The sequence below is a fragment of the Mauremys reevesii genome, linkage group 15, assembly GCF_016161935.1.
Source record: "Mauremys reevesii isolate NIE-2019 linkage group 15, ASM1616193v1, whole genome shotgun sequence".
Lineage (NCBI taxonomy): Eukaryota > Metazoa > Chordata > Testudines > Geoemydidae > Mauremys > Mauremys reevesii.
The window spans coordinates 3,584,029-3,655,572 of record NC_052637.1 but is presented as its reverse complement, the minus strand read 5'-3'; the positions used below and the strand labels follow the sequence as shown (position 1 = coordinate 3,655,572).

Here is a 71,544-nt window from a genome sequence, read left to right as displayed (position 1 = left end):
TAACATGGGCATAGTTTGGGGGCACGGGAACATGTTGCTCCCCCAAACTGCAAGCCTTGGGCAGGCGTGGAGCATCACATGCAGTGGCTGTGCTTCATGGTGAGGCAGCTGATCAGCCCCCCCCCCCCGGTGTACCACAGCATCGTCCCGGAACTGGCCCCTCTCAGTGGCCCCACCTCTGCTCCTCTGCCTCCTGGACCCTCCACCTGCCCTGGGTGGTGCACGCGGGAAAGTGGGGACATGGGAAGGTGAAGGGTCAGGGGCTCTCCATAGTGGCCACGGCTCCCAGCCTGGCCAGGGGCAGGGCCTCGGTGGGAAGATGAAGAGCGGGGCAGGGAAGGGAGAGGGCAGGTCCAGAGGTGGTGCGACCTAGTACCCCCCTCCCCAACTTCTACCAAGCTGACATCACACAAATAATCCTGACACCAACCTTAGTGCTGAGTTCATGCCCATGCTAATGAACAGAAACACTCTCCCTGAGCAGCACATGAACAGAGCTCTCTGCCCCAAGGGCTGACACATCCCTCTGCTTTGTCCAGGTGCAGGGGGTCTCCCTATCGCTCTTCTCCAACATCCTGCCTTTCCTCTGGGCAGAGCTGGGCTCTCCCATTGGAGCTGCTCACTGCTTCCTGGATTGGAGAGATGCTCTTCCTGTGATGCTGGCAGCTCCTCCCTTCTCTCTGGGCTGGGGATGGGGCTACTTCACCCAATGCCACCTCCTACTTTTTGGTGTTAAGCAGCTCCTCCCCAATGCTGCATCATCCTCTCTGTTCCCTGGCCTGGGAGTGGAGGCTGCATTAGAGGAGGGAGATTCCCTCTGGGGTTCAAAACTGTAACTGCTTCCTCTTCTCCCTCCTCACTAAAACCTTCCTGGCTGTGTCTCTCCTGCTGGGAATGGAGCAGAACCAACAGAGATAGCTGGGAGCTGAAGCTTATGCAAGCAAATGGGAAACTAATGAAGTGGATCTCCTTACACAGACTGAGGAGCTGCAGTAACATCCCTGCTCAGTCTCAGGTGCCCAGGACAGAGGCAGCTCCCTGGGATCCAGGCCTGTCCCAGCCAGGACGGGCCTGCTGGGGAGTGTGAGAAATGGTCCCAGCCTCCCCCAGGACCGAGCTCTGCCCCTAACCAGGGCTGTAGCAACATAGAACGTGGCCCCCTCCGAACATATGTCCGGGGCCCCTTACAATGCAGAAACTGGAATGCGGTATTTATTTTATACAATATACAGGGTTCATATTATGTATACATAGGCCTACATTGTACATGTATTCTGTATTTACGCAAAGCGCTTCTTTCAAGCCTTGTTCTCCGGAAATTGGTTAATCAATGCGTCATAGTCCAGAGATCTGGCAATCTTGTTTTCGATTGAGATAACTGCAAGCGCAGAAAGCCTGTCATCTGTCATGGTTGAGCGCAGGATATTCTTGATCAGTTTCATTCTGCTGAAGCTCCTTTCAGCACCGGCGACAGTAACTGGTGTGGTCAGAAGAATTCTGATGCAAATGCAAAGATTCGGATATATCTCCTGAAGGCTGTTCTTATATATGTATGTTAAAAAATTGTTTGCTGTGACAAGTCCTCTCTCTTTCTCAATGACATAAATAAAACAATTCAATTCCATTATGAGTTCGTTGGCATCAATGTCTCCCATTTTTCTTTCAAAATTTTTGCTGTGATTCTCCAGTTCATTTTCTCTGTGACACTGCTTCAGGCTGTTAGCATTGTACAGAAATCCAAACAACTTATACCACTCCACGAGTTGGTCAAATCGCGACGAAACAGAAGATATTGCCTGATCAGTGAGAACAAGAAAGAACTGCGATTTGAATTTTTCTTCGGCAGAAAGACGACTCGAATCATCAGCACATTCGTAATCAAACATTCTCTTCTTACGTCGCACCCTGGTTTCTGGAAACACCTGCTCAATACCCATATGCTCTGCTATTTCACGTGCATTTGTGACCACAGAGTTATATCCTGTATTTCGATAGTCTTCCAAAAACTTCATTGTAGCACCGACTTCTGCCTGCAGTACGTCAATTGACACATCTGGTGACTGAATTAATTTGCTGGTTTTATTGACGTGAAATAGTATATCGTACCATGTGTACACAGTCAGAACAAAAGGCCACGTAGTAACATGGTCTAAAAGCGCACCGGCTTCTGTTGCTGTATTGCCATCTTTCTTTTCGAGCACATATTCTCGCAAAGATGACAAAACATTGCACAATTCTTCAAGGTGATAACGCAATGGCTTCACAGCATCAATTCTCGACTCCCAACGAGTGTCCGATAACCCTTTAACAGATATTGGCATATGTTCTTGAAGAATATCCCAACGTGAAGGTGACGAAGAAAAAATAACGTATATTCTGTTAATCAGACCGAAAAAGTCAATGGCATATTTCGATGACTTTGCCGTGTCTGAGATCACAAGATTCCAAGTGTGAGCTCCATATGGTACATACAAGGCACGGTCATTTATTTCTAGCATGCGGGCTTGAACTCCTTTATTCTTTCCTCTCATATTTGTGCCGTTATCATAAGCTTGGCCTCTCATGTCAGCAATGTCTATTCCTAAGTTGTTTGCCTTTTCAAGAAACGCTTCCAATAAGCCCTCGCCAGTTGTCTCATGAACATTAAGAAAACCAACAAACGCTTCACAAATATTGACACCATCTTCACCGTTGCATTCAACAAAGCATAACACCACAGACATCTGTTTTTCATGTGACACGTCGGGAGTACAGTCCAAAATAACTGAATAATATTTTGCTTTTTTAAGCTGCGCAATGTTGGCCTCTTGAATGTTACTGGCAACAAGTTGAATCAGCTCGTTTTGGATCTGTGGACTGAGGTACTGAACATGTGTCTCTGCCTTCTTAATCTTCTGTAAAAGTTCGCTGAGGACAGTATCATACTTTGCAAGCAATTCAAACAGTCCCAAAAAGTTGCCATTCGAAGGATCGCCAAGCTTTTCATTACTTCCTCGAAATGTCAAGTTTCTTTCGGACAAGAAAATAACAACATCAACCATGCGTTTGACAACATTTCTCCAGAAATCTCTTTCTTTCAGAAAAGCCTGCAATTCAAGTTGGTAAATAGATGTACGGTTTACTATGCCTGACCGAAGGTCAAACCATTTCACCATACAGCCTTGATGACCTTTGCCTGTTTCATGCTGCTGAAGTCTTCTTGACAGTGCTTTCCAAGCAGATGTTCCACGACCTAGCGGTATGTCGCCAGTGCCAAATAATTTACAACAAAAACAAAAAATGGCATCTTTCTGAACTGAGTACATTAACCATGAACGTCTTATTTTCTCGCCATTTGCCATGGTTCGATAGAAACGAGTACTTGTGAACCTCCGTCTTTCCTCGTTAAATGGAAATTCGTAACTTTCATTCTGCTGCGGTGGGCCACGTGCAACAATGTCACACACTTGCCTGTCCAATATTATAGACGGCCAATCTCCTGGATCACCAGTCAGTGGTTCAGATTCAGATACTTCTTTCCCGGCAGCAGCTGGAATATCTGTCACAGTTTGTTTGGTAGAACAACTGGCTTCACCTTCGACCTCACTTGAAGCACTTCTGGATACTTCTGGATACGATTCGTCGCTGCTAGCGCTGTCCATTTCATGTGCCTGTATCTGTACGTTGGATTGCAGCACAAAACACGTTGACAACTTTGGAATTTTCTCAAGTTCCTTCTCGGCATCTTTTGCTGCCTTTCGTTTACTAGCTCCGCTCTTATACGTTCTCTTAGACATCACAAAGCACGCTTCTGCGTTGGAAACGATAAAAAACTAAACGACTAAATTAATAACATTTATCCGCCGACCGCCATTATGAACGCAAATACACATTCTTTGAATGGGTCCAACTAAAATTCGAAACTGACTGACAGACAACTGATGTAGCCAATAGCATTATAATGTATCATAATGACTTCACGGTTTTGTCAATAAAACCGACATGGATTGTGCGATAGCGTCAATAAATGTCACTTACCTAGTTATACCTTATATTTTTTTTGCCACTTTTAGGGGCCCCCTTCCTTGCGGGGCCCCCTCCGCTCAGAGGGTACGGAGGGCGCTCGCTACACCTCTGCCCCTAACGCTCTGATTCTCTCTCCCCCAGTGAATGTGACTATGGATCCAGACACGGCTCATCCCAACCTCGTCCTGTCTGAGGATCAGAAAAGTGTGAGATGGGAAGACACACGGCAGCGACTGCCCAACAGCCCTGAGAGATTTGACTCTTGGGCCTGTGTGCTGGGCTGTGAGGGATTCACCTCGGGGAGACATTGCTGGGAGGTGGAGGTGGTGGATGAGGGATGCTGGGCTGTGGGGGTGGCCAGAGAGTCTGTGAGGAGGAATGGACAGATCAGCCATAGCCCTGAGGGGGGGATCTGGGCTGTGGAGTGGTGCAGGGGTCAGTTCCAGGTTCTAATCTCCCCTGTGACCCCCCTGCCCCTGAGCCGGGCCCCCAGCAGGATCCGGGTTTGTCTGGACTGTGACCGGGGGCAGGTGACATTTATCGATGCTGGTGATGAGGCCCCAATCTTCACTTTCCCGCCGGGCTCCGTCCCTGGGGAGAGAATCTGACCCTGGCTCTGGGTGTGGGACAGAGACACCTGGCTCCGACTGTGTCCCTGAGACACACAGCCGAGTGTGGAACCGGAAATCAGCCTCTCTAGCCTCACACACCCCAGTCTCTATGACCTTGGAGGAATCCCATCTACCCAGCCCCTTTCTCCTCATCTCTATGACCCCTAGAAGCGCCTCCCCCTCCCTCTCTTGAGTCCCAGGGATGGGACCGGAGGGGGGGGGAGAACCCCTGGGGCTGCAGGAGGGGCCCTGAGGGGCAGAGATGGGGGCTAGGCAGCGGGTAGTACTGACAGTACTGCGAGCAGCGGCACAGGAGGCAGCAAACAGGGCTGCCAACAGGGGAGTTTGAGAGGGAGTTTGCAGGGGGAGGTGGAAGGGGGCGGCGCAGTGTCCCCTGTGTCCCCCTAGGTACAAGCACCAAGCGAGGCCGGAACAGCATGAGCCAAGCCGTGGAGGACACACCGAGGATGAGAGCATGCAGCAGCTGCGGTATGTACCTGGTGCTAGCAGGGGACCCAGAGCAGTACTATGTATGCATGAAGTGCCGCCTAATAGAGCTGCTGGAGGAAAAGATCCAGGGCCTAGAGCTGCAGGTAGAAACCCTGATAGAGAATAGAAGGGGGTTCGAGCAGCTGATGGAGCAATGGCAAGCAGTAACGGAAGGGGAACGCCCAGGGGCAAAGGGGGAAGCAGGGGCTAAGGTCAACGAGGGGGGACCACCAGACAAGGAAGATGGGCGGTGGAAGCATGTGACCGTGAGAAGCAGGCAGAGGAAAAGGAGAGCCAGTGAGGGGGAAATAGAGCTAAGGAACAGGTTTGAAGGTTTGGAGAATGAGGAAGGGGTACAGCAGGTGGTAGCTGATGGTGGGAGGCCAAGGAAAAAGAGACGAGCGGCCAGTCCCATAGAAAGAGGGGAGGAGTCTATGGAGACAGCACCAAGTTTGGGCCCAGGGAGGTTACAGGATGGCTTAAGGGGAACCATAAGGGACGATAGGAATGGAAGGAGCGTGCGACGAGGGGGGACAGGGGATAGGTTAGAGGACCCCACTGTCCCCAGGCAAAGGTAGGTCTACGTGATTGGGGATTCCATACTGAGAAGGTTGGATAGGCCTGTGACCAGGGCCGATCCAGAGAACAGAAGGGTGTGCTGTCTACCGGGCGCTAAAATACGGGATGTGGACCTGAGGTTGAAAAGGATCCTAAGAGGAGCAGGTAAGAACCCTTTGATCATCCTTCATGTGGGAACGAATGATACTGCTAGATTCTCGCTAGACAGGATCAAGGGAGACTATGCCAGGTTGGGTAAGACGCTCAAGGAAATTGAGGCTCAGGTGATCTTCAGTGGGATCCTACCTGTCCCTAGGGAAGGGCGCCAAAGGGGTGAGAGGATCGTGACGATTAACAGTTGGCTGAGGGAGTGGTGTTACAAGGAGGGCTTTGGGATGTATGGGCACTGGGAGGCTTTTGGGGACAGACAACTGTTCTCACGGGATGGGCTCCACCTAAGTAGGGAAGGAAGTAGACTTCTAGGAGGGAGGCTGGCTCACCTGATTAAAAGAGCTTTAAACTAGACACTGAGGGGAGACGGTTGGGAGAGGTCCTGGTGCTCTCCACGCCAAATTTATACATTGGGAGTGAGAACAACAAGATAACAACAGATATAGCCAGAGGGGGGCAGGCAGGTGTAAGGAAGAGGGGGGGGACGGATACTAGATCTACAGGTCATGCTGGTAGTACTGTGTCCCTACCGAGTTGGGTGAAAAGAGTGAGAGGAGCCCAACAGCAAAAATTAGGATGTTTGTTCACCAATGCAAGAAGCTTAGGTAATAAAATGGAGGAACTGGAGCTCTTGGTCCGAGAATTGAAGCCAGATATCGTAGGAATAACCGAAACATGGTGGAACGGTAGCCATGACTGGAGTACAGGTATGGAAGGGTATGTGCTGTTTAGGAAAGACCGATGCAAAGGTAAAGGGGGGGGAGTAGCATTGTATATCAATAATGAGGTGAAATGTAATGAAATAACTAGCAATGCAATGGATAATATGGAGTCTGTCTGGGCAATGGTCACATTGGGGAAGAAAACTACTAGAGCCTCACCCGGGATAGTGATTGGGGTGTGCTATAGACCGCCGGGATCTACCCTAGAGACGGATAGAGAGCTCTTTAATGTTTTTAAGGAGGTAAACACTAATAGGAACTGCTTGATCATGGGGGATTTTAACTTCCCGGATATAGATTGGGAAACAAATGCTAGTAACAATAATAGGGCTCAGCTTTTCCTAGACGTGATAGCTGATGAATTCCTTCATCAAGTGATTGCTGAACCGACGAGGGGGGATGCCATTTTAGATCTGGTTTTGGTGAGCAACGAGGACCTTGTTGAGGAAATAGTTGTAGGGGACAACCTTGGCTCGAGTGATCATGAGCTAATTCGTTTCAAAATAAATGAGAGGATAATCAATAGTGCATCTGAGACTAGGGTTTAGGATTTCAAAAGGGCTAACTTTACTAAACTAAGGCGACTAGTTAGGGAAGTAGACTGGCCTAACATATTTAGGGATCTAAGGGCAGATGACGCCTGGGGTTACTTCAGGTTGAAGTTGCAGGAGATGTCAGAGGCATGTATCCTGAGAAAGGGAAAACGGCTCGTAGGTAGCAGTTTTAGACCGAGCTGGATGAGCAAGCGTCTCAGAGGGGTCATTAAGAAAAAACAGAAAGCGTACAAGGAGTGGAAAATGGGAGGGATCAGCAAAGAAACCTACCTTATTGAGGTCAGAGGGTGTAGGGAAGCAGTGAGAAAGGCAAAACGACGGGTGGAGATGGACCTAGCGAAGGGGATTAAAACCAATAGCAAAAGGTTTTTTAGCCATATAAATAGGAAGAAAACCAAGAAAGAAGAAGTGGGACCGCTTAAAACTTTGAACGGAGTGGAGATTAGGGATAATCTTGGAATGGCACAATATCTGAACGAATATTTTGCCTCGGTCTTCAATGAGGCTAATGAAGGGCTAAGGAATAGTGATACAGGGACCGATGGGAATGAGGATATGGGGGTAGACATTACGGTATCGGAGGTGAAAGCCAAACTTGAACAGCTTAACGGAAGTAAATCGGGGGGCCCGGATAATCTTCATCCTAGAATATTAAGGGAACTAGCGAGTGATATTGCTAGCCCATTAGCGATGATTTTTAATAAATCTCTAAATTCGGGGATTGTACCGTTGGACTGGAGATTAGCTAATGTAGTTCCTATATTCAAGAAGGGGAAAAAAAGTGACCCGGGTAACTACAGGCCTGTTAGTTTAACATCTGTAGTATGCAAAGTCATGGAAAAATTTTTAAAAGAGAGAGTGGTTACGGAGCAGGAGGCCGATGGCAACTGGGATAGTTTACAGCATGGATTTACGAAAGGTAGATCGTGCCAAACCAACCTGATCTCCTTCTTTGAGAAAGTAACAGATTTTTTAGACAAGGGAAATGCGGTGGATCTAATATATCTGGATTTCAGTAAGGCGTTTGATACGGTACCGCATGAGGAATTACTGGTTAAATTGGAAAGGATGGGGATTGAAATGAAAATCCAGAGGTGGATAAGGAGCTGGTTAAAGGGGAGACTGCAGAGGGTAGTATTGAAGGGGGAACTGTCAGGTTGGAGGGGGGTCACGAGTGGAGTTCCTCAAGGTTCGGTTTTGGGTCCAATTTTATTCAATCTATTTATTGCTGACCTGGGAACCAAGAGTAGGAGTGGGCTGATAAAGTTTGCGGACGACACCAAGTTGGGAGGTATTGCCAATTCGGAAAAGGATCGGGATATCCTCCAGGGAGATTTGGATGACCTTGTAAGCTGGAGTATTAGTAACAGGATGAAATTCAATAGTGAGAAGTGTAAGGTTATGCATTTAGGGATGACTAACAAGAATTTTAGTTATAAGCTAGGGACGCACCAGTTGCAAGTAACGGAGGAGGAGAAGGACCTAGGAGTCCTGGTTGATCGTAGGATGACCATGAGCAGGCAATGTGATGTGGCCGTTAAGAAAGCAAATGCGGTATTGGGATGCATTAGGCGAGGTATTTCTAGTAGGGATAAGGAAGTGCTAGTCCCGTTATATAAGGCGTTGGTGAGACCTCATCTGGAGTATTGTGTGCAGTTTTGGTCTCCCATGTTTAATAAGGATGAATTCAAACTGGAACAGGTACAAAGAAGGGCCACTAGAATGGTCCGAGGAATGGAAGGCCTGTCATATGAAAGGAGACTTGAGGAGCTCGGTTTGTTTTCCCTAACCAAAAGAAGGATAAGAGGAGATATGATTACACTCTTTAAATATATCAGAGGGATAAATACCAGGGAAGGAGAGGAATTATTTCAGCTCAGTGCTAATGTGGACACGAGGACAAACGGATATAAATTGTCAGTTAGGAAATTTAGGCTAGAAATTAGACGAAGGTTTCTAACTATCAGGGGAGTGCAATACTGGAACAGCCTACCGAGGGAAACAGTGGGGGCGAAGGACCTCCATGACTTTAAGACTAAGCTAGATAAGTTTATGGAGGAGATGGTATGATAGGATACCGGGCTTAGTCAATAGGTTAATTAAGTGCCACACTGGTAAATAGTACAATGGGTCAATGATATGATATTCTTAACCTTTTTCCAGAGGGTATGGCTGGAGAGTCTTGCCCGCATGCTCGGGGTTCAGCTGACCGCCATATTTGGGGTCGGGAAGGAATTTTCCTCCAGGGTAGATTGGCTGTGGCCCTGGAGGTTTTTCGCCTTCCTCCGAAGCATGGGGCAGGGGTCGCTTGCTAATGGAGTGGGGGGATCGGCTAACGTGGCCTGCATCTTGCAGGAGGTCAGACTAGATGATCATATTGGTCCCTTCTGATCTATGATTCTATGATTCTATGACAGCCAGACTGGGGACAGGCGGAGGTGGGGGTGGCAGGGACACAGCATTGATCAGGGTTTCGGGGGTTAGGGAGAAGCAGCAGCAGGGAGTGTTTTGTACAGATCTGTGGGATTAGATCTCATGGGGTCTCCCAGCCAGAGCTCCTGCTGCAGGGACCACGGTCACTACAAGGCAACTGGTAACACTGTAATGGTCACACACACCCATGGGGGGAGGGGGAGATCGGTGCAGATTGATGAAAAACCATTATATAACCTTAAAAAAATCATAATTGGGTCAGTCTCATGATTCTTTTTAAACTGCTGAGGTTGGCAGCACTGGGAGAAGCAGGGACAGGGCAGGTTTAAGCAGAGGGAATTAGAAGATGCAAGAAGAAAATGTGAATGAAAATAAAACAAGAATAAAGGGAAAGTCTATGAGAAATGGTGGAAAACAGAAATGAGAAGAGTGACAGGAAAATATCCCTGACAGGGGAACCAGCCGGGGGCAGCAAGAGGGGAAGGGATAAAATCAGGGAAAAAAGAGAGCAGCCGAGAGGGATGATCTGTGACAGGGAGGAGAGACACAAGGAAATAAACAGGGATGGAAAGTGAGGCTAGAACAATAATGACTAGAAAAGGACAGTATGAAAGGAAAGGGAACGTGAGCGGGATGGAGAGATTTATTACGTTACTGAAAGTGACACTGTAACTCATTAATTCCCTATATTCATTCCTGGATGACTGTCCTGTTGTGCCATTAAGAAAACTGTTCTCTGTGGCTGGGGAATCTCCTTTCCATGCTGTGGTTATTAAGGTGCCTTCTCGGCTCCATTTACTTACCACCTTTAGTTACTGACTGTAAATAAAACTTTACAAACAATTCTTTGTGTTTGTTCCACTTTACTGTCCCAGCTGCAGGTGCTGGTGGCAGAGTCCTGGGATTTGCTTCCTGACTTGGTTGTGTCTCCTCAACCCCCACAGGGAATATTGTGCCCCTAGGATGAGTTTGGGGTTTACTGGGATGTGTCATGCTCCAGCGGGGGCTCTGTCTCTGTCCTTAATTTGTAGGCAACTAGAAAATCAAAGTCTGCAAAGCTGAGTTAGGGGCTAAACTGCCTAGACAATGGATGGGCATCACAGGCACCTTACAGTGCAATTCACAAAAGCCAGCTCACTAGGCGGGGAGCCATCTCAGCTAGGCAATGGGAGAGGCGACAAGGGGGGAGGGGCAGTGATGAGCTGCCAAAATCTTAACAACCAGTTCCCTATAAAAAGTTATGATTTAAGGGGGGGAGCAGGGGAGGGGCCAGGACGGGGGGAGACATACCCTTGGGGCCAGGGGCCCCTGCAGGGCCTGGGGCAAATTGCCCCACTTGCCCCCTCGGCAACCCTAGAGCTTGCAGCCCCCTCCCCTCTTACCTTGCCGGCAGCTCAAAGCAGCAGGACGACTCCAGAGCTCAGCTGAGCTGCCCAGCTGGTGCCGGCTGCTGAGGGGAAGCGGGTGAAGGGCCGGAGGAGCCTCAGCTTCCCCAGCTGGGAGTCCTGGGAGCAACAGGATGGTCCGGCCTGCGGACCGGAGTTCTTTGCCCACTCCCTGGCCCTTTAACAACCGGTTCTCCACAGAGGTCTAATTTTAGCAACCGGTTCTTGGGAACCAGCTCCAGCTCACCACTGGGGAGGGGAGTCCTAAGCCCTGCCCCCTCTCACAGACAGGTGCCTAAATCGGGGCTGCAGAGGGGCGTCTATGTCTGCTTAGCCACCCAGAGACGGGAACCCAGCATCTGACATCAGGTGGCTCAGGCGCCGAAGGCGTTTCTTGCTGGAATGAGGTCAGCACCTGCCTCACTCCACAGGAAAGGGTGAGGGGAGAGAAGCAGGAGGTGGTTTTGGTGCTAACACCTGCCTTATAACAGCCCCATGGTGAGAGCACTCGGCTGGCACCTGGGAGACCCACGTTCAGTTCTCCCATCAAGCTGTGAGCAGCAGCTCACGAACGTGAGCACCAACCTCAGGGCAAACAGCTATAAACCAGGGCACAGACTCCCACTGGTCGTGTGTCCTGTATTTAGACTTTACCTCTCAGGTATCAAGTGAGAACACTCAAGCACTAGAACAGCCCGAACATGGAGTCACAGACAGTCCCCTTGGGTTCTCTCGTCTGTCTCGCTGCTTTTCTGCCTCCTCCCCTGCTGCATCTCCCTGCTCCCCCGGCCGGGGCGGCCCCCCATGGTACCGCAGCCCCATGCTGCTCTCAGAAGCGGCTGGCACAGCACCAGGTCCCTGGGGCCCCGGGGGGAGGGGGCGGGTAAAGGGCTCCATGTGTTGGTCCAGGCACCACCCCCAGCAGCTCCCATAGGCTGGGAACAGGAACTGCGGCCAATGGGAGCTTCGAGGGAGGTACCTGGAGGCATGACAAGGGCAGCACGCAGAGTCCTGTGCCCACCCCCAACCCCAGGGACCACGCAGGGACAGTGGTGAGCGGTGCGTTGTGGAGCAAGGGCAGGCAGGCAGGCAGGGAGCGCGCCGCTGCAGGTAAGCGGTGCCAGGTCAGAGCCCAAACCCCTCCTGCACCATGTCCCCCAACTCTCTGCCCTGAGGCCCCTGCCTGCACCTTGCACCCCTCCTGCACCCCAACCCCCTGCCCTGAACCACCTGCCTTCACCCTGTACCCGTCCTGCACTCCAACTCCCTGTTCTGAGCCCCCTGCTTGCACCTCGCCCCCCTCCTGCACCCCAACCCCCCTTCCTGAGCCCCCTGCCGGCACCTCGCACCCCTCCTGCACCCCAACTCCCTGTCCTGAGCCCCCTGCCTGCACCTTGCACCCCAACCCCCTGCCCTGAACCACCTGCCTTCACCCCGTACCTGTCCTGCACCCCAATTTCCTGTCCTGAGACCCCTGCCTGCACCTTGCACCCCTCCTGCACCCCAATTTCCTGTCTTGAGACCCCTCCTGCACCCCAACTCCCTGTCCTGAGCCCCCTGCTTGCACCCCTCCTGCACCCCAACTCCCTGTCCTGAGCCCCCTGCCTGCACCTTGCACCCCTCCTGCACCCCAACTCCCTGTCCTGAGCAGGGCCGGCTTTAGGAAGTGCGGGGCCCAATTCGAACAGTTTTGACGGGGCCCCGGCAGGGATGACTTAAAAAAAAAAAAAAAAACTTAAAAAACCCCACTTTTCATTTCTTACATGTATTATTTACTTTCCATGACTAGATACATAATAACAACATTATATATTACTACATAATATTGTATATGGCTCTTTTCTTATTCCCACTTGGGTACTTTCTACCAATATCTCTTGATCTCTTGCCCATATTGATAGAAGTCACCACATTCTAAAAGAATATTAATTATAGATTTTCACTTTCATATTAGGAAAATAATTTGTTTTGATAGTTGTACAACTGATTTTCTTCAATAATGTTTATTTTATGCCCCCTCCTTCCCCCCAGCACTGCCCAGCCCCGTGGAAACACTGCCCCCCACCAGCGCTGCTCGCCTCGCAGAAACAAACCCTCCTTCCTCAGCGCCACCCCATCAAAACAGCTGTGGGCCAAAGAGGAAGGTTTGAGGGGGAGGGGGGAGAAACGGCACACATAGGCAAAAAGAAGTGTTCCATTCTATGCATCTGAAGAAAGCTCATGCTGAAATAAATTTGTTAGTCTCTAAGGTGCCACAAGTACTCCTGTTCTTTTTGTAGATACAGACTAACACGGCTGCTACTCTGAAACCTGGCACACATAGGGTGACCAGATCACAGCAGTAAAATAGGACCCACCCCCTCCCCGCTCGGCCCCACCATCACACTCCTCTTCACCCCCTAGTCCCCCACTGACTTGCTGCGTCCCTCCTAGTCAGTCCCCCACCCACCACTCGCCTCCTTTCACTTTCTCCCTCCCCGGCCAGAACACCCCAAGCCCACCCCAAAAACCCCGGCTGGCTCACTGCTCACCTCTGTGCCCACCTGCCACTTGCCCACCCGCTCGCCCCCGACTCGCTGCTGCACCCCCCCACCCACAGTATATAGCCTTATTCAAAGACCCAGGGGTCACTATATTACTGCACACAGCAGTCAATCAATGGAATTGTAGATAAATCTCTGCATTATGCATTTTTGTATAACTTTTACATGACTTTGTATTGAACCTTAGTAATATGTTATAGCAGGCCCCTAAGGTAGTGTAATTAAGGTAAAAGAAAAATGTCTTTTGCTAGAAGTAGAATAAGATCTTCTCTCCACTTTGTAATCAATTGCCCTATTGAATGAATGAATGAGGTGTGAATGAGGAAGGTGTGGAAGGCAGGCACCTCCAGACAGCTGCAACCCTTGGAGAGGGACTGGGAGCCAGACCAAGGAGCTTTGCCCAGGGCTGAGTGGGATGGAGTTTGGGTGCTGGGTGCAGGCTCCGGGGTGGGGTGCAGGAAGGGTGGAGGGGTGCAGGCTCTGGGAGGGAGTGCGAGGGGTGGGTGCAGGCTTTGGGACAGAGTTTGGGGGATGGAGGGGGGTGCTGGGGGGAAGGGACTGCCATGTGGCTTCCTTCCTCCCCTGTTGGCCCTCACCATAGCCTCAGTGGGGGATGGAGCTGCCCCTTGCCCAGTGTTTGCAGGAGCGGTGGCTGGGGGGAAATCCAGTCAAACTCTGTTTTTACTCTTTCGCTGATGGGTCACTTAAACCCCTTACAAACTCCTTCCCGCCTTTCTCACTCCCCTTTTCTACTGGCTTGTTTGATCTTTTTGGTGGAGCCAGATGAAAACCACAAACCCCAATGAGAGCAACAGGCTGGAAGACTAGACTGAACCCACCACCCAGCCTAGTCCATCCCAGAGCCCAGGACTGAGGGCAAATGTCCCCAGGGCACCTGCTTCCACTCCTGGCCTCTCCCAGCGCTGCCAATGATTCTGTGTGGCTGCATCGGGTGGGATTTCAAGCAGATCCCACAAACCCCCGCTAAATTCACCCCTGTTTTGCGACCACTCTGCACCAAGAGCACCTACCTTCCCTGCCCTAAAGCTGCTGGATGGCTAGAAAGCTGAGCTGGGCATTTGATTGATCTAGAATATTATCACCCCCCCAAAAAAACCTTAATATCCACAAAGCTTTAGGGGGGAGCTATTCCCCCCCCCCCCCACCAAGCCGGTCTATTTCATTGTTGCAGGGCAAACGAAGGAGCCATAGTTTAATGGAAATATTCATCCCCTACAGCGGTCTTGCAGCAGGGAAAGCAGAGTTGATGGGAAGGGAACTGGTTTGGACAGGAGCCCCCGTCCTCCTCCTTTGCAAATAATTTGGAGAGGGGAATCTGATCACTCAGTGCCTCAGTTTCCCCTCCTGCGGGGGCAGGGGAGGAGATAAAGTCTCAGCCTGCCATGTTGCAGACCTTTCGCATTCTACCCTCTTGAGGTATTTGAGGTCCTCCTCCACACCTCCCTCTCTCTCTCACCTGGAATTCACAGCACTAAGTACCGGCTCCAGGCTTTTTTCCTGGGTTACATGATCCCAACTTTAGTTTTGAAACAGACACAGGCAGGCACAGACTCACCCTCAAACAGCAACACCACGTAAACCACAAAACCAGCCCAATATTACAACCCTTGGGGAATCGCAGGGTCAGACACTCACCGCTGGAAGGGTGCACTGCAGAGATTCCTGTCTGCCACAGACCAGAAGCTCCCTCCGCGTCTCCTCCAGGTGAGTGCTGGGGGTGGGGGAGGGGAAGGGGAAGGAAGGCTGCAATGCACATGTGCCTCCTGACCTGCAAGTACAGCCAGGGGCCCCCTCTGCTTCAGCCGGCCAGCGTCTCTAGTTGCCTAGCAACAGCTGCTGCTTCCGGGAGAGACGCTGTAGAGCGGGGCCCTGTCAGGGGCGGGGCCCGATTCAGGGGAATCGGCCAAATCGGCTTAAGGCCGGCCCTGGTCCTGAGCCCCCTGCCTGCACCTCGCACCCCTCCTGCACCCCAACCCCCTGTCCTGAGACCCCTCCTGCACCCCAACCCCCTGTCCTGAGACCCCTGCCTGCACCTCGCACCCCTCCTTCACCCCAACTCCCTGTCCTGAGCCCCTGCCTGCACCTCACACCCTCCTGCACCCCAACCCCTGTCCTGAGCCCCTGCCTGCACCTCGCACCCCTCCTGCACCCCACCCCCCGGTCCTGAGACCCCTCCTGCACCCCAACCCCCTGTCCTGAGACCCCTGCCTGCACCTCGCACCCCTCCTTCACCCCAACTCCCTGTCCTGAGCCCCCTGCCTGCACCTCGCCCCCGCCGGCACCCCCACTCCCTGTCCTGAGCCCCCTGCCTGCACCTCGCACCCCTCCTGCACCCCAACTCCCTGTCCTGAGCCCCCTGCCTGCACCTCGCACCCCTCCTGCACCCCAACTCCCTGTCCTGAGCCCCTTCCTGCACACTGCACCCCTCCTGCACCCCAACTCCCTGTCCTGAGCCCCTTCCTGCACACCGCACCCCCTCACACACACCAACCTTTATGATGTTCGCCTTTAAAAAAATAAATAAAATTCCTGGGGTGCACACCCGAATGGAATGTGCTGCGCACGCCTGTAAGTGTGATCCTGCAGCGCCAGGAGACACAGACAGGAGGGAGCGGAAGCAGCAGGCTGCCGGCTGAGCAGCTTCCAAGCTACAGGGGGCTGCTCGGCCTTTGCTGCTGGCTCCAGCAGGGCTCCCAGAGCAAGTTCGCTCCCGACCCCACTCAGCCCCGCCCCTGCCTGACCAGTAGGGCTTAAAAAATAGGAGGGCCTAAGACTAAAGCCACATTAGCCTAATGGGTAATCGGGCCCTGCCTGGAGACCTGGAGCAGGAGACAGTGTCTGCCCAGCCCAGGAAGAGCCATTAATAGAACCCGCTGTACCCGATGACAAAGGGAGCAGGAGGTGGCAGCGCTGGAGGGAGAGACTCCCCCTAATCCAGGTACAGGAAAGAGCCCCCGTCAGCCCAAGGCAAAGGGATGTGGCAGCCCTGAGGGGGAAACGTCTCCATTCATGTCTCTGAATTTAATATTTCAGACATGTAGAAATAGTCACCAGAACTCAGCTGGTCAGAGTTAAGGGAGTTTGAATGCTGGGTACTGAGAAAGTTTCTGTTTATTGGGGGGGGGGGGGGGGTGCGTCCGTATGTCCCAGACCCGGTTAGGTGCCACTGGACTGCAGTAAGGGGAACCCAAGCAACTGGGCCCCAGGATCCTCTGATAATTCAAGCCTCTGGGACTGGAACAGAGCCCATCCACTGCTCCAGTCTTGGGGTACCTGGGCATATTCTTGGGGGGCTCTCTAGCCTCCTACCTGAGGTGTGAAACCCGCTGCCTAACCCATAGTGCAGAGCTGACCCTCCAGAGTCCCCCATGCCTGAATGCACCGTCTCCCAGAACTCCAGGCCAAGGTGAGAGCCTGCTGGTTTCAGCTGAATTCTCTCTGGGGGCACATTGTGACCATTTAACACATAGAGAGACTCTTTGCACACATCCAACATTATTGCTCTTTTACTTAACCAGCTAAAACACAAGAGAGTTCCAGGGCCGGCTCTAACACTTCTGCCGCCCCAAGCAAAAAAAAAGAGTGCCGCCCGCCCCCTCCCCGAGCGCCACGTCACACCGCCCATGTCCCCTCCCCCTCCCCAGCACTGCCCAAGTCCCCACCCCCCCGACCATCACGTTGCGCCGCCCAAGTTCCCGCCCCCCTCAGCGCCGCCTGTCCAAACCAAAAACAAAAAAACCAAACCCCGATCGCTGCCCCCTCCCAAGGTGCCGCCCCCAGCACGTGCTTGGTAGGCTGGTGCCTGGAGCTGGCTCTGGCTGCTAAGGTCTGCACTGGCCCTTGCAGTCGCTGAGTAGGGGGCCTACTGAACCACCCCTCTCTCTGCCTCAGTTTCCCCATCTATACAATGCCTGTGTGTCTCTTCGCATTACAGTCTATGGAGGACGAGGGCCTCATGGTGCTGAGCTCTGAGCAGACGCTGAGCAAGTAGACCCAGAAAGCTTATGAGTCAGTGTCCTGATCCTGAAAAGTCTCAATTTACTGAGAAAGGGGCAGAGCACAAAAATGCCACCCCAGCTGTCTGACTGAATGTCTCTCAGGGCTTGTCTACACTACAGGACTATTTCGAATCTACTGAAGTCGAATTTGTGGATTCGACCTTAATAAGTCTAATTTGTGTATCCATACTAAATACACAAATTCGAACTTCTGAGTCCACATTCACGGGGCCAGCTTCGACTTTGGAAGCGGTGCACTGTGGGAAGCTATCCCACAGTTCCCGCACTCCCGCTGCCCATTGAATTAGGGATTTCCCCAATGCATGCTGGGGAAAATGTGTTGTCATTGAACCCAATCACGCCTCCTGTCTTCCTTGAAAGCGCCGGGCGGAAATCTGTTCGCGCCCTTGTCTGGTCGGTTACAGCGCCGGACGCCACAGCACTGCGAGCATGGAGCCCGCTGCGATCATCGCTGCACTTATGGCCGCTGTCAACTCCTCGCACGTTATCGCACACCTCTTCTACAGTCAGATGCTGAGAAACCGGGCGAGGAGGCTCCGCAGCACGGTGAGGAGAGTGGCGAGACCTCTCAGAAAGCAGGGTACGCCGGGCAGTGGAGATCATGGTGGCAATGGGTCACGTTCATGGTGTGGAACGGCGATTCTGGGCCCGGGAAACAAGCACAGACTGGTGGGACCGCATAGTGCTGCAGGTCTGGGATGACACAGAGTGGCTGCGAAACTTCAGGATGCGTAAGGGCACTTTCCTTGAACTGTGTGACTTGCTGTCCCCTGCCCTGAAGCGCCAGGACACAAGGATGCGAGCAGCCCTGAGTGTGCAGAAGCGAGTGGCCATAGCCCTCTGGAAACTTGCCACGCCAGACAGCTACCGGTCAGTAGCGAACCATTTTGGCGTGGGCAAATCTACCGTGGGGATTGCTGTCATTCAAGTAGCCCACGCAATCGTTGAGCAACTGCTCTCAAAGGTAGTGACTCGGAAATGTCCAGGTCATCATAGATGGCTTCGCCGCGATGGGATTCCCAAACTGCGGTGGGGCTATAGATGGGACTCACATCCCTATCCTGGCACCAGCCCACCAGGCCAGCGAGTACATTAACCGAAAGGGCTACTTTTCAATGGTGCTGCAAGCTGTGGTGGACCATAGGGGACGTTTTACCAACATCAACGTCGGGTGGGCGGGCAAGGTTCATGATGCGCGTGTGTTCAGGAACTCTGGTCTGTTTAGACGCCCAGGCAGGCACTTTCTTCCCGGACCACAAAATAACGGTTGGGGATGTGCAGATGCCTACAGTGATCCTCGGGGACCCGGCCTACCCGCTAATGCCCTGGCTCATGAAGCCCTATACAGGCGCCTTGGACAGTGAAAAGGAACTCTTCAACTACCGGCTGAGCAAGTGCAGAATGGTGGTGGAGTGTGCTTTCGGACGTCTCAAGGGGAGATGGCGGACCTTACTGACTCGCTCGGACATCAGCGAAAAGAATATCCCCGTAGTTATTGCTGCTTGCTGTGTGCTCCACAATCTCTGTGAGAGCAAGGGCGAGACCTTTTTGGCCGCTTGGGAGGTTGAGGCAAATCGCCTGGCTGCTGTTTACGATCAGCCAGACACCCGTGCCGAGAGAATATCCGAGCGGGAAGCGATGTGCATCAGGGAGGCTTTGAAAGCGAGTTTCCTCGCAGAGCAGGGTAACCTGTGACTGTCCACTTGATTTTAAGAGAGCCTGATCATGGGCCTGTGTCTGTATGTGTCGAGTTAGATCTGAGCTCACAAACCCGGTTCTCCAAGTTTCCCCCACTTCCAAAGCACGTTTTAAAACTAATGAAATGTAACAGTAATTAATAATAAATCTTTCGTTGACTTTGCATTTCTGTTTCTTGGTTGAAACATGGAAGCATTCTGTGGTGGCTAAGGTGTGCACTGATGTACAGACCGCTTGTCCAAAAGAGGACGGACAGCCTCCTGCTCCTACATAGGTCTGCGGGGTGGGGGACGGTTTACGGTGGTTGTGCATGTAGGGGGAGGGTTGCAGGAATGGGTGGGTTTGCAGGAAGGGGCGAGGGGTGCCGTCTTTGGATAGGGGTTAACATGACAGCTGTGGGTTTGGGTGTTGGAAGGGGTGAGGGGTGTGGGGGAAGGGTGAGTATCTGCCCCTGGATGAGGTCTCTTTTTGGGGCTCAGGGCACCGGGGAGGATCGTGACTACGGTCCAAGTGCATGTGAAGGGAAGCCTGCCTTTACATTCGGGGATGGCAGGCACCAGGACCCTGCACAAGCATACACATCAAGGAAAGACCCGGGGCAGCATACACCACACAGACTGTCCCTGGTGCCTAGTGACTGCAGTCTGTGTGTGCCCTGCAGTTGACCCTGCAGCCAAGTCTGTAGCATGGCACTGTGGGCTATGCACTGAAATTACAATTCCCCCCCCCCCACACACAGAACAACAGAAAGTCTTCTGACACCAGAAACGTGACGGAAACAGTCAGTAACACCAAACCGCTTTTAATAATGGAGTACACAGTGGGGGGTTTGAACTTGGAGTTGGGACTGGTTGATGCTGTAAGGAAAGAGCTTGTACAAATTTACAGCGCGAGAGTTGTCTCGAACATTATCGGTGTGCTGCGGTGCAGGGACAGTTCTCACGGCCCCTACCGCCTCCGTCTTGTCACTTTGGGTGAGGGGGACAGGACTTCTTGGCGTTGGAGGGCGGTTGCAGATGCACTGCAGGGGCTCTCCTCCTGACTGCGGTCTTGCAGAACATCTACAAGGTGCCGGAGCGTGTCCGCTTGCTCCTCATTAGACCAAGCAGCGCTTGAGTCGCCTGCTGGTCTTCCTGCCGCCACCTGTCCTCCCGCTCCAGGTGTGTGCGATGCTGCTGACACAGGCTCTCCTCGACTGTCTCTGCTCTGCCGCCTCCGCTCTGGAGCTGGCCATCAGTTCCTGGAACATGTCGTCCCTAGTCTTTTCTTTCGGCGCCTAATCTGAGCCAGCCTCTGCGAGGGGATGCCGGGCAGTCCGGGAAGGAGCCGAAGCTGTGTGATGCGAAAAAGTAGGTGATGTCCTTGAACAAATACATGTTTGCCAACAGTAAACACAGTCTAGTCAGTTTCAGTTAAGAAGACCAAACAGGGAACCAAGTCTCAGGAGATCTCGGAACTAGTCCGAGATTTCGGAATACGCTCTCATTGGCGGTGCGATTGCACTGGATAGTGCACAAGCGAGGAGAGACAGCTGCATCCCTCTTGCACAAAGTCCTGGTAAGCCTTACAGTACAGAGTGCTTATCAGTTAGTGCTTAGCTGTGCTCTCCTGCTGGAGGCAATGTGCAAAGCAGAAAAGATGACCGTTTTGCGGCACCTCCCACCAGTGAACGGGAAAGATCCCTGTATGCTTTTCCTCTGTGGCCTGCAACACGTGGCTGTTAAGCGAGGGTCATTCTTATGCAAAGTAAAACTCTGTTAAGCGAGGGTCATTCTTATGCAAAGTAAAACTCTGTTAAGCGAGGGTCATTCTTATGCAAAGTAAAAGTCTACCATTCACAATAGTAACAGTACACTAATTCCACTAATTAGATGCAGCACTTCCACAACAACATCACCCTGAGGCGTGTCAGGAGGACTCAGAGAGAGCGGATGCTCACAGAAGCCCTGCACAGACCAGGACCATACGCTGCCATGCTCCGAGGCGATGGTCCCCTTTACCTGAGGATGGCCTGGCGCGGAAGAGTGTGCTTCAACGGAGCACCCAACAAGGCACCTCTACCACGGAACCTCCTGCTGAGGCTTTTCCAGCTGCTCTCTGAGAGCTTTTTTGAACTGTCCCCAGAGGACTATTGCTCCATTCCTATCTGTGTAGACCTGCTGTTTGTATAGTTTCATATTTAAAAATTTTTTATATAGTATTTCTATTTTTTATATATATCCCTGTTTCTTACAAAAATAAATGTTTCCCTGTTTGTAGCACTTACGCCTGATCCTTCCCTGATTCCGAGTCCGGTTAACGGGCGGGACGGTTGGTAGGGGATCTCTGTGAGGGTGATGAAGAGATCCTGGCTGTCAGGGAAAGCGGAGTGGGTTCGATGTCGCCTGCGCCGTCCTCAAAGACCCTTCCTCATCTTCCCCATCGGCGAACATGGAGGAGGAACTGTCCCGCACACTATTCCGTCCTCGGAGTCCACCGTCACTGGTGGGGCACTGGTGGCAGACCCACCTAGAATGGCATGCAGTGCCTCGTAGAAGCGGCATGTCTGGGGCTGGGCTCCGGAGTGTCCGTTTGCCGCTCTGACTTTTTGATACCCTTGTCTTAGGTCCTTCACTTTCACGTGGCACTGCATCGCATCCCGGCTGTATCCTTTCTCTTTCATGGCTTTAGAGACCTTCTCGAAGGTCTTCGTGTTCCGCTTGTTGGAGCGCAGCTCCGAGAGCACAGACTCCTCGCCCCACACAGCGATCAGATCCTGGACTTCCCGGTCAGTCCATGCTGGGGACCTCTTTCTATTCTGGGATTGCCCAGACTCCTCTGCTGGAGAGCTCTGCATCGTTGCAGGTGCTGCGGAGCTCGCCCCGATGTGCAACCACAACGTCAGATTCAAACCGCCCAGACAGGAAAATTAATTCAAATTTTCGCGGGTCATTTCCTGTGTGGCTGGCCAGAGAATCCAAGCTCGGACTGCTGTCCAGAGCGTCAACAGAGTGGTGCACTGTGGGATAGCTCCCGGAGCTGCTAAGTTCGATTAGCATCCACACCAAGCCTAATTCGAGCTAGCAAGTGCGAATTTAGCGTTACTCCACCTGCCGGGGTGGAGTACCAAATTCGAACTAAAGAGCCCTCTAGTTCGAATTAAATGGCTTCCTGGTGTGGACGGTTGAGTGGTTAGTTCGAATTAACGCTGATAAATTCGAATTAAAGTCCTAGTGTAGACCAGGGCTCAGTAACCAGCTGCACACGGTACATCCCCAGGGCCCGGGAAGAGAAATGACAGGTACGATATGCACCATTCCAGTCTTTTTCCTTTCTGTAACCCTGTACCAAAGCACTGAATCTGCTCTGCTCTGCAGTGCTGAGTGAAGATCCAGGTACCTGAGACAGCCGCAGGGGAAAGGTGTTTGAATGATGCCTGCAAATCTCAAGCCCCACGGAGACCAGCAAATGACCAGCACTTCCCTCTGCTGAGCTGCAACGTCTATTAACCATGTTGTTAAACTACTGCAACGCTGGACCTGGGTAACTAGCTGCATCCGCAGCAGCATCTCTGCCCAGCATGGCTCCCCTGCCACAGCTGAATTCCTTCTCCTTGTCCCAGATGGCGGCTTCCCAGACTGCCCCAGGCCTCCTCAGTCTGTCCCCACATCCCCTCCTGCAGCTGCAATGGGCAAGTGGCCTGAGAGGTCTCTGTTTATCCCACACTATGTGCCCTGCAGGCCCCTAGTGCGAGCTCCCCGCACACCCTCGGCCATTGGGCCCCAGCCCTCATCTAGGGGACAGGAGCTTGGTCTCCCTGCAGTCCCTGGTCTCTCTGCGGGGACTGACAAACAGGGAGAAAATGGGGGCAGGCCTTGCTGGGTGTGGTTGTGTTACAGGGGCACCTGCCCCATTAGGGCCCAGTCTGAGCTCCCAGCACATTCCACAGGCCCCTGAGCTGCCATCAGATGGACTTTCAGCCTCGGTCCCTGTCGTGGGGGGGGGAGGCACTGGGTTACTGCCTTGGGGGAGCTGCTGGGGGAGGGAGGAGATTTACCTGCTCACAGACAATTTTAACAGTTCTAAAGTTTCAACTTTTTGAATCTCAGTGTCCAGTGTCATTAAATAGTTCTGGTCTGACCAAAATATTGTCTGATCCCCCCATAATTTCCCACAACCGTGAAAATTTTAATTGGAATGAAATGCTTAAAACCCAGATTGTTGTGCAGCTGTGAAAGTTTAAATAGATAAATATAGAAATTGCTTAAAACAAACATCATCTGTCAAAACTATATATTATTAAAAAAAATTCTGCCCAGCCTATCACTCCTGACACACAGCTCCTGCTCCTGCAGGTTCATCCTCACAGGCGGATGCCTCAGTGACCCTCCCCACCAGCACAAGGGCTGATTACAGGCTGGGAGCCCTTTGGGGTTTCAATTACAGGCTAATTTCACTGAAAGTTACCTGTCACGGGTGTGACTGTACATTTTTTCACTAAAGCCTCCAGGGGTGAAATTGGTTGGGTCCTTCCTGCTCAGCAAACAGCCTGAGGGCTTGGCTACACTTACAAGTTGCAGCGCTGGTGGAGGCTTTCCAGCGCTGCAATTAACACCCCGTCCACACTTGCAGGGCACAACCAGCGCTGCAACTCCCTGGTTGCAGCGCTGGCTGAAAACCCATCCCGGCTGGGGTATAAGGAGTGCAGCGCTGGTGACACCAGCGCTGCTCAGCAGGTGTGGACACTCACCAGCGCTTTACCTGTCCTCCAGGGAATAAGGAGCTATCCCAGAATTCCTGTTCAGCCACTCTGCACATCAGTTTGCACTCTACTGCTCTTGCCTCAGGTGACCCGCCCTTTAAATGCCCCGGGAAATTTAAAAATCTCCCCTTCCTGTTTGCTGCAGCCAGGTGTGGAGTGCAATCAGTTACAGGTTACAGGTAACCATGCCTCCACGCGGCAAACGAGCCCCAGCATGGAGCACAGGTGAATTGCAGGACCTCATCGGTGTTTGGGGTGAGGCATCTGTTCAGGCACAGCTGCGCTCCGGCCGTAGGAATTACGATATCTTTGAGCAGATAGCAAGGGACATGCTGGATAGGGGCCATCAACGGGACGCACTACAATGCAGGGTGAAAGTTAAAGAGCTGCGGAGTGCCTATTACAAAGCCCGCGAGGGTAATCACCGATCCGGAGCTGCTCCCACGACCTGCCGTTTTTACAGGGAGATGGACGAGATACTTGGGGGTGACCCCACTGCCAATCCCAGGGTAACGATGGACACTTCTGAGCAGGCTGGGGGACAGGAGGAGGAGGAGGCTGCGGGGGGGGGAGAGGAAACCGCGAGTGAAGCTCCTGGGATGGGGGAAGAAACCGCAGATTCCCTGGAGGCATGCAGCCAGGAGCTCTTCTCAAGCCAGGAGGAAAGTACCCAATTGCAGCAGCCAGCAGTTGCAGAAGGACAAGCAGAGGAGCGGGGTACCGGTAAGCGGCTTTTATTTTCTGGGTGGAAATGTTTCTGGAGAGGAAGGGGGGTTATGGATGCATGCATGCCAGCCTAGATGTGGAATAGCCCGTTGATGTGGTCTATCACGTCGCGGTAATCTGCTTCAGTTATCTCAGCAAAAGCTTCATCCAGAGCGTGGGCAATATGCCTGCGCAGGTTTATAGGCAGAGCCACTGTGTCCCTTGTCCCAGTGACGGTGACGCGTCCGAGCCACTCTTCGGCCAGTGGGGGGGGGACCATTTCTGAACACAGGCACGCCGCATAGGGTCCCGGGCGGAATCCACATTGCTCTAAAAGAGCCCCCCGCTGTTCCCTAGTGACTCGCAGTAGGGAAACATCTTCCAGGATTAAGTCCTGTGAAAAATGTTGGGAGACTCTTTAGTGAAGAGATAGGGAGATAAGATCACCCCTGCATCTGCATCTTCACTCAACCCCTCTAGCACTCCAGATTACCCGAAGCAACCAGCTCCCCTCTCACTCAAGCCCCTCTTCTCCCTATATAACTCACCATTTCGTGGCTTCTGTTGTGTTTTCCTTTTGGGATACAGAATGCAAGTGAGAACTTGCAAGTGAGAACTCCCTCAGTGTAACAATTCATGTCTGGAGATAGTGGATACAATGCTGCCCGTGTTAAATGTTGTCATTTCTGTGTCTACAGTGACCTTGACTGGACTGCCCAGATGTTCAACATCACAGAGGCTTCAGAATTTGAGAAAAAATCCCCGAAAGAGCAAAGAGGACATGCTGAAAACTGTTCTTCAGCACTCTGCTACAGAGAGAAAAGAATTGAAGGAGTGGCGAGAGAAAGAAAGCAGGACCCGCAAGAGAAATGCAGTGGCCAAGAGGAAAAGCACGGAGCGGCTGCTAAGCATCCTGGAGCGCCAAGCGGAGTCTATAGAGTCACTCGTTGCCATGCAAGCAGAGCACTACCGTGCTACTCCCCCACCCGCCCCGTCCTTTGTGCCTTGTGCCCCAATGTCAGCTCAAACCACCTTTCCCCAGCATCCAGGCTCTTACCACCACCAGCTGCCTCCAACACCTGTACGTTCCCCAACCAGCCCTGATACCTACCACCACCCTTACCCTCTGCATTCAACCCCCATCACCATGCAGTATATGAACCCTGAAGTGCAGGATTCATTAAACAGCAATCCAGACATGGCATATGCAAACTTGTGACTGTACAGTTCACCAACCCACACCATTGCCCTCTTGTGTTAATGAAATGTTGTGTGTCTGTCTGTCTGTCAAGGAAGTTTTTTTCTTTTCAATAAAACAATTCTTGGCTTTGAAAACAGTCTTTATTATAGCAGATAGTGAAAGATACCTTAGCCCAGTAAAGAAAGAGGCACTGCAAATCATATTATTATTATGGATAATAAAATAACAGTGCAAGCAGTGCAATTCACTCCCATGCAAGGCAGCAAACATTACTGTTGGCTTTCAGCCTCAAATTCTTCCCTCAAGGCATCCCTAATCCTTGAAGCCCTGTGCTGGGCCTCTCTATTAGCCCTGCTCTCTGGCTGTGCATATTCAGCCTCCAGGACTTGAACCTCGGTGGTCCATGCCTCACTGAATGTTTCACCCTTCCTTCACAAATATTATGGAGGGTACAGCAAGCGCTTATAACCGCGGGATGCTGCTTTCCCCCAAGTCTAGCTTCCCATACAAACATCTCCAGCGAGCCTTTAAACGCCCAAAAGCACACTCCACAGTCATTCTGCACCGGCTCAGCCTGTAGTTGAACCGGTCCTTGCTCCTGTCAAGCTTCCCTGTATACGGTTTCATGAGCCAAGGCAGTAACGGGTATGCGGGGTCTCCAAGGATCACAGTGGGCATTTCGACATCCCCTACTGTGATCTTCCTGTCTGGGCCAAAAGTCCCTGCCTGCATCTTCCTGAACAGGCCACTGTTCCGAAAGATGCGTGCATCATGCACCTTTCCAGGCCAGCCTGTGTAAATGTCAATGAAACGCCCGCGGTGATCCACAAGCGCCTGGAGAACCATAGAGAAATACCTTACGATTAACGTACTCTGATGCCAGGTGGGGCCAGAATAGGAATATGCGCCCCATCTATCGCCTCCACAGTTAGGGAAACCCATTTGTGCAAAGCCATCCACAATGTCCTGCACGCCCCGAGTCACGGTCTTTCTTAGCAGGATGCGATTAATTGCCTTGCAAACTTGCATCAAAACGATTCCCACGGTCGACTTTCCCACACCAAACTGGTTCCCGACCGACCGGTAGCTGTCTGGATTTGCCATCTTCCAGATTGCAATAGCCACCCGCTTTTCCACCGTCAGGGCAGCTCTCAATCTTGTGTCCTTGCGCCGCAGAGTGGGGGCGAGCTCAGCACACAGTCCCATGAAAGTGGCTTTTCTCATACGAAAGTTCTGCAGCCACTGCTCATCATCCCAGACTTCCATGACGATGTGATCCCACCACTCAGTGCTTGTTTCCCGAGCCCAAAAGCGGCGTTCAATGGTGCTGAGCATTTCCGTGAATGCCGCAAGCAATGTACTGTCACACGCGGCAGACAAATCCATATTGATATCATCGTCGGACTCCTCACTGTCACTTTGGAGCTGAAGGAATAGCTCGACTGCCAAACGTGTTGTGTTGGTGACACTCATCAGCAGAGTCCTCAGCAGATCGGGGTCCATTTGCCACAGAAATCGCGATTCACAGAGAGTAACAGAAAGACACTCACAATGGCGCCAAACGCTGCCGGAAAGAGTGAATGCTGGGATGTGAAGCGATGCACCACGGGGCGCTGGCAAACAGGAAGCGGAATGACCCGCACACTTCCTTCCCCTTCCCACAATACTCAGCGCCAAAATGGGACGAGGTGCTCTGTGGGATAGCTGCCCACAATGCACCTCTCAATACAGCGCTGGAAAGTGCTGCAAGTGTGGCCACACTGCAGCGCTGGTAGCTGTCAGTGTGGCCACACTCCAGCGCTGGCCCTTACACAGCTGCATGAGCAGCGCTGTAACTCCCAGCGCTGCAACTTGTAAGTGTAGCCAAGCCCTGAGTCATTTTCAGGCAAGGAAACACCCTCTTGCTGCTGCAGGCGGGGCAGAGTGTGAATTCAGGAAATTGAAATTTAGCCTGTTCCACTGCCCAGAGGGAGCCATGGCTGCAGAGAGCCCCGTGGAAAGTCTCCAGGAGGAAGCTACATGTCCCCTCTGTCTGGAGTATTTCACAGAACCTGTCACTCTGGAGTGTGGGCACAATTTCTGCCGAGCCTGCATCAGCCAGTGCTGGGAGAGATCCGATACAGACATCTCCTGTCCTCGGTGCAGAGAAACTGCAACAGGGAAACCTCAGGCCCAACAGGCAGCTGGGAAACATGGTAGAAATCACCAAGCGACTGAGTTTACAGGCAGCAAAGGGAAGAGGAGGGGAGACACCAGGAGGCTCTGAAACTGTTCTGTGAAGAGGATCAAACACCCATCTGTATGGTGTGTGACAGATCCCGGGCTCACCGCGCTCACACGGTGGTTCCCATCCAGGAGGCTGCCCAGGAGTACAAGGTAGGGAACGTTTGTGAAATTTAATGGGTTAACTTTTGGGGTTTAATGACAGCCTAATTTCACTGAGAGTTCCCTGTCACGAGTGTGACTCATCATTCAGCTCTGTAAAGTCTTCATTGTACGGGAGATGCTGTAACAAAATTAATGATCTGGCAGTGCGGCAGCAGAGGCAAAATATCAAGGCTTGAAAGTAGGATCTACCGCCCCTTCCCCAAAGCCTCACTCACTCCATACCCCTTTTTCTCCATTGCTCTCCATTCCCCACCCTCGCTCACTTTCACTGGTCTGGGACAGGGGGTTGGGGTACAGGTGGAGGTGCGGGCTCCGGGCTGGGGCAGAGGGATTTGCAGTGTGGGAGGGGGCTCTGGGCTGAGCCTGGTGCAGGGGGTTGGGGTGCATGATTGGTGAGGGGTGCAAGCTCTGAGAGGGAGTTTGGGTGCAGGAGGGGGCTCTGGGCTGGGGCAGAGTGTTGGGGTGCAGGAATGGGTAGGAGGTGCTGGCTCTGGGAGGAGGGTCAGGGCTAGGGCAAGAGGTTAGGGTGCAGGAGGGGGTACAGGGTGCAGAAGGAGGTAAGGGATGCTGGGTGAAGGATGGGATATCGGGTGCTGGCTCCAGCTGGGCAGCACTGACCTACCTTGGGAGGCTCCCAGTCATAGGTGCAGTGGGGCTAATGCAGGCTCCCTGCCTGCTCTGGCCCTTCGCCACTCCTGGAAGGGGCCAACAGGCCCCTGGAGTCCCTGGGAGAGGCATGTGGCTCTGCGCGCTGCCCCTCTCTGCAGTCACCACACCCGCAGCTCCCATTGGCCACAGTTCCCCATTCCCAGCCAGTGGGAGCTGCAGGGGTGATGCTTGCAGGAAGGAGCGATGTGCAGAGAACCCTGCCCTCACCCCAGGCTGCAGGGGCATGCTGGCTGCTTCTGGAATTGCCGTACAGCTGCCGGAGATTGCAATCGACTGGGAAAGTCTCCAGGATCGACTAGTCAATCACAATTGACTGGTAGGTGACCACTGGGCTAGCTAGACAAAAGGTGGGAAGAGAAAGTGGGGTAGTGAGTTGCCCACAGTCACCCAGCATGTCAGTGACAGAGCTTAGCACAGAACCCAGATCTCCCCAGACCCAGTCCAAGACCCAAACCACTTTGCCATGCTGCCATCTTAGCATCAGCCCCACCCAGTGATGAAGTGTCTCCGTTAGGAGGGAGAGACGCCTTGATAAAGGTCCCAGGCCCAGCAGGGAGAGGAGGTTTCTCACTGAGATTCTGAACTCCTGTGTTGCTCCATGAGGGGTTAAACTCAGATGCTGCCGGCCTGCACTAGAGGAGATCACTGGGCTAAACGCTGTGTGCTGAGGCACTACCGGACAGGGACAGTGCTCCACAAAACTGGGACTGTGCAACTTCCAACCAGACGAATGGTCTCCTTACATCTCATGGGGTTTGACCTGGTGCTTAGACCAGCTCTGCCCAACCAATGCAGTCCCCAGCATAGGCGGCAGGTTTGTATAATTTTTGGTGGTGCCCAAAATGGTGGTCCCCCCGCTTTCGCCCTGTAAGCCAATATAAAATGAAGCTACAACGCGTCGGCATCACAAGATTACAAGGGTCAATTAAAAGTGGAAAGTCAGGAGCAGCACTTGCCTGCTTCAATATATGGTGGTATATTTTGTTGCACCTGTTGTGACAAAGTGGGAATGTTCTTAATGTTTTCTCTGAATCCTGTGTGGGTGCCTCAGTTTCCAGAGCATCCCAGCATCCCCTTCCACACTATGTGCTTCCCGGAAGTCCACACAGGCACTGACACTCCCTTCTCTGGCCTTTGTCTCTTTTCCAGGCATTAGGAGGCCACCTGATCTCTTTGTTCTCGAACACCTTCAGTTGGCAGCTTGCAGGAGTGCGGCCCAGGCCATCAGTTGCCCGGAGAAAGGGTTTCGGCCATTCTCTGTGCAGACGGCATCACACCGGCACTCTAGGGCTCTACAACAATCACACCCCCTTATCCCACCATCTAGATCCTTGAGAAATGCATAGGGGAAACTGAGGCACCAACACAGTATTCAGAGAAACCATTAAGAACATTCCCACTTTGTAACACCTGTATATGACTATATACTTTAAAGGGGTGTAAAATAATCAAGTATTGTGCTAAACACAATTGTTAGGCCTAAATAAAATGTAACCCAAAGCCAGTTGTGTCAACCTGAACAAAGTCAAGCTAACAGCCTAACAGAGGTTTATGGGTAATTCATAAGTGGAAAGTCCCAGGGAGTTGCAGGTCTGTCTCTCACAAAGTTAAGCAACCATGAGATAAGAAAGGGACTGTATTCCTAGCATGGTATCAAACGTACTGAGGTAAAAACAATTCATTTAAAGAACTCATAAGAAGCCAAGATTCCAAACTTCCAGACTCCCTGTGCAGTACTCCCTGTTTCTGTTCTATGTCTATTCCTAACAATTACATTTTAGATTGATTAGTGATTGTTAAGGTATCATAAATCATGTAAAACATTTAATCTTGTAGAACATAAAAAAGAATGTATGGTAACAGTTTCTAGTTTCAAAAGAAGGGGGGTGGCTACTTAACTAGTTAATTGCAATTATGATGATGCGATGGAGCTGTCTATATAAACCTAGGTAGTTTTGCAAAGAGGTTAGCTGGTTCTCTTTGGAGACGAGCTCGCTCTCTATTGTCGTGTGCACTCTTCAATAAAGAGCATTATATTTGAACTTTGCTGGTGTTGCCTGTCTCTCGCGGTCAGACAACGAACTTTGCCGTTTGGGGTACCAGAGTCCCCAACAACTTTTGGCGACTCCGCCAGGACTCGTCTGACTCTCCAGCGGGGGGATTGGACATTGAGGCAACGCAGCGCGCATCTTTTGGTTTAGAAGAGCCTTGCCTAGTGATCTGATCTCTGCGCTGGCGATAAGGCGAGTTTTGTGAACCAGCTGAAGCTCGTAGAAATCCAGCAACATCCACCTACCCATTGAGTAGGGTCAAGGTTGCCTGGGTTAGAGTCCCAGTGCAGATTGTCGGGGTTCGAGTCCCTGACAACTTAGGTCTGGGTTAGAGTCCCAGTCCAGGTTTGCACAGGATCCAAGTAGTCTGGGTTAGAGTCCCAGCCTGGGTTTGAGTCCCAGTCCAGGTGTTCGAGTCCCCTGGAGAGGTAAGTGAGCGCTCGACGTGGGAGGTGGGGGTTAGAGTCCCTTTACCTTGACGCGGGGAAGAGGGGTTAGAGTCCCCTTACCAAATGGGACAAGTTGGCAGTAAGTGCCTGGGGGACGCCCCATTGTCTCTAATACTTAAAGATTGAAAGAAGATTTCTGGAACCGGGTAGCTTTTGGAGCTGTATGTTTAAAGCTGTATGGAGAGCTCTTGTAAAAAATCCCCCAGCATATGCCCCAGAACCACACTGGGAGGAAGATTGTCCGTGGGGACGTCTGTCTCTCTTGGGCTCACGCCATCTGAATTTATTGACTGTGCAGCAAGATAAGATGCATTGTGGTAATAGGAAATAATGGCCTTGGTGTGTGTGTGTGAGTGTGTGTGGAAAATGGGGGAGGGACAGTCTAAACATTCCACCTCACCCCCTAAGGGTACCCCAGCATATTACATGTACGTACATTATGGTCCTAAAACCTGCAGGTATTTAGAGAATTGGAACCTTTATACGCGTGAAGATCCATCTAAACAATGCCCATTAGAAGGTACCTTCAATCTAGATAAGATCATATATCTCAAAGGAGCTTTTAATCACCAAAGAAAAGCCTCTGACACAGTGTGAGCAATTTGTCTAGGAACGGGTTAATTTGAAATTCAGCTTGGCTTAGAGATAATGGAGAAGCCACAGGCTGGAATCTGAACTGGAATCTCTGAAAGAGACACTGCAGGAGATTCCAGGGTGTAAAAAACAGCTCTCCCAAGAGCGGAAGCATGTTGGAAATTCTGGACAAGCTGTATACAGGATAATCTCCCGTCCACCTATTCCCCTTCTCTGAACGTTATACAGACGTGGCCAGTTTGGACATGTGTGAGTATTAAAGTGGCTTAAGGGTTGAAGTATTCATGTTTTTCCTGAGTGATGTGGGAGCGTTCCCAACACCCTTCATTGTTGTTTTATTATTTTTAAAGAAGCTTTAAAATTTGATTATATGGTGTGTTTCCCCCAATGTCCTGCAGTGTCAGCCTGATCACCTGACATGAGGGATAAATTGGTAACAGAAATTTGTCACAGTTTGGTGAGCAATTGAGAATGGGGGAGCCCTGCAGAATTCACACCATCTATTTGTTTTACCCTTGTTATTTTATGTTTGTTTTGTTTGGTATTGTTGGTGTTATATGTTGAGGATTGCATAATTAAAGGTGTGCCCACTCTCCGCTGCAAGTCTCAGAACTGGAGAGGGGTTTCACATTTTTCTCTCCACCCTGGTTGACCGGAAGGGTGGCAGGTGGATCTGCCCCCAGTCGTAGCAGGACTGGGCAATAGAGTAGTTGGAGAAAAGGGACGAGATGTGTACTTGATAACTAGAATTGAGCAATTACGAGCATAGATCATGAACCAGGCAGCACCTAAAACCTGCGCCCAGGGCAAGTTGCAGGCCTTGAGACAGGACTTCCAGTTAGAAAAGGAAGCCCTGGCTAAGCAAGTACCAGTCCTTCAGGGACTTGTTAAAATTTAACCATTTGTGCTCAGCATATGTCGTAACAGCAGTGTGTTTGCTACAAGAGGAAATTGAATAGTTAAATGCCAGTGGGCCATGTGTTTTGCCCAGGTGGCAAGCCTCACAAGGGAGGACTCGAGTAGTTTTGTGAGTAGAAATGTTTTAGGGAAACGACCAGAAGGGTGGGGGCTAGTTCAGAAGCCCACCCTCCTAGCTAACTGGTTGTGGAATAAGTTGGTACCCATGGAAGGGACGATTCAGCGAGAAAAGCAGGATCGGGCCCAGGCGGGCAGGCAACAGACAGAGAGATTGGAAAGCGGGTTGGAAAACAAGCAAGTGATTTAAGGCAGAGTGAAAAGTTAACTCTGTAGTTGCTGGAGGGAACAGCAGTTGAACTTTGTAAACGTACTAAAGTAAAAAGTTCTTGGTGTCTTTAAAATGTTTGTAAATAAATTTAGGCAAAGAAATTATTGGATTGTAATCATTTGGCTATGAACAATTTTGTTAAATTAGCTGAAGAATGTATATAGTGTTATGTAATTAAAATTGTATTAGGCTCTGAGAGCACTGTGAGTGATGATGTTTTCTTTCAGTGTTTACAAGCAGGAGTTACAAGTAAAAAGCAAGCCAGAAAGCATCTGTATTAATGCAAATTATCTAACTAATAAGGTAGGAGTCACTAAAACCTGGGCTGCCTATAAAACACATATAAGAAAATATGGGGTAATTCCCTTGTTTTGCCTGGAATCAACAAGGGTATTTGTGTATTTTAAGTAATGATTGACTGCCCAGAAGGGGCAGACCTCTGTTTTTGTCTTTCAGATAATTAAAGAAAACTATTGCCAGCTGAACAGCATTCAACGTACCATGCATTTGCTAGCACAGTACAAATTATGTTTTGTGTTCTATGTTCTGTCTTGTGGAGTTTGTCTCGTGGCCAGCATTGATGTGTTTAATATTTTTATGGGATGGTCTGATTTAAAATCAAGCGGCAGTGTTAGATTGAAATGCAGATACTTGTTTTGTTCAACTTACAATACAAAGTGTTTGGATACATCAGAAAAATGTGATATACTACAGTCTTATACATTTTCTTAAGTATAAGAAAAAAACTACATTGGCCAATATTTTTAATTAAAAAATATTATTAGAATTTGCATACCAACAGTCTTTGAAAGCAAGGACATGAAAAGTTAACCCACTCCCCATATTGTACATGGGATCCTTCTGGCTACCTCAGACTTCTAGCCGGAGGGCTGGGGATGGTGGAAAGCTATTGGACTACAGTTTGTATTGAATGAACTCAAAGTGGGTGTGCTTGTCCTGGTTTGTTGTTCCAAAGCTCTGTCATAAGGTTATTTTAGTGAAACGGTATATGTGGTATATATTAGATAAGACTAATGTACTGTATAACTGCAATGTGTATGTGTTCATTGTTAACAAAAGGTGTATAAGTAAAAAGTAAAAGTTTCTTTTGTAGGTTAAAAAAAAAAAAAAAGCCGAGACGGGAAAAGGACAAAGACCAAGTTAACTGAGAACAAAATAGTTAACATGCTCAGTTTCAAGATGAGACACTGACTCTGTTCAAGGACACTGCTCACAGCTAAGACTTGGCTAACACCCAAAAAGGAAAAAGGGGGGACTTAAATTTGCCCACGCGGCTATAAGATCTGCCAGGCACTAATGAAGTGTGTTAGGTTTTTTTTTCTCACAGGTAAAGAAGCACTATCCGAAGACCCTGGCAGCCCTGCTACTCCTTGGAACCAGGAAACTGGATCAATGTACAGGTCCACCAGCGAAAGACTGCTTTGGCTCCATGCTGGAAAGGCCCTTATTGAGTCCTGCTGACTACCGACACCACTGTGAAGTGCCAAAGACTGACTGCCTGGACCCAGGATTCTAACTGCAAAAAGACCCCTCCACCTCAGAAGAATTCTCCTACTGATGATTAGCCTATTCCTTTTTCTAGTTCTATCGTGCTTTCTGGACAGCAGGGAAAAAGGACAAGGTGACGTGCTAGGAACCTCTCCCTTGTCCACTGACAAATTTATTGTGCCTTTGAATTTTTCTAGAAGAAGCAAAACCATTACAGCGTGATGTACTGGTAATCTCTCCCCTGAAGAATGCTGAACTACAACTGTTTGGGGAAAGGAGAAGAAACACTCACTCCACTGACATTGCCAAAGTCCAAGAATTCCTGACTAAAAAGAACATTAAGAACTGACCCTGGTGAAGAGACAAAGAATTACACACTGGCAGGAAGAAATTTGTGGGACTCATGTTTGGGAATGTGGTATTAATTGGATTTTGGGGTTTATTCTACAGGCTGCGCCCTGTGTTTTGGATAAATCCTTCAGTATGTATTGCCCTCCCTAATTGGATTTTAAATGACATTGCCTTTATCCAGTTTTTAGATCACTTTTACATACCCAAATTGCTCACAAGGGGCTGCCATTAGATTCGCACAACAGAAAGCCTGGGTTATTTCCTCTGGAAAGAAGGAAAAATTGACCAGATCCCTGTGGGCTGGGGCCGATAGTGTAGCAGCCATTTGGAATATTCTTAAAGGCCAAGAACATGATAAGAAATTGGGCCAACTAGAAAAGGCCCCTAGCCTTATTTTTGAAGCTCAGCTATCTTCAGTACAGGCTGGAGTTGGTGAGTTACATGTCATTTCCGCCCTTAGTTCTGTGACCCAGAAGTTACTGCAAGAGATGGTATTGAATATCACTGAGGCTGGGAAGGCATTGCAGTGGGATCTAGTATGATTAACTTGATCCTGAGCACCAGACTTGGCCCACTGCCCTTACAGACACATCAGGAGTACCATCTGATCTGTGGTCATGGAAACATACTTGGACACTTTCTGGATGAAAGTGTGGACATTCACAGTGCTCCTTCCAAGCATTTGGACCGGTTAGGGTGGGTGTGGGCTCCCACATACCGAATCCTGTCGGGTCCATGGGGAGGAGGTGTGTGGGACTGAATTATTTACCGAGACATCTGGGAAATTAGACCACTTGGTATACCTACCTGATTTATGGTCAGTGCCCCAGACCAATGAACTGTTACCCCTGAAGGCGATTTGAAGCTTCGTCTGCAACTGAAGAAACCGTAACCCGGTTGTGCCCTGCCAAGCGGTAATTTGTTGTCCCAAGAGTCCCGTTACGGTCCTCTAGGGACAAAGGGGGGATTGTTAGGCCTAAATAAAATGTAACCCAAAGCCAGTTGTGTCAACCTGAACAAAGTCAAGCTAACAGCCTAACAGAGGTTTATGGGTAATTCATAAGTGGAAAGTCCCAGGGAGTTGCAGGTCTGTCTCTCACAAAGTTAAGCAACCATGAGATAAGAAAGGGACTGTATTCCTAGCATGGTACCAAATGTACTGAGGTAAAAACAATTCGTTTAAAGAACTCATAAGAAGCCAAGATTCCAAACTTCCAGACTCCCTGTGCAGTACTCCCTGTTTCTGTTCTATGTCTATTCCTAACAATTACATTTTAGATTGATTAGTGATTGTTAAGGTATCATAAATCATGTAAAACATTTAATCTTGTAGAACATAAAAAAGAATGTATGGTCACAGTTTCTAGCTTCAAAAGAAGGGGGGTGGCTACTTAACTAGTTAATTGCAATTATGATGATGCGACGGAGCTGTCTATATAAACCTAGGTAATTTTGCAAAGAAGTTAGCTGGTTCTCTTTGGAGACGAGCTCGCTCTCTACTGTCGTGTGCACTCTTCAATAAAGAGCATTATATTTGAACTTTGCTGGTGTTGCCTGTCTCTCGCGGTCAGACAACGAACTTTGCCGTTTGGGGTACCAGAGTCCCCAACACAATGATACTCCAAACTGACCACCAAGTTTAAGTTGCACGTTTTTCCCCTCAGGTGAGGGCTCTGGGGTGGGGCTGGGGATGAGGGGTTCACAGTGCAGGAGGGTGCCCAGGGTTGGGGTGCTGGGGGCGCAGGCTCTGGGGTGAGGCAGGGCTGGGGATAAGGAACTTGGGATGCAGACAGGCTGCCCCAGGGCTAGGGCCAGAGAGGACTGCCCCCGCCACCCCATTACCAGCAGCAGCAAGCTCCAGGGGAGGGACCCTTCCTCTCCCCCCTCCGCAGCACAGTCACTCTGCACCACAGTCAAGGCACATGCTCCTAGGGACTCTCTTAGGTCCAGAAAGCCCACTCGCCTCCCCTATGGTGGGTACCGGGTGTCATGGAGTCTCCGGGTGATGCTCTGGAACTGCTCCCCACCAAGCCTGTCAGGACTTTGGGGAGCCTCCTCTCCCTCGGAGCAGACTTTTTCAGGGCAAGAAGCTCATACGGCTTCACCTCCTGGGTCTCTCCTTGGAGCATTCAGCATCCTCTGCCCCTCCGTGCGCTTCCCCCAGCGAGCCCACCCCGGTGGGTTCCTGGGGAAGCCAAAGGGTCCTGCACCCCCACTTTGCAGTCAGACGTGACTCTCGGCCAGCCAGCCAGTCAAACAGAGGTTTATTCGATGACAGGAACACAGTCTAACACAGAACTTGTAGGTACAGGGTCCATTCTGGGCGCAGTGAGCCAGACCCGCCCTGTCTGCACTTCAGTCCTCATCCCCAGCCAGCTCCAGACTCCCAAACACCCTCCAGCCCCTCCTCTCTGCTCAGTTTCTTTCCCGGGCCAGGAGGTCACCTGACCTCTTTGTCTCCAACACCTTCAGCTGGCACCTTTGCTCTGTAGCAATCGCACACCCCTATTCCAAGACCTGGATACTTAAGAACTGCATAGGGGACACTGAGGCACCAACACAGTATTCAGAGAAAACATTAAGAATATTCCCAGTTCATCACACCGGGGTGGGGGGTTGCCATCATGGGTGGCCTCCCCACCCCTGCTGCTGCCCCTGGGTGCCGGGGCGGGGGAGAGAGCTCCCAAGCACCTGTGTGCCTCCTTCCTCCTCCTCTCTCCCTCTTCCCCTCCCCCGGTGCTCCAAGAGGCTGCCGGCCACTGATCTTTATAGCCTTAGGCAGAAGCAACACAAACAAAGGAGAGAGGCACTGGCTGTTTTCTTTCAGGCAGGGAAGCTCGGAGGTGGGGGCAGGGGAGAAACCCAGCTCCAAATATTGGTGGAGCAGAGCCCTCAGCCTTGAATATTCCTGGTGCTTAAGCACGTCGAGCCCATATAAGATGCCGCCCCTGGTCCCCAGGGCTTCAGGGCTGAAATCCCAGCCCCTATTTATACCCTGGTGGCTTCTGGAATTTGTATCACTTGGTTTGTGAAACCTTCTACAAAACTGGTTTATTGATTCACCCGCATGTGACTTTGGTGCCCTGTAATGTGTTGTACCCCTAATCAATTCACAAATACCAGTAAAGCTTGGGTATAATTGAGATCTCTCGCTAATTACTAAAAAGACTGAACTGGAATTGTTAACAAGTCGGAAAAGAACATGCTCCCAGTCTCCATTAGTAAGATTTTATCTCCTTGGTGGTCCTGATGTCACAAAGCGATTAGAACCACAGTCATCTTGGGTTTCAGGTGGAAAAACATCCACTTCCCAGCACCTCTCAACTATCCAGATGAAACCTCCTAAATCATTTCTGTTTCTTCAGGAAAGAAAGCAGGCCCATTTGAAGACTCTGAGGGAAGAGAGAGAAAAGCTGCGGGGATTGAAAGCGACTGGAGAGGGGAATTGCCGGGAATATCTGGTAGGTGCCTGTTGTTATGAATCAGCTGTGGGACTGGCAGTGGGAGGCCTGTTTGGAGGCAGACTCCTGTGTGGCCTACGTGAACATGGGACTTGTGTGTGTTTCTCCATGATCCTGGATTGCTGGGTTAGATCCATGTGTAGACAAGCCCTAAGCTTCCACTGCAGTTGATGAGTTAATGTCTAGCCCTTGTGGCTTTCCCAGAAATCCTCCCCAAGTGAACTGAATGTCCCTGTGAAGTGCTCTCTGCTGTGTCTGGTCATTTTGTGCATTTTAAAAATGTTTTCTCCTTTTATCTTCCCTGGTGTCTCTGTCAGTGTAGTGCTGAGTCCTGCCAGAGATCATAAATAACAGAAGATGCTGACCATGACAGGCATAGAAACATCCCTTTCAGAGATACAGGGGCCAAAGGGGAAGGTGTGAGAGAATCCCCTGCCTAGTACCCACAGGCTAGAGTCAAATGTCAGAAATCTGAGGATTTTCAATGAAGTTCTTTCTCCTGCACACTCAGCTCTCCATTAAAGGACCCCGGGCTCCACCCATGTGCCTGACCATCCCTTTTCCTATTTTCATACAGAAACAAACACAAACCGAGAGGCAGAAGATTGTGTCTGAATTTCACCAACTGCAGCAGTTCCTGGAGGAACAAGAGCGACTCCTGCTGGCCCAGCTTGAGAAGCTGGACAAGGAGATTGCGAAGATACGGAATGAAAATGTCAGTAAACTCTCCGGGCAGATTTCCCATCTCAGTGAGCTGATCCATGAGATGGAGGGGAAGTGTCAGAAGCCAGCCAGTGAATCCCTGCAGGTGAGACTGAATGAGAAACGCAGATGGGTGCTCCATGGCACGCAGATCCCCGCCTCACTGCTGCCCACCAGCAGCCCTGCCGATCAACTCCTCGTCTTCTTCCAGCACCATCTGCCTGCTGCAATCAGCTGTTCCACTGTGTGCAGGAGATGCTGGGAGGGAGGGGGAGGAGCAGATAGGGAGTGTGCTCATGAGAGGAGGCGAGGAAGAGGCAGGGTGGGGGTGGAGTGGGAGCGGGAAGAGTAGCGCTAGGGTTTTGCATTGCGGGAAGGGGTGGAGTGCAGGTGAGGGTGGAGTCGAGCACCCCCAGGGACAATTGGAAACCAGCACCTGTTGTTAGAAACATGCCAGACCCCCACACTGGGAAGGGAGGGCTCCATAATCCTAAGCACTGGAGTCCAGCAGTCGGAGACTATAGTGTAATTCGGCATGGGCATTGCTGACATGAATAATTATTATTCTTTGCAGAGTCACAGACACAGAGATATGAGAGATGGAAAACCCTCATTAGCTCAGGGAATCCATGACCCTGGGCCAGGACAGGGCCTCCCTTCCCCATATTTGCAAAATCTCTTCCCTGGAATCCTGTGTGTGTGTCAGAGGGGACTGAAATTCTTTTGTCTCTCTCTCTTCTAGGATATTAGAAGCACCTTGAGCAGGTACATGACTCTCTCTCACTCCCCCTCACACCTCACAACGCTGGGAAGGAACTTGGTGGTGATGTTAGCACTGCATCTCCCCAGGGCTCTACAGCAAAATGTGTGAGGAAGGTCACATGTTGGATACAAATCTCTCTGATCAACTTTATCCTGAGGTTCTCACCCTTGTATAGAAGACTCTCTGGAATTCTCCAGTCAGTGGGAAAGATTGACCTCAAGTATTTCCTAGAGATGTCACCTCCCTGAGGGACTGGCTGCCTCAGGATTGTGGGGATGGACTATGGGCTTGTCACTGCTGGGGCACTGGTCACTAATCAGCCCAGGCCAGCAGTTGTCAAGAATGTTTCCAACCTGAGGACTGTTTGGAGCCCTGTGTGGAATGAGCTGGGGAGGGGGGAGTTGGTATCTCAGTCTAGTTCCTAGAGGCAGATTTCTACAGCACTTCACCTGGGAACCTCCTGACCCTCAGAGCATGGAGGCCAAGGAGTAAATTGGCCATGGAGGCTCAATTCCCCTTTTGTCCCCAGAGCTGGTCTCTCCAGGCCAGAGTTGAAGAATATTAATGACCTTTGAAGGGAAGGTTGCTTGGCCCTGGGCTGTGCTGTATCTGCTCTGAGGCTGGGAGAAGTTGAAGAATTCTATCTCCAGGCCCATTAGAGCAGCAACTCACTAGCCAGAACTTATAAGGAGTCACACAGTGAAATATAATCACCTGAAATGGTTTCTCTCCAGGTGTGAGAAGAGGACGTTCCAGCAGCCAGAGGAGATTTCTCCTGAACTGGAAGAGCGAGTCAGTGGTTTCTCCCAGAAAACTATTGTGCTATTGGAGACTCTGGGGAAGTTCAAAGGTACCTAGACGGGATCTGGGAATGGAAATTGGGATGAGCCTCTGAGAGTGAGGGAGGAGAGTGTCTCTGGCCAATTGGTTCACAATTAGATGATGCTTCTATTTACTTGTTGGGTGAGAATGTCACGCACTTGGGGTCCAAGTCACTCAGGATGATTAATTCAAACCTTTATTTCTACCAAAAATATGCCCTGCCATGACAATTACTGTTAAAAAAAGAAATGACTCAGACTCATAGACTTTATGGCCAAAAGGGATCATCATGATCATCCAGTCTGACCTCCTGCACATTGCAGGCCCCAGAACCTCACCCACCCACTCCTGCAATAGATCCCTAACCTCTGGCTGAGCTACTGGAGTCCTCAAATCATGATTTAAAGACTTCAGGTTACAGAGACTCCACCATTGACACTAGTTTAAATCTGCAAGTGACCCATGGCCCACACCACAGAGGAAGGCAGAAATCTCCCCAGACTCTCTGCCAATCTGACTTGGGGGAAAATTCCTTCCCGACCTCAAATATAGTGGTGAGTTGGATACCGAGCATTTTGGCAAGACCCAACAGCGAGACATGCAGCAAAGAACTCTCTATAGCTCAGAGCCCTCCCTGTCTACTGCCCCATCGGAAACCATGGGGCACATTTCTCAAAGGTGGACCGAACCCATCACTGTGCTCTGGTCCCATACGGCAGCTAGTCTGGGCCAAATGGGCTGTAGGGAAGGAGAAAGCCCCTCCCCCATGATCAGGGATCCCTCCAGCACAGGAGCCTCTGGTGCCTCCTCCCCAGCAGCTGCAGGCACAAGGCGGGTTCCTGAGAGGGCTGGGAATGGGGTGGGGGTGGTGAGGGCGGGTGAAAGAGGGAGGGGGGTGGACGAGGGACAGAGGCTGGTGGGCCGTGTAAAGCTGGGCCTCTGACACTCTGCACGCTGGGCAAGACACACGGGGGCCATTGTCACAGGGATGTAGCTCTGACTGGCTTCAAAACTTCCTCAGCCTGTGCCAAATTCTGCACCGGCCCCTGCAGCCACTGAACAGCAGAGTCACCCCTCTCCTGCTGGTACAGGGGTGAATTTGTCCCATTGAATCAACCTTCCCCACCTCAATTTCCACAATTATAAAATTATTATTATTATTATTATTTCTATTTCTGCCTATGGAGGACGAGGCCCCGTCGTGCTGCTCTCTGTAGAGACGCTGAGTAAACAGACCCAACAGCTCACAGTTAGAACCAGGATTTAGCAAATTCTCAACATCCCGTTAGTGTTGCTCTCTGTAGTTTCAAAGGGACCAAAGTGGGTAAAGTTACTTTTATGCCAAAGTCTTTGTATGATCTGGGTCTAGGTTACGACAAAAGGCAGCAAGTGAATGAGACAAACCAACTGGAGTCTGAAGCAGGGGCGGCTCTAGAAAGTAGGCTGCCCCAAGCAGCGCGGAGCGCTGTGCCGCCCTTCCCCGGTCCCGCGGCGGGTCCCCTCTTCCCGCGGCTCCGGTTGAGCTCCTGCCGGCATGCCTGCGGCAGGTCCACCGGAGCCCGGGACGAGCGGACCTGCCGCAGTCATGCCTGCGGGAGCTCAACCGGAGCCGCGGGAAGACGGGACCCGCCGCAGTCATGCCTGCGGCAGGTCCGCTCGTCCCGGGCTCCGGTGGACCTGCCGCAGGCATGCCGGCGGGAGCTCAACCGGAGCCAAATGCCGCCCCCCCGGGAAACGGCCGCCCCAAGCGCCTGCTTGGCGCGCTGGTGTCTAGAGCCGCCCCTGGTCTGAAGGGTGGGAGAGGATGAGGAGGGGAAAAGTAAATCTCACTGACAGATTGTGGGTCCTGGAATAGTTATGAGGCTGCAAGGACATTGGTTCCATTGCTGGGAGATGCCTGAATGAGAGAGGAAAGAGACAGTTTCAGACCTTTTTATATTAAATATCTGAGTGTTTCTCGGTGTGTTTCACTGTCATAATTAAAAGACAGTTCTATGAATTGAGAGTGGGGACACTGTTATAAATATGAAAGGCTGAAATCTCATCTCCTTTCGCCTTCCCCCCTCCAGACACTCTGCCATCTGCACTAGAGATGAAAAGAGGAGGATCCCTAGGAACATTCAGACAGGGTGAGATTGCAGCTGGAGATTGTTTTTAAATGATAAGAAAACATCTTCATGACATTGTAGCTAAAGTTACCAGCCAAACCGATACCAGCTACGACACACACAGCCCTAAAAACAACACACTGAGCAGTGAGGCGCTCCCTGAGTTCACTCCCACACAGCTGCCCAGAAAAACTCTGCCTGAACAGCCGGTGAACAGAGCTCTCTGCCCTGAGGGCTGACACATCCCTCTGCTTTACCATGGTGCAGGGGGTCTTCCTCATCCACTTCTCCAACATCCTGCCTTTCCTCTGGGCAGGGCTGGGCTCTCCCATTGGAGCTGCTCACTGCTTCCTGGGTTGGGGAGATGCTCTCCCTGTGATGCTGGCAGCTCCTCCCTTCTCTCTAGGGATGGGGCTACCCCACCCAATGCCACCTCCTACTCTCTGCTCTTAAGTAGCTCTTCCCCAATGCGGCATCTTCCTCTCTGTTCCCTGGTCTGGGATTGGAGGCTCCATTAGGGGAGGGAGCTTCTCTCTGGGGTTCAAAGCTGGTACCTTCCTCCTCTGCTCCCTCCTCACTAAAACCTTCCTTGCTGTGACTCTGACGCTGGGTGTGGAGCAGCCCCAGCAGAGGGACGAGGGAGTTGAAGCCTCAGCAAGCAAATGAAAAACTAATGAAGTGGGTCCCATTACGCAGCCTGAGGAACTGCAGTGACGTCCCTGCTCAGTCTCAGGTGCCCAGGACAGAGGCAGCTCCCTGGGATCCAGGCCTGTCCCAGCCAGGATGGGGCAGTTGGGGAGTGTGAGAAATGGTCCCAACCTCCCCCAGGGCCGAGCTCTGCCCCTAACGCTCTGATTCTCTCTCTCTCCAGCAAATGTGACTCTGGATCCAGACACGGCTCATCCCCAATTTGTCCTATCTGAGGATGGGAAAAGTGTGAGCTTGGCAGACACGTGGCAATATCTGCCTGACAACCCTGAGAGATTTGACTATTGGGCCTGTGTGCTGGGCTGTGAGGGATTCACCTTGGGGAAACATTGCTGGGAGATGGAGGTCGGGGATGGGGAAAGCTGGGCTGTGGGGGTGGCCAGAGAATCTGTGAGGAGGAAGGGATGGATCAGCCTTAGCCCTGAGGGGGGGATCTGGGCTGTGGAGTGGTGGGAGCGTCACTTCCAGGTTCTCACTGACCCTGAGACCCCCCTGACCCTTAGCCGGGTCCCCAGCAGGATCCGGGTTTGTCTGGACTGTGACCGGAGGCAGGTGACATTTATCGATGCTGGTGATGAGGCCCTGATCTTCACTTTCCCGCCGGGCTCTGTCCGTGGGGAGAGAATCCGACCCTGGTTCTGGGTGTGGCTGGGAGCTCGGCTCCGACTGTGTCCCTGAGAGGGGTGGGGAATATCCCACTGGAGAACCAGAAATCAGTCTTTCTAGCCTCACACACCCCAGTCTCTATCACCTTGGAGGACTTCTGTCTACCCAGCCCCTGACTCCTCATGTCTATGACCTGTGGAAGACTCTCCCCTTCCCTGCAGCCCCAGGGATGGATTGGGGAGGGGGGAAGAACCCCTGGGGCTGCAGGAGGAGCAGAGGGGCCCTGAGGGGCAGAGGTGGGGTCTGGGCAGGGGGCAGAACTAACAGCCGGGCTGCACACAGGCAGCTGTGAGGTGGCAGGGATATATGGTATGGGTACACTTGCAGCTGTACAGCGCTGGGAGTTAAACCTGTCTTCGAACAGCTGAGTAGGGAAAGCGCTGCAGTCTGGCCACACTGACAGCTACCAGTGCACTGTCATGGCCACATTTGCAGCATCTGCAGCGGCATTGGGAGTGGTGCATTATGAGCAGCTATCCCAGCGATCAAGTGGCTGCAATGTGCTTTTCAAAAGTGGGGGTGGGGTGGAGTGTGACAGGGAGCGTGGGGGAGACAGAGAGAGTGGATTTTTGGAGCTGACACTGTGTCAGCTCCCTGCCTTGCAAGTTCCGACCCCCTCCCTGACCTCTCTCTCACTTACTGAAAGCAAACAGCTTTTTTTCCTCACAGACCAGATAAGCATCCACTCCAAAACAGACCCCCTCCCCCCCCCTGCCTGCCTAGTCACAGCAAACAGTAGCTGTGTTTGTTTTTTTAGATAAGCAGCTCCAGGAGCCTGGAGTTCATAACAAAACAGAGGGATCACAACAAAACAGATTTATCTTTACTTAAAAGGATTATGGGAAGCTTCCAGAGGTCAGTCACAGCGTACTAAGAATATTCCCTGTTTACACTGGCATCCCAGCGCTGCAGCAGCAGTACTATACTCTTTATTCCTCTCATGCAGGTGGAGTACAAGCAGTGCTGTAGCCACGGAGCTACAGCGCTTTATGTGCCTTGCCAGTGTGGACGGGGAGAAAGTTACAGCACTGTAAATCCACCAGCAGTGCTGCAACTCTCAAGTGTAGCCAAGGCCATAGCTTGAATCAATCAGCGTTTGGGTGGTTGGGGAGAAGCAGCACCGGGGAGTGTTTTGTACAGATCTGTGGGATTAGATCTCACTGGGGTCTCCCAGCCAGAGCTCCTGCCGCAGGATCCCAAGTCACCTTCCGCTGTAGCTACAGGACAGCTGGTAACCCAGTAATTGTCACAAAAGATGCAGGAGGGGAAGATGGGTGCGGATTGATTAAAAAAAACATAACCTTAAAAAAATGATCGTGTCAGTTTCATGATTTTTTTTTCAACTCCTGAGGTTGGCAGCACTGGGGGAGGCAGGGACAGGGAAGGTTTAACCAGAGGGAATTAGAAGAAGCAAGAAGAAAAATTAAATTAAAATAAAAGAAGAATAAAGGGAGAGTCGATGAGAAATGGTGGAAAACAGAAATGAGAAGAGCGACAGGAAAATATCCCTAACAGGGGAAGAAGCCAGGGGCAGCAAAAGGAGAAGGGATAAAGTCAGGGGAAATGGAGCACCCATGGGGGATGATCTGTAACTGGGGTGCGGGTCGCATGGACGTGCCTTGATCAATCAGGGTTTGGGGCCATGGAGAGAAGCAGCAGGGAGTGTTTTGTACAAATCTGTGTCCTTAGAGCTTGTTGGTGTCTCCCAGCCTGGGATCAGCACGAGGGGAAGGGATAAGATCAGGGAAGGAAGAGAGCAGCCGAGGGGGATGATCTGTGACAGGGAGGAGAGACACAGGGAAATAAAGAGGGATGGAAAGTGAGGCTAGAACAATGATGAATAGAAAAGGACAGTATGAAAGGAAAGGGAACATGAGCATTACGGGGAGATTTATTACATGTTACTGAAAGTGAGACTGTAACTCATTAATTCCCTATATTAATTCCTGGCCATTGGTGCAATTTTAGTGCCATAAAGAAAACTGTTCTCAGTAGCTGGGGATCTCCTTGCCATGCTGTGGTTATTAAAGCTCCTTCTTAGCTCCTTTTACTTTGCTACTTTCCAACTACTTACTGTAAATAAACCATTACAAACAATTCTTCTTGTGTGTTCCACTTTACTGTCCCAGCTGCAGGTGCTAGGGGCAGCATCATGGATTCATGGGATTTGCTTCCCAACTTAGTTGTGACCCCCCCACAGGGAAAATTGCACCTCTAGGAGGAGAGTTTGGGTTTTACTGTGTGATGTGTCACTAACCAGCCTGTGCTCTGTCTCTGTCCTGTGCACACCCATGTCAATCAGGAATTGCTCAGCTGTGCTCTGTGGAGAGGTGACTGGTTACACAGGGGGAAATCCATGCAGGGACTCAGGTGTTGCAATGCTGAGTGTCACAGTGAGTAATTTTTAGGCAGTGAGAAAAATCACAGGAACAGCAACACTGTGACCCTCAGAGCTGAGTCAGGGGCCTAAACTCCCTAGACAATGCTAATCTATGGGTAACACAGGCACCTCAGTAGGCAGGGAGCCATGTAAGTTAGCCAATGGGAGATGCTGATAAGGGGGGGAAGGGGTGTCCTAAGTCTCACCCATCTCATGGATAGGTGCCTAAATCTGGGCTGCAGAGGAGTGTCTGTCTCTGCTTTGCAACCCACAAACAGGAACCCAACACCTGATGTCCCGGGCCTCCAGTCGTGGCAGCTGCCAGTGCCTGGTAGTGGTGGCAGCTGCTGGGAGCCCCAGGCCCTTTGAAATCGCCCCTGCAGGGCTCCTAGGCGCACGCACTGGGTGGGTGCAGTGGCACATTAGGGGAAGGAAAAGTCCTAGACCCTGGCAGGGGTGGGGAGAAGAAACCCTGGACACTGGCTGCTGGGTGGGGGCAGGGGAAGTCCCAGACCATGACAAAAGCCAGGCAGGGTGGGTGGGAGAAGCCCTGGACCCCAGCAGGAGCCACAATGGGCAGGGGGAGAGAAAGAAGCCCATGACCCTGGCAGAAGATGTCTGCATGGAGCCCAATCTCCATTCCCCGCCCCCCCCCCCCCATCACCACACAGCCATGAAGGGATTCAGCCTAGGAGGCAGGGTCAGCATTAGCCCCATGTCGCAGGTGGGATCCAGGGCACCCAGAAGAGAAGTGACTTTCCCAAGACTAAGCAGGGAGTCAGTGGCAGAGCAGAGAACCAAACAGGACACCTGAGCCCCAGGCCTGTGCTGTAATCACTGGGCCACCCTTCCTACCGGAGGAGGGGGAACCTTCTCTGCTGCTTTGAGTATGTGGATGGGAGTGGGCACTAGACAGAGCCCCTAGGAGGTGGGGAGTAGAGAGAGATGAGAAAAAGGACATGGGTGGGAAGCAAGAAGGGGAAACATCAGGAAGGGGAGCAAGGACTTAGAAAAGAAACAAGAGGGAGGGAAAGGGGCAGGGAGAGTGGTAGGAAAGGAGAGGAGAAAAGAGGAAGGGAGCGGGAAAGACTCCCCACTGCTTGTGCCTCCCATTCACCTTCTTCCCACAGCAGCCCTCAGCTCCTGAACAGGCGCTAAGGTGAGGTAAGGCACAGAGTGAACACAGATTTCAGTGGTAGCCATGTTAGTCTGTATCAGCATGTGGAAGCCCTGGCCATGCCCTAAGAGTGCAACCAGCAGCACAACCGGCAGCTTGCTGGGCACCAGCCAGTGCAGGCGCCACCCAAATGTCAGGCAGACAGCGTCCCCGTGGGCACAGTGTGTGCATGTGGGCACCAGCAGGGGCCCATTGACTGTTCTGCCCTGGGGCCCGGAATTGCTGTCAGCAGGCCTGGGGGGGACTGTGCTCATGTCCTGCTTGGGGCCCACAGGCCAGCTCCGTGTGCGTTCCCATAGCTTGTCCTCTGTGTCCGTTTCCCTTTCTGTTCACTGTGCTGGTTTAGATCAACAATGACACTCATTTAGGGGGCTTCCCTTGGGTAACAGAGAGATTTACGGTCTGAATTCTCACTGACATAGAGCTTTAAAAATCTTAAGCAGGCCAGCCCCCAAAACTCATGAGGTTTAATAAGAACAATATAGTAAGTATTAGTATTATTTTATTTGGCTTTTGGTGTCTCAGGGCTTTAGACTGCATTGGGGTGAACTTTTTAAGTGTTTCTCTACAACAAAGAGAACTAGATACTTTCTTTGTTTAGAAAGCAAAAACTGAGAGTCTCACCTCCTCACAGGAGCTGGGGCTTCAACAAACACACCAAATATCACAAGACTCATGATAAAATCGTGAAAGTTGGTGATGCTGCAGCTCCTTTCCACTGAGACAAGCACTGTTAGTGTAAATGAGAATCAGGTCTTGAAAACACTTATTCCAGTTTAACCAAGCTTTTAGCCTGAGAGCTTATCATCACAAGGCTTGGAAGAATGAGCTTTTATTCATAAATGTTGGCAAACGTTGCTTTTGCTGTCTACACACAGACCAATTAAAATATTTCAATTGATAATAAATGATAATTACAGATACGCAAAGTAAGAAGAAGGCTGCTTCAGAACTTATTCACGTTTGATTGAAGGACAGTGACTCTGCATCTTTTGACAGGTGATGCAACCATCTGTGTTTTCATGGTTATAAAGCTTCAACTTTTTGAATCTCTGTGTCTGCTGACATTAAATCATTGGGGTCTGACTCGCTATTGACATATCCCCCCCATAATATCCCACAACCATGAAAGCTGAAATTGAGAACAATCAGAAAGAAATGCTAAACCCAGAGTTTTGTGCAATTGTGAAAATTTAACTCAATGAATATTGAAAAAAATGTTTAAAACTAGCTACAATACAACCTGTTAATATTATATATTGTGACAAAGTTCTGTCCTTGACTCCATGGGTTCTGCATTTCCTGGCAGATTTTTGCTAGGTTCAGAGGCTCCCTGTGACCCTCCATGTAGCCCTTCTCTCTCTGTGGGCAAGGGTCACAGCTTACTGAGCCATTTTCAGCATAGGCCAATAAGGGAGGTGAGGAGAAGCAATCCTCCCTCACACAGTCTCTGTTGTCTCCTAGTCTCAGTGATTAATCAGGGAGAGGAGTGGGGAGCCCAGGCCCACCCTCTACTCCAGGCTCCAGCCCAGGGACCCTAAAATTAGCAGCTATGGTAGCTGACTTTTTGGAAATAGGACTTGTACAATTCCCTGGGCCACTTCTTCACAGCAGGCCCCACTCAATATCTCCTTCACAGTTACCTCAGGGCCTCCTTCCTTGTACCTGATATGGATTCCTACTACTTCATTCCTCCAACAGCACAACTCTCTCCTATAGCTCCTGCCACCCACCCCTCACTGACTAACTGGGAGGCTTTTAACTAGTTCCAGCCAGCCCTTGATTGGCTTCAAGAGTCCCAAACAATCTAGCTATCTCCACTGCCTTCTAGAAGGATCTTAATTAGCCCCAGGTGTCTTGATTACCCTGGAGCAACTGCCATTTGGTTACCATGGTACCAGGGATTTGTTTAGCCTGGGGCTAACATACCTGTTCCTCACTACTTTACTGTAGCCATCTGGCCTTGCCCCATCACGATATTTCTCTCTCAATGAATTCTGCCAAGCCTGACTATTCTTCCTTAGCAGGGCTGGTGCAACCACTAGGAAAACTAGGCAGCCGCCTAGGGCGCCAAGATTTGGGGGCGCCGCCGCCAGTCAAGATGCTGGTTGCAGATCGCAGACTGTAGGGAGGGAGGACGTGTATGATAAGAACCACGCTCCCAGTGAATTGCTTTCCTGCCATTTAGAAAGCCAGCGAAGGCCTTTGATTGTGAATCGATACAGATAGGTACATTTACACAGTAATAGCTCCTTTCCCTTGTAGATTGAACAGCAACCAGAAGGAGAGTGGAGCAGCTTGCGGCGGGAAGTGTAAGACCCCTGCTGGACAGGGCTGGTGCAAGGATATTTTGCACCCTAGGCAAAAATTCCACCTTGTGTCCCCCTCACCTCTTCTCTCCCCCCGGAGCATCGCTTATTATAAACTTTCAAAAATTAAAACTGCATAATGTGGCATTGTTCATTAGAATTAATACATGTTTGGCTTGAAAATTTATTAATTTCATTATTTAGTCTACATATTTAATAAAAATAAATGAATAACCTGACAGTGTTGACATTGTTACTGTTTTCACTTTGCACAACATAGCATGGATCTTAAAATAAATCACATACATTATACACAATGCACTGTCACTTCCTTCCTTCATTCTTTCATATCAAAGTCTACTACATTTTATCTGAAGCAGTTAGTGATACGTATAGATTGTAAGAAGGAGCTTCTGTAAAAAGATACTACTTTATTTGTACATATTTGAAAACTGTCATCATATTATCTCAATCCTATGCCATTATCTCAATCGTTAAGATTTTGAATAGAAACATATCCATACCATTGTTATCAGGGCCGGCTCCAGGCACCAGCCTACCAAGCACGTGCTTGGGGCGGCATCTTCGGAGGGGGCGGCGATCGGGGTTTGTTTTTGTTGTTTTTGGTTTGGCCAGGCGGCGCTGGGGGGGCAGGGACTTGGGCGGCGTGACGCAGCGCTGGGGGCGGGGACTTGGGCGGTGCGGCACTGGGGCGGGAAGTTGGGTGGCACGACGTGGCACTGGGGGCGGGACTTGGGTGGCATGGCGCTGGGGCGGGGACTTGGGTGGTGCGACGTGGCGGGGGCAGGGACTTGGGCGGCACGGGGACTTGGGTGGCCCCACACGATGCTCGGGGGGGCGGGGACTTGGGGGACGTGACGCGGCGCTCAGGGAGGGGTGGGGCGGCGCTCGCGGGGGCGGGGCGGCGCTCTTTTTTTTTTTGCTTGGGGTGGCAAAAATATTAGAGCCGGCCCTGATTGTTCATAGAATCATAGAATCATAGAATTCAAGATCAGAAGGGACCATTATGATCATCTAGTCTGACCTCCTGCAAGATGCAGGCCACATAAGCCGATCCACCCACTCCTTAAGCAAGCGACCCCTGCCCCATGCTTCAGAGGAAGGCGAAAAACCTCCAGGGCCACTGCCAATCTGCCCTGGAGGAAAATTCCTTCCCGACCCCAAATATGGCGGTCAGCTGAACCCCGAGCATGCGGGCAAGACTCTCCAGCCATACCCTCTGGAAAAAGACTAACAATATCCTATCATTGACCCATTGTACTAATTACCAGTGTGGCACTTAATTGACCTATTGACTAAGCCTGTTATCCTATCATACCATCTCCTCCATAAACTTATCTAACTTAATCTTAAAGTCAAGGAGGTCCTTCTCCCCCACTGTTTCCCTCGGTAGGCTGTTCCAGAATTACACTCCTCTGATGGTTAGAAACCTTCGTCTAATTTCAAGCCTAAATTTTCTGACTGACAATTTATATCCGTTTGTCCTCATGTCCACATTAGCACTCAGCTGAAATAATTCCTCTCCTTCCCTGGTATTTATCCCTCTGATATATTCAAAGAGTGCAATCATATCTCCTCTTATCCTTCTTTTGGTTAAGGAAAACAAACCGAGCTCCTCAAGTTTCCTTTCATACGACAGGCTTTCCATTCCTCGGATCATTCTAGTGGCCCTTCTTTGTACCCGTTCCAGTTTGAATTCATCAATCTTAAACATGGGAGACCAAAACTGCACACAATACTCCAAATGAGGTCTCACCAACGCCTTATATAACGGGACTAGCACCTCCTTATCTCTACTAGAAATACCTCGCCTAATGCATCCCAAGACCGCATTAGCTTTTTTAACGGCCACATCACATTGCCTACTCATAGTCATCCTATGATCAACCAGGACTCCTAGGTCCTTCTCCTCCTCTGTTACTTCCAACTGGTGCGTCCCCAGCTTATAACTAAAGTTCTTGTTAGTCATCCCTAAATGCATAACCTTACACTTCTCACTATTGTATTTCATCCTGTTACTAATACTCCAGTTTACAAGGTCATCCAAATCTCCCTGGAGGATATCCCGATCCTTTTCCGAATTGGCAATACCTCCCAACTTGGTGTCATCCGCAAACATTATCAGCCCACTCCTACTTTTGGTTCCGAGGTCAGCGATAAATAGATTGAATAAAATCGGACCCAAAACCGAACCTTGAGGAACTCCACTGGTAACCCCCCTCCAACCCGACAGATCACCCTTCAATACGACCCTCTGCAGTCTCCCCTTTAACCAGCTCCTTATCCACCTCTGGATTTTCATTTAGATCCCCATCTTTTCCAATTTAACCAGTAATTCCTCATGTGGTACCATATCAAACGCCTTACTGAAATCAAGATATATTAGATCCACCGCATTTCCCTTGTCTAAAAAATCTGTTACTTTCTCAAAGAAGGAGATCAGGTTGGTTTGGCACGATTTAGCTTTTGTAAAACCATGCTGTAATTTGTCCCAGTTGCCATCAGCCTCAAGGTCCGTAACCACTCTCTCCTTTAAAAATTTTTCCATGACTTTGCATACTACAGATGTTAAACTAACAGGCCTGTAGTTACCCGGGTCACTTTTTTTTCCCTTCTTGAATATAGGAACTATATTAGCTAATCTCCAGTCAAACGGTACAACCCCCGAATTTAGAGATTTATTAAAAATCATCGCTAACGGGCTTGCAATTTCACTTGCCAATTCCCTTAATATTCTAGGATGAAGATTATCCGGGCCCCCCGATTTACTTCCGTTTAGCTGTTCAAGTTTGGCTTCTACCTCAGATACCGTAATGTCTACCCCCATATCTTCATTCCCATCAGTCCCTCTACCACTATTCCTTAGCCCTTCATTAGCCTCATTAAAGACCGAGGCAAAATATTCGTTCAGATATTGTGCCATTCCAAGATTATCCCTAATCTCCACTCTGTTTAAAGTTTTAAGCGGTCCCACTTCTTCCTTCTTGGTTTTCTTGCTATTTATATGGCTAAAAAACCTTTTGCTATTGGTTTTAATCCCCTTCGCTAGGTCCATCTCCACCCGGCTCTTTGCCTTTCTCACTGCTTCCCTACACCCTCTGACCTCAATAAGGTAGGTTTCTTTGCTGATCCCTCCCATTTTCCACTCCTTGTACGCTTTCTGTTTTTTCTTAATCACCCCTCTAAGACGCTTGCTCATCCAGCTCGGTCTAAAACTGCTACCTATGAGCCGTTTTCCCTTTCTCGGGATACATGCCTCTGACAACTCCTGCAACTTCAACCTGAAGTAACCCCAGGCGTCATCTGCCTTTAGATCCCTAAATATGTTAGTCCAATCCACTTCCCTAACTAGTCGCCTTAATTTAGTAAAGTTAGCCCTTTTGAAATCGTATACCTTGGTCTCAGATGCAATTTTGATTATCCTCCCATTTATTTTGAAACGAATTAGCTCATGATCACTCGAGCCAAGGTTGTCCCCTACAACTATTTCCTCAACAAGGTCCTCGTTACTCACCAAAATCAGATCTAAAATGGCATCCCCCCTCGTCGGTTCAGCAACTACTTGATGAAGGAATTCATCAGCTATCACATCTAGGAAAAGCTGAGCCCTATTATTATTACTAGTATTTGTTTCCCAATCTATATCCGGGAAGTTAAAGTCTCCCATGATCATACAGTTCCTATTAGTATTTACCTCCTTAAAAACATTAAAGAGCTCTCTATCCATATCCAGGCTAGATCCCGGCGGTCTATAGCACACCCCAATCACTATCCCAGGGGAGGCTCTAGTAGTTTTCTTCCCCAATGTGACCATTGCCCAAACAGACTCCATATTATCCATTGCATTGCTAGTTATTTCGTTACATTTCACCTCATTATTGATATACAATGCTACTCCCCCACCTTTACCTTTGCATCGGTCTTTCCTAAACAGCACATACCCTTCCATACCTGTACTCCAGTCATGGCTACCGTTCCACCATGTTTCGGTTATTCCTACGATATCCGGTTTCAATTCTCGGACCAGGAGCTCCAGTTCCTCCATTTTGTTACCTAACCTTCTCGCATTGGTGAACAAACATCCTAATTTTTGCTGTTTGGCTCCTCTCACCCTTTTCACCCAACTTGGTAGGGACACAGTACTACCAGTATGACCTGTCGGTCTAGTATCCATCCACCCCCCTCTTCCTTATACCTAACCGTCCCCCTCTGGCTATATCTGTTGTTATCCTGTTGTTCTCACTCTCAATGTATAAATTTGGCGTGGAGAGCACCTGGACCTCTCCCAACCGTCTCCACCCAGTGTCTAGTTTAAAGCTCTTTTAATCAGATGAGCCAGCCTCCCTCCTAGAAGTCTACTTCCTTCCCTACTTAGGTGGAGCCCATCCCGTGAGAACAGCTCTCTGTCCCCAAAAGCCTCCCAGTGCCCATACATCCCAAAGCCCTCCTTGTAACACCACTCCCTCAGCCAACTATTTATCACCACGATCCTGTCACCCCTTTGGCGCCCTTCCCTAGGGACAGGTAGGATCCCACTGAAGATCACCTGAGCCTCAATTTCCTTGAGCGTCTTACCCAACCTGGCATAGTCTCCCTTGATTCTCTCTAGTGAGAATCTAGCCGTGTCATTTGTTCCTACATGAAGGATGATCAAGGGGTTCTTACCTGCTCCTCTTAGGATCCTTTTCAACCGCAGGTCCACATCCCATATTTTAGAGCCCAGTAGACAGCACACCCTTCTGTTCTCCGGATCGGCCCTGGTCACAGGCCTGTCCAACCTTCTCAGTATGGAATCCCCAATCAGATAGACCTGCCTTTGCCTGGGGACAGTGCGGTCCTCTAACCTATCCTCCGTCCCCCCTGGTTGCAAGCTCCTTCCATTCCTTTCATCCCTTGTGGTTCCCCTTAAGCCATCCTGTATCCTCCCTGGGCCCAAACTTGGTGCTGCCTCCTTCGACTCCTCCCCTTTTTCTATCGGACAAGCCGCTCTTCTCTTTTTCCTTGCCCTCCCACCGTCAGCTACCACCTGCTGTACCCCTTCCTCATTCTCCAAACCTTCAAACCTGTTCCTTAGCTCTATTTCTCCCTCACTGGCTCTCCTTTTCCTCGGCCTGCTTCTCATGGTCACATGCTTCCACCGCCCATCTTCCTCATCCGGCTGTGCCCCCTCACTGGCCATAGCCCCTGCTTCCCCCTGTACTCCTGGGCATTCCCCTTCGGTTACTGCTTGCCATTGCTCCATCAGCTGCTCAAACCCCCTTCTGTGCTCTACCAGGGTTTCTACCTGCAACTCTTGACCTTGGATCTTTTCCTCCAGCAGCTCTATTAGGCGGCACTTCATGCATACATAGTACTGTTCTGGCTCCCCCGCAAGGACCATGTACATACCGCAGCTGCTGCATGCTCTCATCCTCGGTGTATCCTCCACTGCTTGGCTCATGGCTGCTGCTGTCTTGGCCTCGCTCGGCGTTCTTACCTGCTCCTCCAATGGGAACTCCCACTCAAACTCCCCTGTTAGCAGCCCTGTTTGCTGGCTCCTGTGCCGCTGCCTGGCTGGGCGGCCGCTTTTATAGGCCCCTCCTAGCCCGGCTCCACCCCCTAATCAGGGCTCAGCCAATCCGGGCTCGGCTGCCCCTTCAGCAGTCTGCCCCTACGGGCCTCTGCTCCTCCAATGGGAACTCCCACTCAAACTCCCCTGTTAGCAGCCCTGTTTGCTGGCTCCTGTGCCGCTGCTGTTATGCCCATCTTATTTATTGTTATGTCCATCTTGGCTTCGTTTCCATAGTTTGTTTATGATAAGGTCATGTAGGCTTGTTACACTGTTAAAGAAAGCGATCAGGTTGGTTTTACATGTGCGAATGCTTGAAATACCATTTTTAGCAAAGTTTGACCTTTCCCTGCTGCGGGTAGCACGGTCCTACAGAAAGCATTTTCACACACATATGTGTATGAAACTGCAAATTATAGAGATGTGTTCCCTGTAGCACTGCAATGTGATGAAGCTAATTCCTACAGGCAGCTACATCCCATGGCCTTTTTTTTTTTAGCAAAGTTGGATCTCTCGTTGTAGGAATTAGCTTCATCACATTGCAGTGCTACCAGTAGTAGCACAGCCCTATAGTTTTCAGTTTCATACACATATGTGTGTGAGAAACTGCTGCCTGTAGGAATTAGCTTCATCACATTACAGTGCTACAGGGAGCACATCCCTATAATTTGCAGTTTCATACACATGAGTGTGTATGAAAATGCTAACTGTAGGACCATGCTACCCACAGCAGCGAGAGGTCCAACTTTGCTAAAAAAAAAAGCCCATCAGATGTAGCTGATTCTTACAGAGAGCAGTCTCACATTCATACAGGTTGGATAAACACAGTCAACAGCCATCTTGCATAAAGTATATATTAGCTATGTCATATCCATATCATAAACATATTTTCATATAGAATGTAGAGTATAATGTCACACTCCACGTGTATGTTTGCTGCTCTGAAAATAGTAAAGGAGCATGCACCTTTGGGTGCAAATGCTCATGACAATACTACAGAGCCATGCAAGCTCCATGATTCTGTGTGAGATGGCAAACAGTGAGGAGCAGGGCCGGCTCTAGCGATTTTTCTGCCCCAAGCACAGCGGCAAGCCGCGGGGGGCGCTCTGCCGCTTGCCAGTCCCGCGGCTCCGGTGGACCTCCCGCAGGAGTCCCTGCGGAGGGTCCGCTGGTCCCGCGGCTCCGGTGGACCTGCCACAGGCGTCCCTGCGGAGGGTCCGCTGGTCCCGCGGCTCCAGTGGACCTGCCGCAGGCACGCCCGCGGGAGGTCCACCAGAGCCACCTGCCGCCCTCCCGGCGACCGGCAGAGTGCCCCCAGTGGCATGCCGCCCCAATCACACGCTTGGAGCGCTGGTGCCTAGTGAGGAGAGCCAGGCAGGTTAGTGGGTTTAGAAAAAAAGGTGTATATATTATGTATACGTTTACGCATTATAAGAAGTTTGATCCCCTGGGCACAACAACCCCTGTCTGACCTGTTTGGTACCCTGCATACACTGCTAAACCAAAGCTTCCCACAATATAGTGCATACATACAAAATACATGCAAAATACAAGTGACATAGTAACTGTAGTGACTCTATGGTGACATAACTTGAGTTAACCCCGCACTTAAACTGTAGGTATGGCCTTAGTTATATTAAATGTTTGGGAGAATGAGGGTAGACTACAATTCATTCAGGTGTTTTGGCTCAAGGCATTGGAACTGGCCTTACTGCACCCTACAGGCTCAGGAACAAAGAGGCCCAAGAAAAGAGATCATTTACTTATTACAATTTCTTGACTTGAGGGTGTATAACTCACGATTTTAAAATTCTTGTGGTTGTAAAAGTATCTTGGGGGTGTAGATATGTGTTCATTATATTCTGAAAGGAAAAACTATGAGTGGGTTGAACATAGGGTGACCAGACAGTAAGTGTGAAAAATCGGGATGGGGGTGGGGGGTAATTGGAGCCTATATAAGAAAAAGACCCCCAAATCAGGACTGTCCCTATAAAATCGGGACATCTGGTCACCCTAGTTGAACAAAGAATTAGATCAGTCCCTCAGGATAAGTACAGTGGCTATTAGCCAAGATAACCAGGGATGCAGGCCCAGGCTCTGCATGTCCCTAAACTGCCAGATTTTGGGAGTAGACAATGGGATGGTTCACTGAGTCATTGCCTGGTCTGATCATTCCCTTAGAAGCACCTGGCATTGGCCACTGTCACAAGACAGGATACTAGATGAGGTGGACTATTGATCTGACCACCAATATTTACATCATTGGTGGACTGACTCAAAACAAAGTTTTGACAATAGGCCAGAAATTCAGTCAGAGTGGAAGTTAGATGATCCAATGGAATAAACATCTGCTCTAAAAATTAGAATAAAAATTTCAGGGAATTCAGGGAATCCCAGCAGCAGATAAGACAACTTGGGAAACTGCTGAGAGACTCTGTGCAAACAGATACAATGATGAGGGATTCTTTGTTTCTGAGGTGATCTGTGTAAAATGTTTCACTGAATTAAGTATCAGGGGGTAGCCGTGTTAGTCTGTGGCTGTGGCTACACTTAGCACTTCAAAGCGCTGCCGCGGTAGCGCTGCCACGGCAGCGCTTTGAAGTGCTAAGTGTAGTCAAAGCGCCAGCGCTGGGAGAGAGCTCTCCCAGCGCTGTCCGTACTCCACCTCCCTGTGGGGAATAACAGACAGCGCTGGGAGCCGCACTCCCAGCGCTGGGGCTTTGACCACACTGGCGCTTTGCAGCGCCGCAATTTGCAGCGCTGGCGAGGGTGTGTTTTCACACCCTGCTGCAGCGCTGCAAATTTGTAAGTATAGCCAAGCCCTGTATCTACAAAAACAACAAGGAGTCCGGTGGCACCTTAAAGACTAACAGATTTATTTGGGCATAACTTTTGTGGGTAAAAACCTCACTTCTTCACACACCCTGAGCGCAGCAAGTTTGAGCACTTTAAAGCGCTAGTGTGGACAGGCTCCTCTCCCAGTGCTCAGAGCTAATCCCCTCGTTGAGGTGGATTACCAGGAGCACAGCGCTTTGAACTTTGTAGTGTAGCCATAGCCTCAGTAGGTTAGATCAGAGAAAGAGGAGCTGCACTGATGTGCCTGTGCCTTTAAGAACCCAGCCCTGGGAAGCTGATGCTGAGAGGTCCTGTCTGTGAGAGGGGAAATAAAAAAGCCCCTCTGCCCCCCACCATTTTTGCAAACACTGGGGTCTGTCACTGTTACCCCCTCTGCCCCTGACTGTGCTGGGGTTTGCCCTTGGTCACCCGCTGCCAGCGCCTCACCCCGAACTTAACGCCCGCTCCTCCCCCCACCCTGATTTTGCCCTTTAGCCCCTCTCCTAACCCTGCCTCCAGCTGCCTGACCCCCCTGACCAGTCAATTTCCGACCCCTGCTCAGACCCTGGCCACCCCCCTGCTCCGATTCACCCCTTTTGCCACTTTTTAACCCCTATCCAAAGCAGTCAGCAGAATCCTACGGGTATAAGGGCAGAGGGAAGGGCAGTGGTTTCAGCAGATGTACCGAGCATGCTCAGATGAACTGCTCAGGATGCTCAGCACGCCGTAAGTAGCACATTTCTACGGGAGCAGTGTCTTTCCTGGGCATGGTAAGGGGAGCCCCGGAGGGGCTGTCAGGGGGCGCGGGGAGGGTTGGGGGCTGTCAGGGGGCGGGGGGAGGGTTGGTTGGATGGATGGGGAGTTCGGGGGCTGGCGGGGAGGGTTGGATGGGTTGTGGGGTTTGGGTTGATTTGTCATTTCTTTGTTTTGCTGAATTTTACTGAATAACAGGGGGCCCAATACTGTTCTTGGGAGAGATTTGTAGCTTCCTACATTTTGAATTCCGGAAATTTACTGCACCAAACCCAGCTGCCATCAGTCTGGTTTTCTCCCTGTGCTGACATTGCAGTTTTCTGCCTCTTGACTGTGGGGCGGGGTGAATCCTTTTGTTTTTGTAAAAAATAAAATTGTGCTCAGAATCAATCGAAACAGAAAACTGCCTCATTTTCTCTTTTTGAACATAGTGGGAATTAAGCATGTGCCTAATGTTGATCCTGTGTTTGAGTGTCACTGAGTAGGGACTTCAGGCCATACTAAAAAAGGGAAATTTAATCTGTTACACAATGTATATCTCCTAGTGTGTGAAGAGCCATTTAAGGGGCAATAGCATGAAGAACCCTATAGGAGTGCAGCTATTTGAAAATGGCAGCATTGTTGGGAAATTATGTTTTTCTTTGAAACAATTTGCTTATATTTCAAATTCTAATCACATTATTGAACAAAAAATTAGTTTTTTTTCTTTTTTTTTCAGTTTTCATTTTTGCTCCCTTTTCTCCTTTGAGACAGGGTAAGAGATGGGTGAATGTTTTTATTTCATTTGAATAGGGTTTCTCATTTTGAATCAATTTGAATTTTTTTTCATGTAGCATCATTTCACTGAAAACTTAGAAGCATTAAAATAATAGGAAAAAATCAGTTTTTAAAAAAAAAGTCTAAAAGCCATTTTTGTTTAAACATTTTTGACCAACTGCAGTGTTGGCATCTCTCATAATTTTTTGTGATTTTTATTTTGTCTCTCAGTATTCAGTAATTTTCTGAAAGCCCTAATGCTCTAGTTATGAGTTTGTGAGAATCTCAGATTTCATTTAAAGTAAAAATAAATTTCTAGCTTTTATGGTTGCAGGGGAAAGTTTCAGATTATGATCAGAGTGACCCGAGGACTCAGAAACTAAAGGGCAAAAAATAGGAACTCAAAATGTATTTTTTTAAATATTGATTTTAAGTCAATTACTTATCTTTTTTGACCCTATTGTGATTTATTTTTTTCAGTTATGTGTGTATGGGTCAGAGAGAGGGGAGGATTTTTTGGATTAATTTTCTTCATGAGTTGGGAATAGCTTTCCCTCCAATGCAGCTACTGCATCTCTTCTCTCAGGCCTGGGGAGGGGCTACCTCACACGATGCCACCTCCTCCTTCATAGTCTTTGGCCTGGAGCAGCTCCTCCCCAATGCCCAGGCCCTCTCAGAGGTCCAGAGGGGCCCGGGCAGTGATTTCCCTACACCCCCCCTGAATTTCCCCAACACCCCCCCTCCCAGTTTTGTGAACTAGTTACATGCCAAACTTTGAACTTTGCGACTTTGTCCTCACCCACAACTATTTCACATTTGGGGACAATATATACCTTCAGGTCAGCAGCACTGCTATGGGTACCCGCATGGCCCATAGTATGCCAACATTTTTATGGCTGACTTAGAACAACGCTTCCTTAACTCTCATCCCCTAATGCCCCTACTCTACACTGATGACATCTTCATCATCTGGACCCATGGAAAAGAAGCCCTTGAGGAACTCCACCATGATTTCAACAATTTCCATCCCACCACCAACCTCAGCCTAGACCAATCCACACAAGCGATCCATTTCATTGACACTATTGTGCTGATAAGCAATGGTTACATAAACACAACCCTATACTGGAAACCTGCTGACCACTGTACTTACCTACATGCCTCCAGCTTCCATCCAGGACATACCACATGATCCATTGTCTACAGCCAAGCTCTAAGATACAACCACATTTGCTCCAATCCCTCAGACAGAGACAAACACCTATAAGATCTCTATCAAGCATTCTTAAAACTACAATACCCACCTGCTGAAGTGAAAAAACAGATTGACAGAGCCAGAAGGGTACCCAGAAGTCACCTACTACAAGACAGGCCTAAAAAAGAAAATAACAGAACACCACTAGTCATTACCTTCAGCCCCCAACTAAAACCTCTCCAGCGCATCATCAAAGATCTACAACCTATCCTGAAAGATGATCCCTCACTCTCACAGATCTTGGGAGACAGACCTGTCCTTGCTTACAGCCCCCCCAACCTGAAGCAAATACTCACCAGCAACCACACAACAAAAACAGTAACCCAGGAACCTATCCTTGCAACAAAGCCGGTAGCCAACTCTGTCCACATTTCTATTCAAGTGACACCATCATAGGACCTAATCACATCAGCCACGCCATCGGGGCTCGTTCACCTGCACATCTACCAATGTGATATATGCCATCATGTGCCAGCAATGCCCCTCTGCCATGTACATTGGCCAAACCGGACAGTCTCTATGCAAAAGAATAAATGGGACGCAAATCAGACATCAAGAATTATAACATTCAAACACCAGTAGGAGAACACTTCAACCTCTCTGGCCATTCAGTAAAAGATGTAAAGGTGGCAATTTTGCAACAGAAAAGCTTCAAAAACAAACTCCAACGAGAAACAGCTGAACTTGAATTAATATGCAAACTAGATACAATCAATTTAGGCTTAAGTAGAGACTGGGAATGGCTGAGCCATTACACACATTGAATCTATTTCCCTATGTTAAGTATCCTCACACCTTCTTGTCAAACTATCTTAAATGGGTCATCTTGATTATCACTACAAAAGTTGTTTTTTCTCCTGCTGAGAATAGCTCATCTTAATTAATTAGCCTCTTAGAGTTGGTTGGGCAATTCCCACCTTTTCATGTTCTCTGTATGTCTATATATATCTCTTCACTATATGTCCCATTCTATGCATCCGATGAAGTGGGCTATAGCCCACAAAAGCTTATGCTCAAATAAATGTTAGTCTCTAAAGTGCCACAAGTATGCCTGTTCTTTTTGCAGATACAGACTAACACCGCTGCTACTCTGAAACATGCCAATTTAGTGACTGGAAATTTAAATTTAAATTGAAACATTAATACACACTTTAAAAGCAGATACAGTGTATGATAAAATACATATATTTGAAAAAGTGTAGTAGATTTCAAAAGTATGAACATAGACTAGCTTTCTTATACAGCTGTTTTTTATGACAATGTCAGTGCATTCATTTCAGTGATGTTGGCCAACTTAATAATGTCAAATGATGATTTGTAAGCAAAGTCTAAATGAGCTCTCCCTGACAGCTGGAGGGAAAGGCTTCAGGACCAGATTGTATTTACATTCACACCTAATCTACCTAGGTATCCAGCAAACCGAGCTGTGTTGCCCAAGTGATCGATTTTGGCTGGGGTTGGGTTACAAATCACTTGAATGCGGGGGGGTGGGGGTGGGGGGTGGAAATGAAATGTTGTTCTTATTGTATGAGTAAAGGTCAGTAGAACTGTACTTAGCCTGTGCTGATTGACCTCTATCGTATTCCCCCCTTCGTCGTCTCTTTTCTAAACTGAAAATTCCCAGTCATTTTAATTTCTCCTCCTGTTTCATACCCCTCATCATTTCAGTTGCCCATCTCTGTACCTTTTCCATTTCCAATATATCTCTTTTGGGATGGGATGACCAGATCTGCACACAGTATTCAAGGTGTACACATACCATAGATTTATATAGAGGCAATATGCTATTTTCTGTCTTATTATCTATTCCTTTCTTAATGATTCCCAGCATTCTGTTTGCTTTTTTGGCTGCCGCTGCACATTGAGTGGATGTTTTCAGAGAACTATCCACAACGACTCTAAGATCTTTCTTGAGTGGTAACAGCTAATTCAGACTCCTTCATTTTGTATGTATAGTTGAGATTGTTTTCCATTGTGCATTAGTTTGCATTTATCAACATTGAATTTCATCTGCCATTTTATTGCCCAGTCACCCAGTTTTGTGAGATCCCTTTGTAACACTTGGCAGTCTGCCTGGGACTTAACTATCTTGAATAGTTTTGTATCATCTGAAAATGTTGTCACGTCACTGTTTACCTATTTTTCCAGATCATTTATGAGTATGTTGAACAATAATGGTCCCAGTACTGACCCCTCTGGGATACCACTATTTATCTCTCTCCATTCTGAAAACTGATAATTTATTCCTACCTTTTGTTTCCCATATTTTAACCAGTTACTGATCCATGAGAGGACTTCCCTCTTATCCCATGATGGTTTACTTTTCATAAGTCAATTTAATTTTTTTTAATGTATTTAATTTATAACATATTTTTCAGAAATCTAGACCTGTTATGTGTAACTTGCATTATCCTTATGTTAAATTTGCATTATCCTAACAAAACATTTACTTTATTCATAGCTCTTTTATAGATCTCATTGGCCCTGACACCCCCCTTGTAAATTTGAACACCCCCCCCCCAATTTCAATTCCTGGGGAAACTACTGGTGTCACCCATTCTAAAGCACTTACATCTCCCCAACACTCAAGCTTTGTGGCTCACGGTGTCATTCCAGTGACTTTCTAGGCAGCTGCAGTTTAGACCCGGTGACATTCAGCTTTGTAATACCTGAGTCCCTACCTGGATCTCGCTCTTTGTCTCCAACTCAGAAGGAGAGAGCAAAGTCCCCCAGCATGCAGCAGGTTCATGAAGCCGGGGGCCCTGCCTGCTTTTCCTGAGCCCAGATGGCCCCCAGGACTCCCAAGGGAAGGGGGAGCTAGCGAGGGGCACTGCAGTCAGATTGCTCATTCTGTGCTACGTGATTTGAACTCTCTTGTGCTTTATGAAAGAGCAATGGTGTGCAAAGAGTCTGTCTGTGTGTGAAATGCAGGGCCGGTGCAAGGATATTTTGCGCTCTAGGCAAAACTTCCACCTTGTGCCCCCCTCCCCTTCCCCCGGAGCATTGCTTATTATAAACTTTCAAAAATGAATACTGCATAATGTGGCATTGTTCATTAGAATTAATACACGTTCGGCTTGAAAATTTATTTATTTTTATTAAATATGTAGACTAAATAATGAAATTAACGAATAACCTGACAGTGTTGACATTATTACTGTTTTCACTTTGCACAACATAGCATGGATCTTAAAATAAACCACATACATTATACACTGTCCCTTCCTTCATTCTTTCATATCAAAATCTACTACATTTTATTCTACCTTTATAATATCCAATTATTGTTATTAATAAAATGTATAAAATTAGAGCCTTGCATGGTGTCAAGTATCAGGGGGTTAATCTGTATTCACAAAAAACAAGGAATCCACCAGCAACTACATACCACACCACAGAAACACTAACCCAGGAACCAATCCCTGTAGCAAACCTCCTTGCCTTTTCTCTGTCCCCAGATCTACTCTAGCGACACCATCAGAAGACCCAACCACATCAGCCACACCATCAAGGCCTCGTTCACCTGCACGTCTACTAATGTGATATATGCCATCATGTGCCAGCAATGCCCCTCTGCCAGGTACATTGGCCAAATCGGACCATCCCTACGTAAAAGAATAAATAGACACAAATCGGACCTCAGGAATGGTAACATACAAAAGGCAGTAGGTGAACACTTCAACCTCCCTGGACATTCTATAACAGATGTAAAAGTCACTGTTCTTGAACAAAAAAACTTCAGAAACAGACTTCCAAGAGAAACAGCAGAGCTAAAATTCATTTGCAAATTTAACACCATTAATTTGGGTTTAAATAGGGACTGGGAGTGGCTGGCTCATTACAGAAGCAGCTTTGCCTCTCCTGGAATTGACACCTCCTCATCTGTTATTGGGAATGGACCACATCCACCCTGATTGAATTGGCCCTGTCAGCACTGGTTCTCCACTTGTGAGGTAACTCCCTTCTCTTCATGTGCCAGTATATAATGCCTGCATCTGTAACTTTCACTCCATGCATCTGAAGAAGTGGGTTTTTTTTACCACAAAAGCTTATGCCCAAATAAATCTGTTAGTCTTTAAGGTGCCACTGGACTCCTTGTTGTTTTTATAAAATTAGAATGGCAGATACTCCATCAGACTGGGGGATTGGGTTTGGTGGGGAAGGGAAGTAGACCGGGTTGAGTCAGTGGGGTATCGGGTTAGGTGGGGAAGGGAAGGGAAGCAGGCTGGGTTCAGTCAGTGGGGGTTCAGGTTTGGCTCGGGAGTGCAAGGGGAGCACACGATGCAGACAGGGTTCGGTCACTGTCTGGGAGGATCGGGTTTGGCTGGGGAGGGGAAGGGAAGCAGACCAGGTTTGGGTGTGGAGGGGGGAGAAGACACAATCTGGGTTTCGCTGGGGGGTGGCGGGCGGGGTAGGATTCAAAGAGCCGCAAGGTGAAATGGGCGCTCTCCTCTCCAGTCCCTGGCATGCAGCAGCAGAGGGCCAAGTGCAATTGCAACAGGGCAATGGGAGCTGTCGCCTGCTTTGCCTTCACGAGTCCGTCCTGTGCCCAGGCTGGGGAGTTGAATGCTGGGCTCTCGCTCTGGCAGGGGGGCGAGGGGCAGGCAGGTCTGTGAGGCAGACAGTGCGCTGCCCTCAGCCAAAGCAGGGTCGGGAGGGTAGAAAGCTGGGGTGCAGGGAGGTAGGTTAAAGCATCTTAGCTGCCCCTCCACACGAGAGAGCCCGCAGAGCTGCCAGCCGTGGCGTCCCTCCCTTCTCTCCCCAGGGAGCAGAAGAGCCTCTGCCTGGAAATCCTGCAGCCGCTCTCCGAGCACGCCATGCAAACCGCCCCAACTAAACCACACTGACAGCACCAGCAGGGGTCTTACACTTCCCACCGCAAGCTGCCGCAGTCTGCTTCTGGCTGCTGTGCAATCTACAAGAGAAAGGAGCTATTACTGTGTAAATGTACCTATCTGTATTGATTTACAAACAAAGGCCTTTCCTGGCTTTCTAAATGGCAGGAAAGCAATTCACTTGCCGTGTGGTTCTTATCATATATGTCCTCCCTCCCTACAGTCTGCGATCTGCAGCCATCGTCTTGATTGGCAGCGGCGCCCCCAAATCTTGGCCCCCTAGGCGGCTGCCTAGTTTGCCTAGTGGTTGCACCGGCCCTGCAACCATGGAGCTTCCATGCTGTGAGGTGAAGGGACTTGAGGTTCATGTGCTGAAGCCAACTGTGATCTTGCATGAGAAGTTCTGGGAAGTGGCCAGTGCCTCCATTGACAGGGGTGACCAGTGCCTCCATTGACATTGACATTGTCTAGGAGAGATATGTACCAGTGCTAACAGGCCCAGGCTGGTGCTATCAATATGACCTGAGCTCATTTCCTCCGGATTTTGAGGAGTACCTTGTGAACTAGCGGTATGGGCGGAAATGTGTACAGGAGGGAACCTCCCCAATGCAGAAAGAATGTGTCCATGGCAGAGCTGGGATGTGATTCTGGAAGGATCAGAACTGCTGGCACATCCTATTGTTTCGCATACCAAATAGGTCTATCTGGGGATATCCCTGTCCCTGGAAAATTGAATTTGTGATGTCCGGGTGAAGGGACTACTCTTGGCCATGGAACAACCTGCTGAGGTGGTCAACCAGCTCATTCTGTACCCCAGGGAGATATGAAGCTTGTAGGTGTATTAAATGTTCTAGCCAGAAGTCCCACAATGTGGGGGCTTCTCGGCACAGGGGAGAGGAGCGTTTACCTCGGTTTGTTGATATAGAACTTTGCTGCTGTATTGTCCATCATAACTGATACACAATGACCCATTAGGTGTGCCCAGAAGGTTGGGCATGATAGTCGTACCGCTCTCAGCTCTCTGACATTGATGTGGAGAGACAGGTCAGCCTGAGACCAGAGACCTTGAGTCCTGAGGTCCCCCAGATGAGCCCCCCGTCCCAAGTCTGGTGCATCCATCACAGGTGACAGACGGCTGTGGAGCAGCGACGGGGACCCCTGAGCAAACCTCCTGAAGGTGACCCACCACAGGAGGGAGTCGAGGACCGGGCAAGGCAGGGTCACAATTGTGTCCAAGCTGTCCTGGACTGGTCAATACACTGACTCCAGCTACAGCTGAAGAGGTCTGAGCCTGAGCCTGGCGCGCTGCACCACGTAGGTACAGGCAGCCATGTGTCCCAGGAGCTTCAGACAATTTCTCACTGAGGTGGTGGGAAACTGTCTGAGGTCTCGAATGATATCGGTCAGGACCTGAAACCATACTGCTGGCAGGTATGCCCTGGCCTGGGTCAAGTCCAATACTGCCCCTATGAACTCTATCCTCTGGACAGGGGACAGAGTGGATTTTGTCTTGTTTATAAGGAGACCCAGGTTGTCGAAAGTGGCTCTGATGAATTTGACTTGAGCTTCCACCTGAGTCCTGGAGCGGCCTTTGATCAGCCACTCGTTGAGGTATGTAAACACCTGTATCTGGTGTCTGCACAGGAATGCAGTGACGACTGCCATGCACTTGGTGAAAACCCGAGGTGCTACTGACATGCCAAATGGGAGGACTGCATATTGGTAGTGGGTGTTGTCCACTATGAACCTGAGGACTTCCTGTGGGGTTGAATGATCGCAATATGAAAGTTCACGACCTTCAAGTTGAGGGCAGAACACCAGTCAGCTGGATCCAGTAAGGGGATGATGGAGGCCAAAGAGACCATGTGGAACTTGAGTTTCTTCAGGAACTTGTTGAGTTCTCGCAGGTCCAAGATAGGCCTGAGGTCACCTTTGGCTTTTGGAATTAGGATATGCCATGAATAAAAGCCCTCATCCCTGTGCTCCTGAGGGAAGTCCTCCACTGCCCCTAGAGATAGGACTGACTGCACCTCCTGGATAAGGAGTTGCTTGTGAGAGAGGTCCCTGAAGAGGGACAGGGAAGGAGGGTGGAAGGGCAGGAAAGCACAGAACTGGATGGAGCATCCCTTCTCTACTGTGCAGAGTACCCAACGGTCCGAGGTGATATGGGACCATTCATGGTAGAAAGGGGATAGTTGGGACAAGAAGGTAAGGTGGAATGGATCCAGACTGTGGTGTGAGACACCGTCCTCGACTGCCTTCACAAGGCCGGTTTGGCCTCCAAAGATGACCTGAGCCATGGCCAGAGGTTTGCTGCGGCCTCCTCCTGCTGCTATGACTTTCCTTCTGGAGCCATCCTGATGGCTCTGCTGACCGAACTGCTGCTGGGGCTGCGGGCAGAAGTGTCTCCTCTGAGCTGATGGAGTGTAGAGGCCCAGTGACCTGAGGGTGGCTCTAGAGTCTTTAAGGCTCTTTAGCCTTTTGTCAGTTTTCTCTGAGAAGAGTCTCACCCTTGAAGGGAAGGTCCATAATGGTTCTCTTTACCTCCTAGGGGAGGACAGAAACTCCCATAGCCATAATCCTGGTGGCCACCAGTGGCAAAGCCAGGTTCTAACATCAGGGGGAGCGAACACACAAAAAAAGGTGCCACTGGCATATCAAATTACTAATTACATACTTTTCAATTCGTTATACATATTTATTTTGTACTTAAAATAAAAACACAAGAATGATATTGTTTTACAAATACGTGAGCCGACTTGACAAGTTTTATTGTCCTTGGGTCTGGCTCCCATCCCCTCTCCAACTGTTGCAGCTGTCTGGAGGTGCTGCCTTCCATGCCTTCCTCATTCACACCTCATTCATTCAACAGGACAATTGATTAAGGGGTGGGGGGAAATCTTAGTCTATTCTTAGCAAAGAGACACTTTTCTTCTAGCTTATTCTATCCTTAGGGGCTATAACATTATACCAATGGCAGTGCAAAGTTTCTACATGAGGCTCTGATACAAAGTTTTCATATACCAAGGCTCATCAATTCAAGGTTTCTATATGAGGCTTTGATACAAAATCTCATGAAAACAGAGGTCACACGTGGGTAGACCCACTACAAGTTTATATGAAGAGGCACAATGTAAAGTCATATGAAAATTATCAGAGATTTATCTACAGAAGCCCATCATTGGGGAATCATGGGGGGAGGGGAGGGCTGGCTGGCCCTGCTGCTCTCCTGTTCTACAGGAACAGAGGTGACTCTGGGTATCAGAGCCATCAATCCATCACCTCTCTCCAGTGCACCATTCAGTCAAAAAACAAACAAAACAAAAAAACTTAAAAAAAGCCTCCCAAGTTCCAGTTACTGCAGCAAAATGTCTTCAAAAGATCAGACAAAGGTATTACCAGTGACACACCCAGAATATCAACTAGAAACCCATTCGGGAAGGCAGTGAGCAATTCCAAGTGGCTGAAGGCTTAGTGCAGAGAGGCAAGAGAGATGCCTGAGAGCTCGAATGAGGTGTCTGGGTTTTATTGCTGGAGCCTACATTGTGCATAAAAGAACCTGTGGCTAGGGGTGCTGGGGAGCACCACACCAACCCAGATATACAGGGGGACTGCATGATATGTGAGAGGGATTCAGTGGGGACCAGCCCATCTTCTGTGCTGGCGTGGGGGAGGGAGTTGATCCTGGATGTATTTTTAGTGAAGGGGTGGTGGGGGGAGTCGGATTCACTCATCTATGGGTGTAACCATTGGGTAGGCTGTGGGAGTGCGGTGCCCCCTAGTGGCTGGTTCCACTTACTCCCAAGTAGCCAATGAGATAGTTCTCTTGGCTCAAGGGGGTTGGTACTTGTGGGGCTACAGGTCCAGGGTACAATCTCTGCGGCGGTGGTGGTGGTGGTGGTGGGGGTATTGTAAATACAGCATTGAAAGCAGCCAATCCTGCTGCTGCTAGAGAAAACTCAGCTGCCATCTTGGGAAGTGTGGGGTGCAGGATTTAGATTGTACATTTACCTTTTATTTTCTTTGGTAAAAATGTCTGACCTTTTATGCCTAGCACTTATAACCATTTAAAATCGATCTTTCTGTAGATAATAAATCTATTTTATATTTTACCCAAAACAGTGTGTTTTGACGGATGTGCCTGGGAAATCTCAGCTCCGTTTACAAAAGCTGATGCACGTCCTCTTCACATTGAAGGGCGGGGGGTGGACTGGATAATAAACGTACACTGGTCAGGCTTCTGGCCAGGACAAGATGGTACAACTCTGGGGAGCAAGGCTAGGACCTGGGGTGAATCGGCTGGTTCCTTTCTCTGTGTGATTCATGAGTGGCTCTGGGAGCATTCAGACAATCTAGCTGGGTGTGGGGCTCCCCCTGCTGTTCTGCTGAGTGATAACAGCGCCTGGAGGAGGTTGTTTCTTGTCACTAGCAAAGCATTGTGAGAGACACCCTAGGCTGGAGAGTTAAGGGGATACAGCAGTACCTCAGTTCCAGATTGTGCCCTAGGGATCCCATCACAAAGAGAGCACCAGGTCTGCTGACAATCAGAACTTAGAATCAGCTAACACAGTTTAAATCATGTTTAACTCCTACCTGAGAACAGAGGTGGGTTGGGCTTTAACCGTCAACCTTAGGGCTTGGCTACACTTGAAAGTTGCAGCGCTGGTGGTGGCTTTCCAGCGCTGCAATTAGTAACTGTGCACACCTGCAAGGCACATCCAGCACTGCAACTCCCTGGCTGCAGCGCTGGCTGTACACCTGGTCTGGTTGGGGTGTAGCGATTGCAGCGCTGGTGATCCAGCGCTGCTCGTCAAGTGTGGACACACACCAGCGCTGTTATTGGCCTCCAGGGTATTAGGAGATATCCCAGAATTCCTGTTCAGCCACTCTGCTCATTAGTTTGCACTCTACTGCTCTGGCCTCAGGTGACCCGCTCTTTAAATGCCCCGGGAATTTTAAAAATCTCCTTCCTGTTTGCTGCAGCCAGGTGTGGAGTGCAATCAGTTAATCTTTCCAGGTGACCATGCCTCCACGTGGCAAATGAGCCCCAGCATGGAGCAATGGTGAGTTGCTGGACCTCATTAGTGTTTGGGGGGAGGAAGCTGTGCAATCCCAGCTGTGCTCCAGCCGTAGGAGTTATGATACCTTTGGGCAGGTACCAAGGTCCATGCTGGATAGGGGCCATGACCAGGACATGCTGCAATGCAGGGTTAAAGTAAAGGAGTTGCAGAGTGCCTATTACAAAGCCCGCGAGGGAAACCACCGCTCCGGCGCTGCCCTCACGACCTGCCATTTTTACAGGGAGATGGACGCGATACTTGGGGGTGACCCC

General features: G+C 49.8%; 1 pseudogene; it reads left to right on the top strand.

Annotated features, from left to right (window-relative positions):
- Positions 1-27,831: 27,831 nt before the first annotated feature.
- On the top strand, positions 27,832-44,355 carry LOC120383912 (annotated as a pseudogene).
- The last annotated feature ends 27,189 nt before the right edge of the window (positions 44,356-71,544 follow it).